Source organism: Phalacrocorax aristotelis, chromosome 11 (assembly GCF_949628215.1).
Source record: "Phalacrocorax aristotelis chromosome 11, bGulAri2.1, whole genome shotgun sequence".
Taxonomy (NCBI): Eukaryota; Metazoa; Chordata; class Aves; order Suliformes; family Phalacrocoracidae; genus Phalacrocorax; species Phalacrocorax aristotelis.
This window is the reverse complement of record NC_134286.1, coordinates 7,760,205-7,830,506: the sequence shown is the minus strand read 5'-3', so window position 1 is coordinate 7,830,506 and position 70,302 is coordinate 7,760,205. Positions and strand designations below refer to the sequence as shown.

The 70,302-nt window shown below is 50.9% G+C and overlaps 1 protein-coding gene across 2 annotated transcripts; it reads left to right on the top strand.

Moving 5' to 3' along the window:
* The first annotated feature begins 12,090 nt into the window (after positions 1–12,090).
* Positions 12,091–68,494, top strand: PCDH19 (protocadherin 19). Of its 2 annotated transcripts, none has more exons than XM_075106695.1 (5): positions 12,091–14,321; positions 17,327–17,654; positions 40,224–40,282; positions 43,300–43,472; positions 66,631–68,494. In XM_075106695.1, exons 1-5 carry the CDS (start codon positions 12,181–12,183, stop codon positions 67,218–67,220), a joined length of 3,291 nt encoding a protein of 1,096 aa, XP_074962796.1. In that variant the 5' UTR covers positions 12,091–12,180; the 3' UTR covers positions 67,221–68,494. The 2 variants fall into 2 exon arrangements, with proteins under 2 accessions (XP_074962796.1, XP_074962797.1); XM_075106696.1 differs by having other exon boundaries at positions 12,092–14,321; positions 43,303–43,472.
* Positions 68,495–70,302: the final 1,808 nt, after the last annotated feature.

Sequence of the window (70,302 nt, the reverse complement as noted above, 5' to 3'; positions counted from 1 at the left end):
TGGTCTTATATGCATGGAGCTTTTCTGTCCATGCAGGTGTTGATGGGAGTGTGGAGAAGCTGTGCTTGGTGCCCACAGTGACTTCCCACCCCATTGCTTACCCCCTCTTTGGTGCTTCTACTGCATGGGGTGTTTTGGTGATGGGGTGTCCTCTCATACCCTCCAGCTGCATTCACCTCCTGCCTTGCCCCCAGCGCTGGCAGTGTGGTCCCATCCTGTCTGCATGCCGGCTCGGTGGGTGTCTGGACGTGTGCCCCACGGCGTGGGCAGGGCTGGCAGGAGGCTGCCTGCAGCCAAGTGGCTCTGACACTGCTGCCGTGGCACCGCGTCCGAACCAGCTGGGGAGACATGATCTTTCCTGGAGCTCGTGCTCTTGGAGCATGGCACAGATTGGTGGATATTTGTTTCAATAAGAACCATGCTGGTGTTTGCAAACCCTTTTAAATTGCTCTCAGCAAGCGCTTCTGCATCTGGAGTAAAGTCTGCTTGCAGAAAAGCCTGCAGAAAGAGGAGGTCTGGGGGGCGGTGGTAGGAGCCTGAATCCTTGCCAGGTTTCCGTCCCGCAGAGCGTGTCGGGGCCGGAGCAGGGACGTGCTGCGGCTGCTGCCTGCTTGCCTTTGAACAGCAGGCAGGCAGTCCCTGCTCCAAAACACCCCCATTAAAGCATCCCTGTGCAATTTCAAATAATGAGCAAATATGAAGAAAATCAAAGTATGTTTAAACTTCATTAATGAAAAGAAAGAAGGCTAAATGTTTCCAGTAAACTGCTGCAAATTTGCAGAATACCTAAACCAGCTCCATCCGTTCCAGCTCAGGTTCTGCAGGTGCCCAAAGCATGAAAGCCTCCGCACATGAATGATGGCATCAGTCAGACCCTGGTGGGCTGGTGGGGGCTGTGATTTCTGGTGATAGGTGACTTATTCAAAATCTAAGCAAGCATGCTACATTTCCATTTGTGGGCAGGAACACCCCCTTGGAGAGAGCAGCAGGGTCAGCCCACCTGGGCTGCTGGCCTCGACAGCAGTCAGGAAAGGGAAGATATGGGCCAGGACTTGGAAGAAAACAGAGTTCAAAGGAGGCTCCTGGGGGGGAAGCGGCTTGCCTTAGAGGACAGCCCCTGTGGCATTTGTGCGCATTGCGAGAGACCTATTTAGTGTTTATTTCCCTGTATTTGCTGTTTACAGGAGGCTGAGCAGCAGTCTTGCTGGCTAAGTGGGGTCCCCCATCCGGGTGCGGCGTGAGCCCCAGTTCCGAGCCGCACGGGCAGGGCTGCGCAGGCAGGGCTGGGGCACCCAGCCCAGAGGCAGTCGCTGGCTTTGTTTGCGAAGGCAGGCAGAATTTCAACGAGCTGCGTTTTCATTCTTCAGGGCTGGAAACTTGATCTCATTCATGGGCTGGTTGCTCAGGCCTTCCCCCCAGAGGGATGGAAGGATGGACGGTTGACCAGGGCTCTGTGGTGCTGAGCCCCCCACTCACACCCCTCCCAGCTTAACACAGGTTTAGGGAGGCCCTGTGTAGGGTGTAGAGGGGACGTGCAGGCAATGGGTCATGCTGGTGGCTTTCTCCATCAGGACCCTCACCAGTCACCCAGAGCCAGCCCTGGCTCCACAGTGCCGTCAGCTGATTAGCTTGCTAATTAAAGTAAATAATGATGATAGGGCTAGGGTATATGTTAAAGCTCTACGAGGAAGGGTGTTTTTTCACGTAGTTTATCACGTAATCCTGCCACATGGTCTAGGTTGTAATTGCTGTTTTTCCCTTTGAATGTGGTACTTGCCCTAATAATAATTATTTATTCCTTGGCTGCAGGAGAGCATGGTGCCCTGAATCACAGCCTTGGGTCAGCTGTGTGAGGGTCTTGGGTGCTGGGTGGAGCACCAGGCAGGGGATGTTTCAGGAGGACATGTACAGAGCTCTGGTCCAGGCAACTGCTTTCTCTGGGATCCCAGTGCATTCCCCATCGGTCCCTAAGCCTGGGTCTCTGGTCCCAACTCTGCGCACTGTCTGGGTGTCCGTCCCCAGGCTACGTGCCACCCGCTACTCTTTGCCGTCACCACAGCTCTGGTTAATGATGCGTCTCGTCATTGCAAAAGCTGGCTGGTTGTCTTGATGCAGCATGCTTTGCTGCTCCTGAGTGTCTTGCTTAAAAGGCAGTTCCTCTGTCAGGTAGGATGCCACCCCTCCCCAAGTGACCTCCTGCCCTGCTTTCAGGGGTTGCTCACAATTGTGGAAATAAGGAATTTCCAAAAATGCCCTCAAATAGCAGACCAGTCCCTCAGGATCACATCACCTGCAAACAAGATGAACATGGAGAAGAGATGCATCTTTTGCTGTTAATACATTAAAATTATAGATGATCACAAAATAGCAGTGTACAGAAAAAATGCTTAGCTGATGTAAATTACTTTTTCCTCTGTTTCCTTCCATTAGCCACCAACCATTTACCCCCGGCAGAGGTCTGTCCCCAGGAAACACCTGAGCTGAATGTGGAGCAGCAGGCTGGGTAAGACAGCAATCCTGATGGACTGAGATGAGATGAAGTGTGAAAATCAGAGGGACTGTGAAATAGGGGATGCTACCTGTCATATTGTCTCCAATTCTTAAAATAAAAAAAAAAAGCAGAAAGCTGTTCCTATCTGATTTGTGTTCTTTTGTTCTGGGCATCGCTTGCTCCAGGAAATGATTTGGCCAGCAAACCAGTGAGGAAAGTTTGCAGCACTGGCCACAACGCTGTGATTCAGGAGCGATCCCTTAAACAAGATTATTAGTCATTTTATTAGGCACAGCTATCCATTACGGTTAATAAAACACTGCATAAGTGATTCTTAGTCTCATCCAAACAATATATCTTGTCCAGCTGGACTCACTTTTATCCTTAGCCTCACATTGGAGGATATGTTGCCATCAGCAGACATTCAGATCTTGGTACCTGATTGCTTGGACATCCAAGCTCTGCTGCTTACTTTCCAAGGAGATGAGTAATGTGAGCTGTTGGATGGGCACAGTTGCCACCTCCCTGCTGTGTTCTTCTCTGAAGGGCAGGGTTCATGTTTGCTGTGGCTGTGGTGGCATGTTGGCCCAGGGCCCTGGGGGGAAGGCAGATCCATCCTGGGCTGGGTGCCCTGCCCGCCCACTCCACAGCAGCTGGGTGGCCTCTCAAGGAACTGGGCTTCATGCTTTTCCACTGCTGGAGCTGCAGCTGTTCTTTTGGCTGCCCAGAAGGCGATATCTCATTGCCCCAGAGCAAATGAAGTCTGTGGGTTGGGGAAGAGGAGGAGGACCAGCCTGGGCTGCGGGAGGGAAGCCTTCATCCTGGCATTCCTGCTAGAAGTAAGGTCTGGGAATTTGTTGTGGAGATTCAAGGTTGGCAACAAGGCTGCCTTCACGTGCCCATGCTGCTCGGCAGCCTCCGCTGGCCCTGTGGGAGGACAGGAGCCAGCAATCCTGCCTGCACGCTGGCCTTTGCAGCCGGCGTTCCCCCTGTTCTGCAAGGCATAGGTGACAGCTTGAGGAATGCCAGGGGCAGTGGCAGGAGCAGTCCCTGCCAGGATGCTGTTACCCCACAAATGAGGAGCATGCACCACACTGCCTGGGGTGACCACCTGGACCGGTACCGGCATTGCCAGCACCTGCTCTGTGGCGTGCCGGTGGCTGGCCAGGGGGCTCTGCTCCATGCTGTCCACCTGGCATCTTTCTGAGACACCACACTCGGTTTTTTGCCACGCCAAAACAAATCCTAGCAGATTATTAATCACTGGTTTGGAACAGCATCCACCCTGCGTTCAGTTATGATAAGCTATGCCAGCACCTTCCCCTGCGCCGTGTCTGACATCGTGTAGCCATTTGAAGAGGCCATAATTACACCAATTGTTAGGCATTTTTCTAGCCTTTTCTCCCTTCTCTCATAGGTAATGTTATGTGACAAATCGCTTTTCCTGACATTCACATCTCCGAGCGCTCTGCTGAAACACCACCGGTAGCCTGGCTGTGTTGCGGTGCGGGAACATCAGGCTCACCACAGACAGCACAGGCGGGGTGCCATAACGTGTGAATCTCAGTTTGGTGGCTGAAAATGATCCATGCGGCAATGCTGGGGGAGAGCTGGGGTTTTGACGGGTGTGTTCCGCAATTTCCCTACATCTGCAGTTGCAGAAGTGGGAGGGGAGGGGGGAAGCATGCCGGGATCGGTGCCTGGACTGCTAATTGCTGGGTGTAGGATACAGGCAGGCAGTGTTTGAAATGCCAAACTGCAGGATGCTGCTAAGTCAATACCAGCGAGGAACCAGAGCCAGATTCCGTGGTGCCTGCGGGCACCTTGGTGGGATGGAGCAGGAGCCTGGTCCTGGTCCCGTGGCTGCTCCTCAGCTGGTCCTAGGCATCTCCATCGGCTGCTCTGGAGCTGGGGCAAATCGCACCAGCTGAGGAGCGCTGCCTAAATCTCCCAGCTGGCATCAGTGCTATGGCAGGAGGCTGTATATCCCAAAAATGTGCTCTCCTGTCTGTTGGCATGCTGGGCAGGAGGCTTGTGGCTCGGGTGTAAAAGCAAGTGAATGTTTGGGAGCTGTCAGCTCTCTGCCAGTGCCAGGTATCTAATTTCTGCTGAAAGAAGGAAGCATTGCAGTCTCTTTCCCATCCCATGGGGTCAGCAGCAGACTAAGTAGCATGCTGGAATAAAAGGGAGAAAAAAACCAGGAAGAATAAATGTAGAATAAGTGATTTAGTTGTATTTATGACTGATTTGAAAGATGGAACAGATGTTGCGGGAGTGGCTGTGCAGAGTTTGCTAAGCTCTGTGCATTAGCTGTGTAGCCGTTCAGACCAGAGATATTGCACTGCCTTGTTTCTCTAAATCACTGTCCTTCCCCAGGTGTCTCTATTCCCCTGACCTTTGTAATCTGTTTGTCCATGCAAGGACCTGCAGACTAAAATAAGATGTGCTATTTGTAAGCAGGGTAGGAAAAGCAGAGATTCTCCCATCACCTAGGATAACCTTCGCCAGCAGGCGGATCTCCTGCAGAGAGAAGTTTGGTTGCCTCTTAATTCAGCCATGGCATTGCTGTCTTGTAAACCCTAAGGCCGTCTGTTCTTCACCTGTGTGGGTAACAGCGTGCATGGTTTGTAAATCCAGGCAGGCATCCAGCATGCTGTCCTGAAGGTCCACCACGCAATCGTGCACTGAACTGCATTGCAGCGCTCCCCCGGCTCTGCTCTTGCACACGCTGATGGCACAGATTGCAATTTCCTTGTGCTTCATTTTCTACCCTCCCTCTTCTCTCCTCCTCGCTTTTAATCTTTCCTTAACTTGTTGTGCAGGCAATTGCATGGCATTTAGTGTATGGTGATGTGTGTTTGGGGCCTGTGCTGGAAATCTAGCTCATTATCTGGAGTGGATAGTATTAAGCACTTTTCTCTGTTGGCCATTTGATCACAAGGTTATCCTGTTTGATGGTTTTGTACGCTGGAATTGATTGCATGGGAAATATTTAGCCAGCATGGCTGAAACGCATGTCTCCTCGAAGGCTGCCAGATGCAGGTGTGCTGCTGCACCCGAGGGGCCGGGGGAGCGTGACCAGCAGGGAGGGTGACCAGCAGCCATTTGCAGACCCCCCGGCCAACTTTCCCTGTAAGATACGGGATTAAATCAATCCAGCTGCATAGTTTTTTTGGTGTGATCCCGCAGCAGGCAGCAGGCTGGCTGTCGGTCACCTCTGAGGATGATGTTTGGTGTTGATGCTGACCTCGGCTGTGGTTGGGCTGCGCGGCTGTGGGACCAGCTTGCTCGGCAGCATGCCAGGCTCTCGCTGCAGGTCTCCTGCCTGAGTAGGAGCACCTCCCCACCCCGCTGGGTCCTGGCCCCTCAGCTGACACAGCTGGCAGAGATGCCGATTACAGCAGTAGCTTTTCATAACGTGCCCCCTGGGAAATGGCCTGAGAATGAGCGTGCTCTTTTGCCACAGACCATCGAGTAGCCACTGGGCAATGAATACTGGCAGCAGCTGGTGGGACGTGGGCCAGCGAGGCAAGGGGAAAGGCTTCATCGCCTCTAATGGCCCCCCGAATCATGCAGCATCTTTTGCCTCATGCCTTATAGAATGTATGGGAAAGAGAGCGGTTGATGATGCCAGCTGCCTCTTGCCTTAATGTTGTCCCGTGCATGCTGCGGAAAGCCAGCCTCTGCCCAGCTCCTTAGCTGCCCATCGCGCGTGGTGATGCTGTGCCCTGTGCTGCCTTCATGTGGGGCTCCTTAGGTACCTTCAGAAAACACCATCCTGTTATTTCTCCCCTGTCCCTACGTTTTGCTATCAGGCAGGCTGTGTAAATCAGGATCGGCTCCAGCGGGCTTCCTCTGGACCGACACCAGTGCGGGAGCGGAGCATTAGCCCTGCACCTGCCACTTTTTTTTTTTAATATAGGCTTTAAATCTGATTATAACTGCCTGTCTGGCTCTGCATTATGTGCTTCATGATTATTCAGCATTATGTAATCTTTGATAAAAGATGCTACATCACTAAAAGTGAATTAAACTATTGAGTGATAGGAGTTTATCGAATTCCTCAGAGTGATGCTGTCCTCTCTTTGGCACTTTAACCTCTCCTGTGGAAGGAGCGTGCCAAACGCTGCCCTTGCTAACAGCCAGGAAACCCTGCTGACTTGGGTGGAATTGCAGGAGTACAAATAAAGTTAGATTTCAGCTTAGAAGGACGATTTTTTATAGTCTAAAGACTCAATATTTTACAGCAGCAGTCGCTTATCTGCATTATGTGCAAACTGCTAACAGAGTTACACGGACAGATGTCTGCAAGTCCCGCAGATGCTCGATAAAGTTTGGCTCTTAGAGGGATGATGGGCAGAGACGGCTGGGCTGTCCTCGCTCCAAAAGAGGGGACATGCACTGAATTCCCACAGGATGGGGAGGGGGGAAGTGTGTTTAATTTTAAGCTGAATACTTTGTTTTCTTTTCCAAACAATTCCCCCAAATATAAAATATTGTATTTTTCTCCTTTTCAGGTCTTCTCTTTCTCGACACACAGCAGATGTCTGATGGCTGAATGGTCTAGGGATTTTGCTCTGAGTTTTCTATTTCTTCATTTCCCTTTTCTATGCTACAGGTTTTTTTTTTTTTCTACTTTGCTGTGATATTAGAAACATTGCTAGGGGAAAAAAAAGCACAACCCTAAACTGTAACTCCCGACAACCAGATGCTTTGAAAAGCTTTCAAGTTTTGCAGCAACGGATAAGCAAAGAAAGGAAAAAATAAACCTACATCATTTATTTTACTTCACCTAGTAGCTAAAAGGAAAAGGCGCCGCAAAGGGGAAAAACAACACTTCAGAATTGTGAAATTAAAAGAAAGGTTCTGAAAAATTAAAAAGATAACGTTCCTCTCTGATGTTTAAAACAAATTTCAAAATTTCAAACTATTTTGTGCGTGTTTTCTCCAGTTCTGCGCTGCACCTGGAGAAGTGGGGTGCCGGGGGAGCTGGGGCCAAGCAGGCTTCGCTGCCTGCTTGCTGTAGCAGAGGACGTGAGCGGCGGCTCAGGTACGAGCACTGGGGCTGGGTGCCCATGGGAAGCCTTTGCTGTAGGGGGAGGCAGGGCTGCACCGAGCTCCCGAAGCCCGCCGGCCTCTGCGGCAGCGTGCCCTGAGAGAGGCAGGGGGGCGAGCTGGAGCTGCACAAAGGAGCTGGCCGGGCAGGAGGTGAGTCCATCCTGCTGCCCCATCTCCGGGCGATGGCAGAGGCCAGTTTGCCCATGACGCAGGACAGCTTCAGCCTGCACGGTCCAGCCAGGTGCCGGGAGGCCGGTGGCTGCCTCACTGCTTTGCTGGCCTCGCCCCATGCTCATCCCTTCCCCTCAACCCCTGCATAAGGAATGTTTAATAAAAAACCCCAGGCTTGACAGCCCGCTGATAATGTAGTTTTAAATATACATGTTTTAGATCCTGAGATTTACTTCTTGACAGGTACAAGAGAGACAGCTATAAATGCTGGGCTGGAAAGGAAAGTCATTCCCATTAGTGCTCAAACAAAGGGCTGCAAGCTGCACTGCTTGCTTTTAATTAAAAGCTTTCCTTATTTTACAGCGTGGGCAGAACCAGAACCAATATCTTTGTTGCATGCTGCCCGTACCCATCAATGAGCCAGCTGAGCGACAGGCCACGGCGCTGCCCTGTCCCGCCAGCTCCTCAGCTGCGAGGGGCCGGGGCTAGGCTGGCCCTGCGGCCCCCCCGAGCCTGCAGCCGCATGCTGAGGGGCAGCGAGCTGGCACCGTGGGGGGCCATGCAGCTCCCTGATGGCAGCGTGACTGAATGAGGGTGCTACAAAATGGGCTGCTGTCTTGCATGGAGAGCTCTTGCAGGGGCTTTGGCCAAGGAGGACATGGGGACCACCGTGCCACCTGCTCCCTCCCTCCCAGGCCACCACGCACTGGTGCTATGGATGTCGGCAGGCGCATCATGACGGGAGTGTTGGGCTTTGGATAAACTAATTGTGTTGCAAGGAGTGGAGTGAAGCTTTTAGATTTCAGAGCCAACATGTGGCATCTTTATTAATGTGCCTACTTGAGTTCCCTGGGACGTGATGTTTTCTCCTCACCCTGGCCATCCATCTCAACTGATAATAGGACTATTAATCCATTTTGTTGACAGCACTCACAGACCTCCAGTGAGGCAGGAGATGGGGAGGGGTGGGGCTGCAATCGATGCCTGTTTTGCTCCAAAGGGATCCCGTCACAGCCTCTGACAAACGGAGCATTAGCTGGGGGTGAAGGGATGGAGCTTTAACCAAGGTTATGGGTGCCGTGAAGCTGGCCAGCTGTGGCCTGGCTTCTCCTTGGTTACGTGGAGAGCATCCTGCAGAAAGCCATTGAGATACAAGACGCTCTATGGAAGACAAACCTGCAGAAGACCCTGTGCTCCAGGGCACATGACACTGTGCAGGGACACCAGCACCAGGGTCTGCTACGGGCCTGCTCAGCAACCTTGTGCCAGTCACCTAATCCCCCTCCATAACTATACAGAAGTGAGGTTTCTTTGATTTCATGGTCTTGTCAGCCCTGCCCGGCTACGAGGTGTCTGACACAGCATTAATCATGTCAGTGACTTCCCTTACAGCAGCAGAAATACATATATGCAATAAATAAAAAATGCAGATCTCTCATATATGTGATAAAGAAATATTTCCATGGAAAATGAGGTGTGTCCCTGCCCAGCTTTCGCTCCTCCGCGCATCCCTTGCCATTGGCTCATCCCAGGCGCCTTTATATTCAGACTGATCCTGTCTGGTTTTAAATATCTCAAGCCATAGAACTTTCTCCCTCCAGGGAACCACATCGCAGCCTCATAATTTTCAGTGTCAGCAGAGGGGATTTTTTTCCCCTGTGACATTCAACCTAAATGCTCCATTTCTTCATTTCCTGTCATCCCTTCTGGTGATGCCCCTTGAACTCTATTAAATAATTCCTTCCCTCCCTCTCTATTTACACCAACCGGATCTGTAAGGCTCTTAGTTTGTCTCCCCATGGACAGCTCTTAGCCAAGCAATATATATATTTAAGCCTTTTAATCTTCCTTCAGAAATCAGTCTCTCCATGCCTTTGATCATTTGTGTGGCTTTCCTCTGAACTGCCGCCAACAGGTCTGTGCCGAGGGAGCACCGTGCTCCCGCTCTGGCCACACCTGAGCCTCCCAGCACCTCCACGTCATCCTTGGACACCAGCGGCCACTCTGTCCCCCTGGGTCCCTCTCGCCGCCCCCCCTTGCCGTCCCCCTCGCCCCCGGCCCTTGGAGCTGGGGTCACTCCAGCTGCGGTGCGGTGCTGCCGGCTTGGCTCGGCCGTCGTTGCCCTTCTGCTGTCGGCTCACACCTGCATTTGCCTCCCAGCTGCACTGACTCGCTCACATTTGTCTAAGGCACAGTTCTTTTTGCTGTTTCCTGCCCATGTTTCTAATCTCACTAGGCCCTTTTGTGTTAATTTTCTATGCTTGCTGGAGCTCACAGCACCTCCCAGTATAGCATCATCTGCCAAATTCATTAATGCGTAGTTTACTCCCTCTTTCCAGGTCATTAATAAGGGTATTAAACGAGAGCAGACCTAACCTAGATCCCTGCAGTACCCCATAAACACCTCCCCCTGTTTCTAATTACCCTTTGTTTATGATCCTTCAGCCAGGTTTTCAATCCACATGGCACAGTTCAAGTCATCTGAATTAATTTTCCCAAGGAAGACTTCCCGAAAGAGGGAGCCGAGGCTTCGCCCATTCGCACCGTCCCCACGGGTCACGGCGACCCCACGCTGCTGCTGCCCGGGGAGGGGAAGAAACTCCCGGGAAAGGCTCTTCTCGTTGCTCCCGCTCCTCCGGGAAGAGGCAGCCAGGAGCAGAGGGACCCTCCCGCGTCCCCCGGCGACGGGGGGGGGTGTCCCCATGGGTGTCCCGGGGGGGGGGGGGTGGGGTGTCCCGGGCGCGTCCGGGCGTGGGGCGGCCCGCGGCCGTGCCCTGTAGCCCCGCAGCCGCCGCGGGTGCGCCCAGGGCCGGGCAGGTTCCCGGCTCCGCCTCCCCGCGGCGGCCGCTAGATGGCGCCCTTGTGCCGGGAAGGCGCGGCGGGGCCCGACGGCGCGGCCGGGCCAGGGCCGGGCCCGAGCCCGAGCCCGGAGAATGGAGGCGGGGGCCGGGGCCGGGACCGCGCGGGCTGCCCGGGCTGGGCCCGCCGTGGCGGCTGCAGCGGCGGCTCCCGCTGCCCACCGCCCCCGAGGGGGGTCCGTACCGCAGCACCCCCGGCCGGGCACTCCGTCCCGCTGCCTTCCCCGCCGCGGCGCCGTCTCGCCGCTATCGATCGGCGGGTTCCCGGGGCGGTTTGCCGCAGGGGCGCGCTGGCACCCGGCCCTTCCCTTAACATCGGGGAGGGTGGCGGTGGGGGGAAACGGCATGTCTGAAAGTTTGCAGCCGAAAGGCTCCGAGCTGAGCAGGCGGAGCGCCCCGCCTGCACCGGCCGGCAGCACCGCCCCCGTGCCCGAGGCACGGTGACACCCTCCCGGTGCCCCCCTTAATTAGACCCCGAGAACTTGCGTGCCACGCGCCGACGCCCGAGGTAAGGCACCGGCACACGGACTACACACGTTTTGTTTCATTTTGAAGACAAGGCGGTAGCACGGTGCTTGCTCCAGTAATTAGCAGGGAGCGCTGCCGGAGCTGGAGCCGCCCGGGGGAGCGTGGCTGTGCCTGGTCCCACGCGGGCTCCCGGGGGACCGTGCCCGGAGGGGCGCGTTGCGGTGCGCCCCGGCGGGGCGGGCTCACTGCCGCTCCTGAGGGAAAGCGACTGAACGGGCCTGGGGGCGCTCAGCACGGACCCGGAAGTCCCGGCTGCCTGGCTCCGCGGCGCCCACCGCGCTACCCGCCTGTGGGTCCGCCGCCGCCCCGCGCGCGTCCGCGGCGCTGAAGAAGGACCGGCCGGTGACCGCGGCCACGCAGCAGCTGCCGCGGCGCCCCAAGCCGCCAGTACGCCCGCAGCTCCCGGGCACCGGGGCGGGCTCGGCGCCGCGGGGCAGCGAGCTCCCGCCGCGGCTCTGCCACCCCCCGCCGCTCCGCTCCCGCTCCTGGCCGCGCCGCTCCGCGGGCCCCGCCCCGGCCCCGCCCCGCCGGCCGGCAGCGCGGCTCGGCGCGGACCCATTGGCTGCAGCGCGGCCCGCAGGCCCCGCCCCCGAGTGCCCATTGGTTGCAGCTCACCGCCGCCCGCCCCCGCGCCGCCCGCCCCCGCGCCGCCCGCCGGCGCTCCGGACTGCGGGCAGTGGCGTGCGGCCGCCGCAGCGGGCGCCGGCGGGAGCGGGCTCGGCGCGGCTCGGCTCGGTTCGGCTTGGCGCGGCTCGGCGCGGCTCGGCGCAGCTCGGCTAGATTCTCTCGGCTCGGCTCGGCTCGGCTCGGCTCGGCTCGGCGCGGCTCGCCACCCCGCTCCATCTCCCGCTTCCGCACGCCATGCCCGGCCCATCCGCGGCGCCTCCGGCTCGCAGCGCCTGAGCGGGCGGCGTTGGCGTGGGCGCGGGGGACCGCGGCTCCGGTGCCCGCACCCGCCCGCCCGCCGCCGGGCAGCCCGGCGGGCGCTGCCCACATGAGGGCGGCGGGCCCCTGAGGCGGGCGGCCGGTGTCCGTCGGGGCGCGGCGCGGCGGCCGTAGGGGGCAGCGGCGGCGATGGGGGCTCTCCCGGCGCTGCTGGGGGCCGCCTTGCTGTGGGCCGGCGCCGGGGCCCTCGTCAACCTCAAGTACTCGGTGGAGGAGGAGCAGCGGGCCGGCACGGTGATCGCCAACGTCGCCAAGGACGCCCGGGACGCCGGTTTTGTGCTGGACCCCCGGCAGCCCACCGCCTTCCGGGTGGTCTCCAACTCGGCTCCCCACCTGGTGGACATCAGCCCTGGGTCGGGGCTGTTGGTGACCAAGCAGAAGATCGACCGGGATCTGCTGTGCCGGCAGAGCCCCAAGTGCGTCATCTCACTGGAGGTGATGTCCAGCTCCATGGAGATCTGTGTGATCAAGCTGGAGATCAAGGACCTCAACGACAACGCGCCCAGCTTCCCCACCGACCAGATCGAGCTGGAAATCTCGGAGACAGCCAGCCCGGGCACCCGGGTGCCATTGGAGAGTGCCTACGACCCAGACTCAGGCAGCTTTGGTGTGCAGAGCTACGAGATCACCCCCAATGACCTCTTTGGGCTGGAGACCAAGACGCGGGGTGATGGGTCCCGCTTTGCTGAGCTGGTAGTGGAGAAAAGCCTGGACCGCGAGACCCAGTCCCACTACAGCTATGTGATCACGGCGCTGGATGGTGGTGACCCGCCCAACTTCGGCACGGTGGAGCTCAGCATTCGTGTCATCGACTCCAATGACAACAACCCGCTCTTCGAGGAGCCGGCCTACACCGTCAGCGTGCCTGAAAATGCCCCGCCGGGTACGCCGGTCATCCGCCTCAATGCCTCTGACCCAGACGAGGGCACCAACGGCCAGGTCCTCTACTCCTTCCACAGCTACGTGTCTGAGCGGGCCCGGGAGCTCTTCCAAATCGACCCCCAGAGTGGCCTCATCACGGTGAGTGGTGCCATCGACTATGAGGAGGGTCACGTCTATGAGCTGGATGTGCAGGCCAAGGACTTGGGGCCTAACTCCATCCCCGCCCACTGCAAAGTGACCATCAGTGTCCAGGACGCCAACGACAACCCACCCCTCATCAACCTCCTCTCTGTCAACAGCGAGCTGGTGGAGGTGAGTGAGAGCGCCCCACCGGGGTATGTCATCGCCCTGGTGCGGGTCTCAGACCGCGACTCTGGGGCCAACGGGCGGGTGCAGTGCAAGCTCCTGGGCAACGTGCCTTTCCGGCTTCAGGAGTACGAGAGCTTCTCCACCATCCTGGTGGATGGGCGGCTGGACCGGGAGCAGAGGGACCAGTACAACCTCACTATTCAGGCCAAGGACAATGGTGTCCCCTCCCTGCAGGCCACCAAGTCCTTCACTGTCAAGATCACCGATGAGAATGACAACCATCCCCACTTCTCCAAGCCCTATTACCAGGTCATTGTGCAGGAGAACAACACCCCAGGGGCCTACCTCCTCTCAGTCTCAGCCAGGGACCCTGACTTGGGCCTCAATGGCAGTGTCTCCTACCAGATTGTGCCCTCCCAAGTCAGGGACATGCCTGTCTTCACCTATGTCTCCATCAACCCCAACTCTGGAGATATCTATGCCTTGAGGTCCTTCAATCATGAACAGACAAAGGCCTTTGAGTTCAAGGTCTTGGCAAAAGATGGGGGTAATCCTTCTCTGCAGAGCAATGCCACTGTCAGGGTGATTGTCCTGGACGTCAATGACAACACCCCCGTGATCACGGCCCCGACGCTGGTCAACGGGACAGCAGAGGTGTACATCCCCAGGAACGCGGGGGTTGGCTACTTGGTGACGGTGGTCAAGGCAGACGACTATGATGAGGGTGAAAATGGCAGACTTTCCTACGAAATGGTGGAAGGAGACAGAGGATTTTTTGAGATAGACCAGGTCAATGGAGAGATAAGGACCACCAGAGCCTTTGGGGAGAATGCAAAGACAGCCTATGAGTTGATCGTGGTGGCTCATGACCACGGGAAAACATCGCTCTCAGCTTCTGCCTTGATTTTGATATACCTGTCTCCAGCCCTGGACGCCCAGGAGTCCATAGGATCTGTTAACCTCTCCCTGATTTTCATTATTGCCCTGGGGTCTATTGCAGCCATTCTTTTTGTCACCATGATCTTTGTGGCAGTCAAGTGCAAAAGGGATAACAAGGAAATCAGGACCTATAACTGCAGGTAAAGGCATCTTTGTTTCTGTGTACCTGCCGGTCTGCTTTGATTTTTGCCATCACAGTTACCTTTCCATTTGCTGCTGTATACTTGGGGGAGGGGTGTGTGTGTGTGTTAAATTTACTTTAGGAACAGAAGTGAGGTTCGCGTCCCTCTAAGGAAATTTCCTGCGAAGCTTTAAAAAATTGTTCTCTGGAAGGAGAGCAGAAATCTGTGTCGAGTAACGAATCGACTTAATTGTGCGGCTTGACAATCTGTTGCAGCATCCCTGATTTTACATGCTCCATCGCAGGTTGTTCCCGTGGGCAGCCCACCTGTCCCCAGCGCAGCTCCCCAGGCTCCCGAGGAGGGAAAGCCCCCCAGACCTCCGCAGCATCCCCGCAGCAGACAGGGCGAGCGGCCGCGGTGGCATCCGTAAGCCCTCGCTCGCCGTTCAAAAGAGCTATTGTGTGCCCGATGCGGCTCCTCGACACGGCTGGCGATGGGGCCAACTGGATAAAATAGGGGCAAAAATCACCCGGTTCCCCCTGATCCAGCGCCCAGCACGGCCGGGTGGGCTGGGAGCGATGGGGCGAGGGAGGATTTTTGCAGCGCTGTGTTATTTTGCCCTGGCTGAATACGTGCTCCTGGGTTCGAAATGCTGGACGGGAGGTCAGCCCTGCGCCTGGAGCCGCTGAAGGGTTGATAGGGGAAATCCAGTCCCCTGAATATGTAACAGCCCAGCGATTATTGTCTCTCTTTTACTATTCTCTGTGTTACACAAGTTAGGAGACAAATGCTAACCACACATGAATATCAATCAGATGCCATAAAAGAGCAGCTGCAATGCCTCATAAATGGTTTAATCCTGTTACTAGTGAAATAGCCATGACTTCTCCATTCCTTCGGCACCGAGTCGTTTCAGAGGGGAGGGATGGAAATTAATTTTGCTCTACCTTGGAAACGCACGCTGGCCCCCGGCAATTCTGTGGCGCAGGGGGATGTGCGGTCTTTGAAGTTTTATTTACGTAGAAATAATGCCGGAGAGTTCGGTTTTTACACCCCGTTTTCACAGCGTAAAGTGCGTTTATAAGCCTTTTTGCTCGATGGGGGGAAAATCATCTGCACATAAAGGTCGGTCTGTGCTGTATTATGGGATGTCTAGCTTCAAGTGAAAGCTCAGATACCGGATTTCTTGCCAGCTTGGCCCATTAAATGAGAACAGGACCTGAATGGATAAAAATCACGTCGTGGCGGTGCCCCTAACAGCTTCACACATATGTATAAGCCCTGGGTTTACTGTGACGGCTTAGGGATTAATGAAGTGCAGTTTAATTAAATAATTGGTCAATAGAGAAAGGACAGCAAAATGAATGCCTGCAGAAAATAATTGGGCTCTTGCATTGCCAAACTTAAACGTTTAGGTAAACAAAACAATTAAAGCTTCATCAAGCATTGTTAGACGAGTCAGCAGCATATAGATTGTTGGCACAACAGAAATCCCTGCCTTCCCCTGATTTATGTGCGCGCTCAGGGGGATGCACGGGCTGTTATCAGTGTGCATCGGGGCAGGAGAAGTCAGCTGCAGAGGTAGAGAAGCACCAGGTAGGCTCAGCAGCGGCTGTGACCATGGGGCACCCTCTTCCCGCGCTGAGTGCGTGCCTTTAGGCTTCGCCAGTGCCTTATTTTAGAGGTTCTTCACAACAGCTGCCGGAGAGTCTTCATAAAATGTGTTAATTGATGAGGCACATAAGGTTATATGAGAGCTGTTCTACTTGGTGGCATTTTCATGCTCAGGCAATTAGCTTTCTGGAACAAGAATATTTGTCCAATATTTGCCTTTCTAGATAAACTGTATTATTTATTCATCCCATTATTTCTGTTGCAGCTATTGGATTTTTTTTTTTCTTTTTTCTTTTTAATGCTGTTATCATAACAAGAAGAAGAGCAAGGTGCCGACTTTCAAATGTGTGTTTCTGTCTGTGGGAAGCATTTGATGTGCTTCCCTGGGAAACACCAAGCTTCCCAGCACTGTGCATGCACAGATTCATCTGTGGGGCATTGGCTGGGGCTGTGTTGCTCCCTATGGAAAGAGGAGCCACAGTCGCTCTGAGACGAGCATACCCAGTTAATGCAAAGTGCAGTCATATTTGTCATTATTTTTTCCGGTGGTGTTCTACGATAACTTTTTTCCTCTGGTGTTTTGCACAAGGCATTCAAGGCACTTAATCGGTTGATTCTTTTGGCAGGTGGGAAGCAAAGGGGGAAAGAAAGGCAGAGAAAAACAAGCTTTCAGTTAAAAAAAAAAAAAAGGGTCAGGAAGGATCATTTCTCTTTGCAAAACACAGTAGTTGTTCTCCGATTTCTAGAAGACGAAAGCATTTCTCAGCAGAAGCGGGTGTGCATGTCCGGGGGGTGAGGGAGGAATAGCATGCGGTTGAAGAAAAGATTTCAAGTTATCAGGTGTTATCAGGAGATAGTCAAAATACCAGCAGTTTGGATAGAGCATTAATAAACAAACAGCCCTTGGAGTGTGAGAGAATAGAGCTTGCCAGCTAGGACTGCTTCTGGGTCTGCCTTATTTACTGCTGTGGAAAACGAACTGGGAAAAAAATCCACTATTCATTTTGAATTTTCATTACAGGGACCAAATTAAATCACTTTTTAAATCCTTATTATGCATGGAAATGAATGCAGGTACTCTTTTCAGTTCATGGATTTTAATGTCTCCATTTTTCTCTTCTGCAGGCTGGACTTTGCTTCTAGTAACTAAATTTCAGCAATTATAAACACTAGAGAAAAACAGAGGCATTCTCCCTTCCCATTATTTTTCATATTTGACCTGAAAGCATTATACATATAAAAATAAGCTAAAGACCATGTCATGCCACCAAACACAAAGCATGACGTAATGTGCATGACTAAGAAGCCTACACAGAGATGGGGGCCAAGCCCTCCGGGTTTCTGCATGTGTATTTAGCGGGGCAGGGTTTGGGATGCTCTCAGCTAGTCATTTTCCTTCTATCCCCCAGAATCGCAGAATACTCCTATGGGCATCAAAAGAAGTCAAGCAAGAAGAAGAAAATCAGCAAGAATGATATCCGCCTGGTACCGCGGGATGTGGAAGAGACAGATAAAATGAACGTTGTGAGCTGCTCCTCTCTCACTTCATCCCTCAACTACTTCGACTACCACCAGCAGACCCTGCCTCTGGGCTGCCGCCGCTCTGAAAGCACCTTCCTCAACGTGGACAGCCAGAACAACAGGAACGCCGGCTCCAACCACATTTACCATCACACCTTCACGGGGCAGAGCCCCCAGCAGCCCGACCTCATCATCAACGGGATGCCGCTGCCAGAGGTGAGTGCGGGCAGGCAGCCCTTGCCCCTGGGGCATCGGTAGCAGGCCTGCACATGGACTGCGGCGTGCGGGTCTGCTCATGTAAGCGCTGCTGAAACGAGTGTCGGGCAGACAGGCAGCGGTGGTTTCCGTGTGTCCGACACCCTGGGGTGAGGGAGTGATGGAGGACGGGCAGCGGGGAGCGGCAAGCACCCAGCTTGTGGGTTCTGGGGCAGCCCTGACACGTGGTTGCGGGTGGATGTTTCACCCCCAGATGCTGCAGAGACGCCCAGAAGTGCCCAGGCAGGGATGCCGGTGTGGCCGGCCAGGCCAGGCTGTCTCCGTGCCGCTGGGAGGCTGGAGGTAGCTGCTTTGCGAGTGGATTCTGAGCATGGTGATGCTCAAGGGAAGAGACGCTCGTTGCCTTCACAGGAGTTTTTAAAAGGTTGTTAAAAGTGGTGTTGGTGGCTGTTGCTCTGCGGGTTGTGCTAGGGATGCAGGCAGCGCAGGATGCCCGGTGTGACCGCCCATACAGCTGGCCCGGCCCTGTTCCGTTGCCGTGCAGGATGGGGATGCGCTGGCTGGCATGGAAGGGGGCATGGGAGGGACATGCGGAACCTGCCGAATTCAGGGAAAGGGGCTGCTCCGATCCATGCCATCCTCATCAGGTTCTTCTAATTCATTGGCTTTCCTGTACATCACAGGCATCATTTAATGTTGCTTGTTTGTCTCTCTTTGAATTATTGTTTGGTATTAAGCAAAACAATCAAAGGTTTGTCATGTTTCCTGCTTTGAACAGAATAACAAAGCTGAAAAAGCAGCTAAAATATTTATGGCTTGCTCTGTTTCGTGTTCAGTGTGCTGGTGTAAATGCAAAATGATGCTGCTGAAGACAGTGGAGCTGCTTCAGATTTACACTTGCGCTACAGAGAGCAGAGCCCGGCCCTCTGCAAGAGTCTGCAGGGCTGCTGGAGAGGGCTGGTGCCGGCAGTCCTGACCCTGCAGCGTCTGGACTGGCAAAACGCTCATTGAACCCTGGTGTTTAACCTCAGCTAAGGCTAAAGAACCAGATCCCGAGAGGTCACGTACCAGTGCTGGCCCAGTTTTGGGGCACTCCCAGCCCAAATGCGGATTGCTCAAAGGAGAGGCACAGCTTTTAATGACCAGACAGTCACGGGGGGGCTTGCTGGGATCTCCATGACAGACTGTGGGCACTTAGCTGCCTTCCGCCCAGCCTGCGTTTCGCGCCTCTCCTGCCCTCGCGCGTGCGGGCTCCTCACCGTGCGGCATTGCCTTCTCAAGGTTACCTGTTGAGATGCTGCAAGGAGACAACTTCTGCGTGCGTGCCCCAGCGCAGCCCAGTGCAGCCACCTGTGGCTGCGGGGTTGGGAGCCCGCCTGCATTTGGGAGGGTGTGGCAGGGGCAACCGGGTGCTGGTCCCGAGAGTTAAAGCTTGATTTAACTTCCGGTGTCAGTTTAAAAACTGTAATAGAGTTTCTTAGCAATAACTGAATGGGAATGACCTGGATATAAGCACTCATATATTCTACTTGCACGTATCCAGCCGCAGAGGTGAGCAGGCTCTGCTGCTCCCAAATGCCCCAATTAGGAGAGGCAGGGGCTTTGCATCCGAGTCTGGACGGGAGCAGTTTAGGATAAGCCTGTCTCTGGTCAAACAAGGCAGGAGAGCTGCTACCAAAGCTGCCTTGTGCACCCTCCTTGTGCTGTGCCTGGGCAGGCCAGGGGTGGGAAATGCCACCCTTCATGTATTGAGGGATCTCCATCGGTGCTCAGATTTGCCTGTGCTCTTTGCGGAGTACCAGCTGGGGCCCAGGGTGCCCAGCTGCCTGGGGGACGCATCCCAGGGTGATCAAAGCTGTTGGGATGCTGGGGACAGTGATCCCTGAGGAATTCCTGCCTTCCTGGAGCTGTGTTATTTGGAGAGGGGTCTTGGGCATGTTTCTGGCTCGTGCCATGCTGAAGGCACTGAGCAGTGGAGCACCCTGTCAGCCCATGATTCACTGCCACAGACAAAATTCAGTCATAAAATCCATCACACGTCAGCATTAGCCAGACGTGAACGCCAACAGCAGGAGGTCTGCGGTGCCAGGGAGGAGGGAAAGACCATCAGGAACATTGTAGCTCAGCTGAAAAAGTTAACAGGCAGCTGCAGGCAGAAAGCAGTGCTGCCCGTGTTCCCCAGCACAGCAGTTAGCCTGGGATCTGGTGGGATGGGGTCTCCAAAGACCCCCACTGCTTTGTGCACCCTGTTGTGAGGGAGCCGGGACGCTTGTTGTGCCTTCCCGTGCCTCCAGTTCACCCCATTTCCCCAACACTTGTGCAGATGGGATGCACTGCGAAGAGCTGGTACCTCATCTAGGGAAATAAATATGTCTCTTGTAATGAGTGCCATGGAGTGTCAGCTTAACACATGGTCTCCAGCAGCCCCGCCAGCACGCAGGAGAGCGGCTGTCGGCTGTCCAGTCCTGCTAAGGGACCGGCAGCTCTTGGGTGCACGCTCTTGGGGAGAGCAGCATGTCCTGGCCGGGGTCTGCTCACTCCCTGGGGATGCTTTTGCGCAAAAGGGCAGGGTTAGGGCACAGGAAGGAGAAATTCCAACTGAAAGCTGCTTGGAAGTTTGATTTAGGGTGGAAACTTCTCTTTTTTTTGGCAGAGAGCCTCTGTAATGCTTCCAGCTGTTGCAAGGGAAGTTATCCCGCAGGCGGTGTGGGTTCAACTGGTTCCTAAAAACCCTGAGGGTGAGGAGGCTCAGCAGTGACCAGAGTGACAGCCCTGTCCTGGCACACAGGGTTGACACAGAGACTCCATAAAAGATACTTTCACGGAGAAGCATTGCACCCACTGTAGCCCATCGCTGCCTTAGCAGGTGCTATTGGCGTGGTGATATGCTTATAAAGCGTACTATTGGTACACCTCCAGGTGATGATGATTTAATAAATTAAATTCCTGCCCAAGTCTGGAGTTTCCAGAGCCAAACCGTTCCCTGCAGTGCGTCCAGTGGGACGTTGTCTGGGCTGGTTTGAAGTGCCTCCAGTGACGAGGCTGCCAGCGTTTCCCCTGGGAGCCTTTACGAGGTGTCAGCATTGGGGAGATATCGCTGCTGCTCCACCTGGGAGTGACTTTTCCTGATGGGAAGGCAAAGCATCGTTTGATAAAAGATAAAATACAGAGGTAAATGTGTCGCCGGTGGTGTCGCTTAGCATATGATGGTTGTGTCTGGGAGCAAGCAATTGCCTCGGCAGACGCGTGCTGTCCTAGCAGCGGTGGGTTTGCAGTGTAGCTGGTCTTTAATGTGAGGCTCATTTACTTTAACAGTCAGGAACCTTGAAATAAAAGTCCCCAAGGATGGGTTGTTTGTGGAGCTTCAGGAGCCATTTCCTCTGCACCGCAGTACGTGCAGCGGCACGTTTTGGGGCTGGCGGCGCCGTGCTGTGCCGGTGGTAACTGGGTTCGTCGGTGCTCCTCCCCACCTTTCCCCGCTGATCCAGAGAGGATTAAACAGTGGTGTCTGTGGGGGCTGCAAGGCCGCTCTGAGGATGTAAAAAAAGTTTGAGATGACCCTTGAAAAGCTTTTTACTTTGGGTGGGGGCCGGGCTCGGCTGCCAGCTCTGCTTGTGCCAGGACGGCTGCCAAGAGAGCATTGAGAGGCGGCGGGGGATGTCCCGGTGGGGTTCGGGCCCCACTGGGGTTTAGTGGTCCCATGGGTGCCTGGGTACCACTCGGGGACCCCTGCCTGCAGCCTTTTAGCATCCTTGTGGCTGTAGGCAGTGATGGCAAAAAGCGTTTGCAAGCAGCTCTGGTGATCGTGGCTGACAGCGGGAGGCTTGGCCACAGTTAGTATTTTGGCTTGTTTTGCAGGAGGGAGAGCGGGACATGTTGGAGCTGCAAGGGCATTGCTGGTCAGAGGCTTTGCTGCTGCCGAGGGCTTTTTTTTTCCTTCCTGCTGAGCCGGAGGAGAAGTCAGCTTTGAAACCAAAAGGGTTTGTTGTCAGCTTTTGCATGGATATTACTGGAAGTTGTACCAGGAGATTAAAAATCAAAAATAATAGGAGCTATATTAGGCAGCTTCCTTGATAAAAATGCATGTTGCATTGGGGTGGTGTGGAAACTGGTCTGAATGCTGAGCCTTTTAGGATCCCCAGGAGATGACTTACATGTAGAGCAGCCACCCTTGGGTAACACTTACATGCCTAGTTTTGACTTCATGGTTTTAGAAGTAAACAGTGTGCCTGTAACGGCTGCATCTGTGTTTCAGAGACAGTTTTACATCCAAAATCTGTGCTGCTTTGGGAAATGGTGCCAAAGCATCGTATGCTGCACCGGGATGGGGAGCATCCACTGGGGCACGGCAGCTTGCTCTGCCCCTTGGTCTCGCCCAGGGCTGCAGTGGTAGTCAGGACCCAGCATGGGAGAGGTGAGGAGGTGTGAAATGGGTGCAGGTGAGCCTTGTTTCAGAGGTTGGACATCCAAAGGTGGAATTAGCATGGAGGTTCAGGTGCTCTCTCTGGGAGTCTGGGATGGCTCCATTGTGGCAGCGGCAGGGAAGGGAAGCAGCAGTGCTGGCGTTACACTGCAAGCAGGCTGTGGATCAGGCATGGCCTTGCTCTGGTTCTGCTTTGGTAGGTCCCACAGGAGAAGGTCGAGGTGGAGCAGCCACTGACCCAGCAGGACTTGAGCCCTCCAAGGACCCACATGCCTGACAGCTCCCAGACCCGGCTCCAGCCCCGGCGCTGGAGGGTCATGGCTGTGGTGATCCGCCACCTCCTGAGCTGGTGGCCACCATCAGTAAGATGGGGAATTACTGGTTTTAGTGATAATCCTGGTCTAATCCCCCATCCTTGATACACTCCCGGTAATCCTCACTCACACTGATTTTGTCTGGGCTCCTCGTGGCAGCGGGGATTATTTGAGCGAGCAACAGTTGCAGGATAAGGCCCTGTTGGTTTCAGATATGCTTTTTACTACCTGGAAAGAGTTGTCCTCACTGTAGGAAATGGTTTTCTAAGCACAATACAGCAATTTTCGTTTCAGGAGGCACCGGCAGTTTTTGCTCCGGCTATCTGGCGGTGTTAACTAAAGCACATTTCTACAACACACAAAGATTTTTGTTTTGTAAGAAATGAAATCAGTGTGGCTGTTCCTCTTTCACTGTCATTTCTCTACTTGTCAATTCTTTCTTCCCCTCCAGCTTATCCTCCTCTTCTCCGCTAGCCTTAAAAAGCCCCCAAAGTGTCTGTTATAATCACATTTTGTGTGTTACAACCAGAATGAATGTACTCACTTTAATATGCTGGGTTTGAGGAAATCAGTTTCTGTCTGGTGTAACAGACAATTTGTTATAAACCATGCCATTTAGAAGTGAAGGGCCTTGCTTTAGTGTAACACTGGGGAAACGTCATGATACATAATTGGAAGGGATTTGGCTTGCTTCTGAGTAATACCGTCTATAGAGCAGGGGGAGGAAAAAAAAAGGAGACAATTTCCAACCCAGAGAAAGTTTGCGGTGCTGTTGAAATAAGGCTTATTTTCAGCAGATACGATAATTAAAGCATTATCAGCGATGATGTTAGACTAGTCGGAAGGCTGAATTCTCAGCAAGCGTTGCCAGTCTTGTTTTCTCCTTGGGAGGTCACTGTAACTCAGCACTTTTTTGTGCCTGCAATGTGCACCGGGATGGGTAAGCACAGGTCATGGCTCTCATTAGTGCCTCTGCTTTTCTGTGCCTGGGCATGCCTGTCTGGGAGCTAGCGGCAGCCTTTATTCTCTGAGAGCCTGCCGAAGAGGAGCGATGCTTTCAGCTTTAGATAGAGACTGGTTATCCCCTCCCTGGGGAAAGCTCACCGGTCCCTGCCAGGGCAGCCAGCGGGCACGCTGCACCTCCAGGGGGACCAGAGCCTGCGGTGTGAGAGCCCCAAACCTCCCCAGATGCTCTCCCTACTACCCCAAAGCTGCCCCGAAATCACAAGTCCCAGCAAATCCCTTGGCTTAACTACTTCCGAAGTGTTTTGTGTATCGCTGCACATTCCCTGACCTCTCTGAGCATCGGAGGCCGACATTATGGAAATCAGCAGCTTTTTATTCCATTCCGAGGTCAGCATAACCAAATTATACATCTCCTAATGTAATCGCTCCAAGCTCTCTGTTTGGAAAAATTCATTTGAATACCTTGCAACAGAGACAAATACACCAGCTCCCATTCACATTTAATCACGTCTCTCACTGATGGCCATGCTTGCTGCGCTGTGTCTTGGGCAAGCCTGTAGTTCAACACGCTTGGGCTTTTGTATCAGTGATATGGGGCTGAGACCCCATCCCGGCACTTCTTTGGGTTTTCCAAGGGTTTTCCAGCATGCAGCGGGGTCCCAGCTGGGTGGTCCAACGTGTTTTTGCTGCAAGGGTCTGTGGAGGAATTAGGGATGGTGTGGGATGTGGTGTCAGGAGCTAAGCTGTGTTTAACAGTAAAACCCCTCTCCTCTGACAGCAAGACCTATAGATAATGATATAATTATTATATCGTTATATATTCATCTGCCTTATGAGGAAAGGCTGAGAGACCTGGGTTTGTGCAGCCTGGAGAAGAGAAGGCTGAGGGGGAATCTCATCAATTCTTATAAATATCTGAAGGGCGGGTGTCAGGACGGTGGGGCCGGGCTCTTTTCAGTGGTGCCCAACGCCAGGCCAAGGGGCAACGGGCACAAGCTGGAACACGGGAAGTTCCACCTGAACATGAGGGAAAACCCCTTCCCTGTGCGGGTGCCAGAGCAGGGGCACAGGCTGCCCAGGGAGGCTGTGGGGTCCCTTCCCTGGAGACATTCACCCCCCGCCTGGACGCGTTCCTGTGCCCCTGCTCTGGGTGTGCCAGCTCAAGCAGGGGGTGGGACGGGGTGAGCTCCAGAGGTCCCGTCCAACCCCTACTATTGTGTGATAGTACATACTGTATATTATGTATCATATATTAGCTATTATATACGATATGATACACATATGTTTATAAGGATATAAAAGTGTGTATAGAATTATTATATATTGTACCTAATTATGTAAATAAGTTTACAATATGTCATATAACCATACAAATATCTCATTCGTTTTTATGCTACTGGTTTGGGTTTTATGGTTCGCTTATACTGAAAGTAGAGTCTCATCTGGTTTTTCCTTTTAGTAAATTTGAATTTCTGATGCGTATTTCTGATGCATAACTCTCACTTGTTGAGACTACAAAAAAAAAGCTCCTGCAACTATGTTTACATGGCAGATAAGAATTTTTCCTTAAATTAGGAAAGATTTATAGTAAGATTTATTTTTTTTTTAATTACATCAAAAGGGCTGTCTTGTGTGCTGCTTATGGTCTTTCTTATAGTACTTTCCAAACGAACTCCTGTTGTATTGAGTGATTTGAACTCTGTGGTTTCTCCCTGTCATTTACTTTGCATAAAGCACACGCTGCATGCAAAGGCATCGTTAAGGCCAAGCCCACGTAGCCTTTGCATAACCTTATGCGCATCTGCTCAGCTCCGTGGAAGAGCCCTATATTCCAGCTGCCAGCTCCTGAAGTCTCTCCCAAGGGCTTTGAGCCAGAGAAGCTCCCCAGCCCGGTGCCCTCCCAGGTCCCTGGGCTCCTGCCCTCACCGAGGGTGCCCTGCTCAGGTCTTTCCTAAATTCCCATTAGCCAGCGAGGGCAGAGCCCTGCCCGCCTCCATCACAGGCTCTGCCTGCAGGCTCTCCAGCAACGAGCCCTCCATCTCTCCTGGGAAACCTCTCCTCTCGCCCCCTCCCGCTCCATTGTGAGGGCTCACAATGGGGGGACCCCCAGCCCTGCCTGCTCCCCCTTCCCTGCCAGGCTGCCGATGGGGCTGGGCACTGCCTCGCTTCAATAAGTGATTAGATATTGTTCCCAGTAGAGGCTATAGTTGAGTTCCAATCATTTTCTGTTAATTAAAATACAGGATGGTCTTATTTGTAGCATAAATAGTTGTAATCTGTGTACTTATAAGTGTAATTATAATTTAAATTAGAGCGTGCTCTGAATTGGCGATGGATGGGGTGCTTTACAGGCAGTGCTACCCTTGCAGGGCTGCGGTACGGGTTGTCTCCTGGGGTCCCCTGCGGTCCTGGTCCCCACCATCCCCAGGAGAGCGTTGCCCAGGGCTCAGCAATGGGACACTGAGGTTGTTGACAGCTCCCAGTTCCGCTGTTCCTGCTGGGGCAGAGCTTGCCCGTGGCACCCGTGGAGGGTTTGCCGGAGAAGAGACCGAAGCATCATTGCTTCAGTCTAGTCTAAATTTGGAAGGAAGTAATGGCTTATGTCATCTGGACAAGTGATTAGTACTTAGCCTTGACATGACTCCCTGTTCAACGCAGAGTTATGGTGAGTTCTCATTAGGCTGGTGAAGGCTTGAGTGCGGCAACTGCTAGCGCTGCAGTGGACAGAAGCACGTTGCAGGTGTGGCACTTCATACACCCTCTGATGGAAACGCTCAGCACGCTGCAGGTAACCCCGGCCACTCCTCCTCCTCACGCCCAATATGTCATGTAGGTCCGTGATAAACAGTGTAGGTCTGTGTGCGTCAGAGCCGTGTAGATGAGGTCCTTGTCCCGATGCCCCGTTGGCCACTGGAGATCTGGATGTGAATCCTTTGTGGTTCTCATGGGGATCTGGAGCTTGTTGGATTATACCATCTTTTGTAATGGCAGGTGTATGCCACAGGGCAGGTTTTCAAAATCCCGTGTTGGTGGATTGCATTAACCCATCCTAAGTCAGGTATGTAAAATTCCATTAAGCAAAAACCCTCTGGCATTTTCTCACCCGTGCTTGAGCTCTGCAGGCTATGCTAATGCAGTGCATTTGCTCATCTATTAGGAGGATGATGGCTTTAAAATAATAACATTTATCTTTGGCAGCAGACCTACAGTAGTGCACGCCGAGTACAATTTTGTGAAAGGCTCTGCAGATGTTGCCTCATTCAATCTGGGTCAAAAAGAGTGCTTAGAATCATAAAGGTTAGAAAGAGATCAAATAATTCGGCGGTTTTATTGCTGAATAATGTACTTGGAAAATATCATTCACCGTTATTAGACTAAGTGACTACAGAAAACACAGGACTCAATAGTAATTTCTCAGTATTGGCTGATTTTACTGTTTTTATAATGTAGCTAAATTCCTTGTTATTGATTCTAGCATTGATTATCGATCTGGAAATCTAAATGTATGTGCTCGTGGGAGCACACGGGAGTCAGACAATTAGGGAATTAGGCTTCTGCACCTCCCTGCAGTGCCTGGCGGTGGGCAGCACACCCACGGGGCAGACTGATGCTAGTTTTGGGGAGCTGTCAGGGTTTTGGGAGCTGTCTTCAGAAGCAAAGATGAAAAAGGAGGAGAACACCCATTTCTATGTGTGTTCTTTTCTGTGCCTGCGAGCTTACGTAAACTTGGTCACGCAAAACCAGATGGGCTGGGACGCTGGCACCGGGATGGGGGCTCAGTGCTCGCGCCTGCGACTCCCGTCACCTGCTCCCTCCTGGACTTTTCATATTCAGATTCACATCTGGATGCTCTGGCAGGGACCCAGCTTCAGTCACATTTAGTAATCAAATCCACACGGCTGTTGATTAGAAATAGCATCCAAACCTGCCTGCCCGGTGAAACGCTTTTCTAGATGTTTGCAAGCGATTCTTCTGCTTTCTTGTTCAGCCCCCAGCGTGGCTGTGTCCCCTGTGTGCAGGGAAACACTGCGCTTGGACTGAGATCCTTCCCTGTGCGTCAATTAATTGCAGGGGTTGGGTTAGTGAGAGACCAAAGCCATGGTCCCATGCCGACTCTGCATCCCGTGGTGAGCCCATGGACCAGAGCTGGCAACATCACTGTGGGAGCCACAGGCTCCCGCCGGGCTGGGGCTCGCTCAGCCGCATGATGGATTCCTTTGTTCCAAAAAAAAAAAAAAAGACAAATTTTGGAGTATGTTCATCTCTTGTTCTCCGCACTTAGTTGTTGTCAGCATTAATATGCCATTAACACATGCTCATTACTAGGAGAATGATTATACCCTGCAGAATATGGGGGAAACCTTCATTAGGCACTAACATATTGAACTGAGCTGCAAGCTTCACTTGGGAAAACTGGGGAAGGTTCTGCCTGGCATCAGGTTTCCCTAATTTCTCCTTGTTGGTCTGATAAAAGCACCTCATCTTCCAGCGCGTGCTTTTGGCCAGGGCTGCGGGTGATGCGCTGGCGCGCCTGGGCTCGGGCTCCAGCACTGAAATCCTTCTCAGGACCTCAAATCCATCTTCCCCCCAGATCAAAGATGTCCTCATCAGAGTTTATTTTGGCACGCAGAGGACGCAAGCCCACTTCCCCCCTCCGTGGGCTATGCCGGCTCTTCAGGCTTAACGAGATGAAAACTCCGCAGAGCTGGAAGATGCTCCGGGAACAGATTTGTTGAGAAAGGAGGTGTCATTTCTACATCCTCGCTTTTCACACTGTAACGACGTTTTAAGCGTTCATCTGGCCTTGCTGCCTCCAGTCTGAAGCCATAACCTGCCATGTGTGACAGGGCAATTGCTCGCCCCGGTAATGATTACAGCGGAGCCCGGCGTTGCTCCCTTGTTTGCTCGGCGCGTGGCAGCTCGAGGCATGTGCATGGTGCTCTCCTAAAGTCAATCAATAAAAATAATTGCAAGTTCAGGTGGGGGTGAGGGAGGAGAGTGCTGTAGCAGACAAATATTTGCAGATTAAGACCCTGCTTACATGCAGATGCCTCTTGTGATAGGTAACAGGGGATGGACAATAAGGACCATATGTGGTATTTAATCAGAATTTATTCTAAATGGGGTGATTTCGTAGATTTCCATGGAGCTGACAGCTGTCCTCTATTAAATGTGAGCGCGCTGCCTCCGTCCCTGTCCCACTGCCCTCTCTGGCCCTGGGGTTTTGCAGGATTTTGCAGTGTTGGTGGTGGGGCACTGTGGTCCTGTCCCCCCTCACCTCCGTATGGGAGCAGCCAGAGGGAATCCCATGGGTCAGTTTTCACCTACAAACCTCAGCAAAGAAAAATTGCCATTTGACAGGCCTGGATTTCCCATTGTGGAGGTGAATGAAAGCATAGCTGTGTCAGGAGCGCAGGAAGGTGCTGGGAGAAGTAGCCCTTTCTCCTCGTGCCCGCACAGCCTCAGAGCAGCGATGCTGGGCTGAGCGATGCCTGCCGCTGGAGCTGCATCTGGGCATGGGGAGGCCCAAACCACAGGCTGGAATGTTTCTTCCTGCAGAGATGGAGACGGGGGAGGCTGCACCTGCCCACCCCCAGCTGGCGTTGCCTTCAGCCCCTTTGACACTCATCCTGAAACCAAATAATAGGGAAGTATGGTGAAACCAGAGAGGTGGACTGTGGTTACTGTCACTGAAGGGGAGGGAAATAAGGTGTCGAGGTGAGATACCGACATATGACGGCCAGGCTTGGAAGCTTTTCGGTGTCTACCAGTGCCTTCGTTAGAAGTAGAGTACCATCTCCTGGCTTGTGGTGGTTGGATGGACAGACGGATGGACACGCCGGCTGGGTTGTCCTGCGAGGAGGCAGGTCAGTGGCCATCCCAGCTTCACCCAACTTCTCCCTGGTTATTTCTCCTCTGACCCTAATGACGTCTGCCCCTCAGCCCGCCGTGCTGTCCGCAGGCAGAGCAGCCACTGGCTCCCATCTAATCACATCTCGCCATGTTGGAAACGTGGCTGCGTCCGTTTGCTGGATGCTGCGTGACTCATGTAATCACCATGCGAAATGCATCATTCATAAACTGTTTAGCGTGACCTTTTGTACAGTAGCACTAATTATTATTATCACAGAAGCCCAGTAAACTAGACTAGTAATTATCAGGGATTTATTTGAATGGACAGCTAAGCTATTCTTGGCAAGTTAGTCAAAGCAGTTGTCATGACAGCCACACAAATGTGTCTTATGAATTGGGTTAATTAGGGTAATTAATAACTGTTGTTTTGCCCTCTTTAACAAGGTATTGCCTAGACACTATCAAAAAATAGCAATTGTACCTAACAGAAATAGTCTTCTAGCAGCAACCTTCAAATGACAAAATCAAAGTAGTAAATACCCGTTGGGTTGTCATTTCGCAAAACAACATGTCATCCTTCTCCTTGTGCAAAAGCAGGGAGTAAAAGGCTCTGTTGTAATTTTTCTGCTGAGCTTCCCCTGCTGTGCAGTGTTATCGAGAGATTGGCCATCATCATTATTGATATTATTATTGTTTATTTTAATGCCGTGCTGCTCCAGGCTGTAGTTGCTGTGCCTGGCTCTGTGCAGGTGGTGAGGGCAGCCCCAAGGTGCTCCCAGGCTCTGCAAATGGCAGGGCTTGAAGCCAGTTTTAAAGTCGTGACCGTAAACTGTTGTTGTTTTGCTGCTGCATCGTCACCATCCTCGTCAGGATGGCTGGGGCCAAGCCGCCCAGTCCTCCCTCAGCAGAGCATCTGCTTCTTTTGAAAGAAGGGTTGTGCTGAATAAGTGGTTCTGGTTATGTCATGGTTGTTGCCAATATTAAGCAATGGTGGTAACTAAAGCTCTTAATAACCAAGCAGCACCGAAAAGCCTCAAAAGGAAAAAACCTCATAGTCCCCATCCCAGGGAGCACCCAGGGCCCCCCTGGCTGCCTCACAGGGGGTTTGCAGCCCACGCTGGTGGTGGTCCCTGTCCCACGCCGGTGGGCTGGGTGCTTGCCGGCACAGAGCACTGTCTCCCTGAGGACTGTAAGATTCGGTGCTGATTATTAAGAACGGCCCAAGATTACAGATGCAATTGAGAACTATTATGTAAGTTTGGGAGAAAAATGACCTGAATAGATGAGTGAAGGCTCTGGCTGGTTCTCCAGCTGCACCGAGCCCTGCCTATTTATATCATCTCTGGGTTTTCGAAGACCTCTTTTAACTAAGGCTTGTTTGATAACACACATCTTTTACAAAGAAAAGAATAAAAAATAAATGAAGAAGGAAACGGGGCAAAAAAAAAACCTAAAGAAAAACACCTCTATGGAGATGGTAGGGTGTTAATGAAGAAATATTTTACACCATTCTCCTACAACCTTAGGGCTAATAGCCTGGAACTGGTACTTTGGCTCCTTAAAAAGCCCAACAAGACAAGCCAATTACAGCCTCTGAAACATTTTTATTTTTAGTTCCTTGTAATAGCAATTCATCCTCGGCTATGGTACATTAACTGGAAGGAACAAGAAGTAGTAAGGTTTTGGCATCTTTGTAATAACCAACGGGCTGTGTTTACCAGGCTGTTAATAATGTGGGGTGGCTGTCGGGCAGGGGAGCAGGCAGCGTGGGGACGGACAGGGGCATCCAGTTAGTGCTGGAGCAGAGATCCTCTAACCTGGCGAGTGTTTTATTACCATTTATTTCCCTACAGCTTATTCTGGGAGAAAACAGGCTCCTGTTGGGTGAAATTCCTCAGTTTCCCTTCCCGGTGCCCCCAAGCTGGCAGTATGGCCCAGAGGGGAGGAAGGGCTCTTTGGAGGGTGCTGGTGTGTCCCCAAGGATGCTGGAGCCAGTGCAGCGCCTTTGGGGGGCAGCGCTGTTTGAGGGGGGCTGAGCTGAGCCAGGCTTTGCATCCCGCTCCCCAGCCAGGGCTCTGCACATGGTGCCGTGGCCGCCGAGGACAGCGACGGCAGCAGGGAGGAAGGCCAGTCCTGCTCAGGTTTGCAGTCAGTCTCAGGGCTGCAGGGTAATTCTGTGGGCTGGAAAGCTGTGTTTTCCTGCCTAAATAGGGAAGTAAAATAGGGGAAAACTGGTTTTGATAAATAATTTTGCTGGCCGAGGCTATCCTGATTGCAAGCCTGCCCATGCAATTACAGATAAACAATGTAAATGATAACATGATGAGCACACGGGGCAGCATTCGCCTCACTTTTATTATGTGCCATTGCTGGCAAATTTTAGCTGAAGCCAGCGGGGAGCTGCTGGTGTGGATGTGCACGGCCACGTGCCGGGGGCACACGCGGGACTGGATCGGGACCCCGGTGAAGCCATAGGTTTAAAACATCTGCGGGGTGTGTAGGTGATCCGGGAAGCGCTCGCTGCTGGTCTGAAAATCAGAAGAAATGGGGCTGCGCTGGGACATGGGGCAGGGCTGAGGTCCCCGTGTGCCTGTCCTGCCCTCCCCAGCTGCTCCCGGCACTGCCGCCTGACAGAGTCTTTGTATCCCCAGCCGAATTTCTCCCCGCTAAGCCACAAAGGGGGAAATCCTCCGGTTGCTGCCGCAAGCCCCGTTGCCCACCACCCTGTGGTGCCTTGGGGGCATCCCCATCTCCTCCGGGATGCAGGAGTGGAGCGAGGTGCCTCATGGTGGCCGGGCACCAGCCGAGCCCAGCTTCCCACTTCTTCGGTGCCCGGCCCTGTTTCGGCGTGCCGCTGTGCCCCCTGCCTGCCCTGGGGCTGGTGCACGCTTGGAGATGCCGCTGGCAGGCGGCCGCCCGGGCAGCCCGTCACTCCCATGCACCGAGCTGGCGGCGGCGTTTCACGCCTTCGCTATTTTTAACGCATCTGCAATGATTTTTGGTTTTTCTTTTTTTTTCTTCTTCTTTTTTTTCAGTGACAAATCTGTGATTTCTCCTGTTCCCTACAAAACTCATCGGTCTGACCTGCTGCTCCAGAAGGTGAATGACAAGGAGTTTTATTTAGCCCTAGTGATGGGAACATTTAAAAAAAGGCTCCTCTGTTATATTTGTTTTCATCCCTAATGGCAGGAGGCAGGGAAAGGACAGTTCTGAAAGCTTTTTTAACAAACCTGTAAGTCACGCCCCATTACCCTGGGGCTGCTGATTAGATCCAGATTGTTTCTCGCACTGCTTAGGGAGGGGTGTAGTCCACGCTGGAAGATGCATGCATGGATTCATTACACATCTGAAAGTCCCAGGCATAGGTGATGGGAAAAAAACCTTTTATTAGGTTTATTGGCTGTTATATCCCCACAGGGAGTTTTCCTTGGCATATTGAGGCAGCACCCCCATGCAGAAGGCTGTGCTCTGGCAGGCCAACAAGCTTGGCCCCGGGCCCATTGGTGGGCATGCAGGAGGGAGGCATTGACCCCCCTACCCCAAAATCCTCCCTGACCAAGTCCCAGGTGGGGGCAGTGGGCAGCTGCTGGGGCATTGCCAGCCTCCTGGCTGCTCACGGTCCAAGGAAGGCATCTGTATGCTTTCCCCTAGAAAGCATACCCTGCTTTTGGGTCAGTATTTTGCTTTTTGATTGATTGATTTTGAGGGGGTGGTGCCAAGTGGGTGCCTGCCCTGGTGGTGCTGCAAGAGGGACGCCTGTGCCACGGCCACCACAGAGCTTTTGGGTTATAGATGCCATCTGAATATAAGGCAGGTTTTTTATTATTGCAATTTTGCTCTTCAGAACCATACTGTAGATTTCTGATATGTTGACAAATTCAGCCGGGTGACACTATTTGTGGCTTTCAGGAGTGTAATTACGGCTTCATTGTGTGTTGCCGCTCTCGAAATTCAGTCTGGGTTTCTAATCCTATACCCTTTTTTGAAATCACATCACAGCAGCTCCTTTGCTCCTGCCTCCAATCCATTTTCAGACAAAAAAATGACAAAGCCTGTATTTATTTGGGGAGGGGACAGGAGTTCAGCATGGATTACTGGGCATGCCTGCTCCGTAATACAATCTGGTTTGAAACTTCTGCTCATTCTGATGAGCGGGGTGATACTAAAGGATGAACTCTCCCAGTGATTTTTCTGCAGTGCTTTTTATTTCATCAAAAGAAAATGGAGGCTGGACTAAGTTCCTTTGGTGTTTAACAACGTCCATCAGAACCAAATGCCCTTTATTTAAGCTGCAGTAATAATTAGAGGGTCGGTAGTGTTAAGCAGCCATGGAGTCTGGCTCTGAGGAATGTTCATTGTGCCTCATTAAATTTAGAATTAGTGCTTAAAAGGTCAGAAATAAATACTCTGTTTATATTTCGGGGATAGTAAATCTAAATGGATGCTGTGTTTGCACATCCTCGTCTCTGCTCGTTCCTGCTGAACTGAGCATGGCACTGCTCCATTTGGTTTAGGCAGCAATCAGAGTGTCTGCAAAAAAGCCCAACCCCAAAACCAGCCCTGGTTTCATTGATCAAGGGCAGGAAAATGATCTGCTATATTACATCTAATTATAAAACATCAATATCAGATGCTAAATGCACTTACTTTTTCAGAGACGCTATGTTGCTAGTTTACAGTTCGCAATCTCCTGTATTATAGGCTTTAACAGTGAGCTGGGGTGTAGGGAGATGGCTGCAAGGGAGATGCCAGAGGTCAGATCCTTTTAACCTTTATCGAACTACTCCAGGTGACTGGCTCTTAAATGCTCCTTAATAAGAGCTGAATTGCTTCACGTTTTCTCTCTGTGTTGCCTGGGGCTGTTGACACAGCAGAGGCGCATCCCTCTGCCCCTATGCCCCAGCTTGTGCTCTAGCGCCCATGGAGCGGGTTGGAGCTGCTGATGGGGACCGGTGGCCAGCCGGGCGTGTACCTGGCTTGTACCCGTGCCCATTACCCAAAGGCCCTGACCTGGCCGCGGTCTCCAAGCCACAGCATGGCTTGGCTCTCAGAAGAGAGGGTGGTGAGCTCCTTGGGGTGACGCAGGGATCACTCACCCCACCGTGTCCATCAGCTTTTGCTGACTCCCCCAGGGTGGAAGCACCAGTAGCTATTTGGGTAGAGTTTGCATGGGGGTTTAACCCAAAGCCTTGGGCTGACGCTGCTGTCACATCTCTGATAGCCACCGTGCTGGGAGGTGCTGATGCTGGAGGTGCTGAGGCTGGGCCCGCGGTGCTCAGAACCCTCACCAGTGTTTGCAGACATTGCAGATGCCGTCAGTGCCTGAGCAGAGCCGGTGGCAAGCATGGGGAAGGAGGAGCAGAGCTCCTCAGGCGGGTTGAGCACCACGGTGCTTGTCCAGGCTGGTCTCCAGCCACTGGTCCTGGCCTCTGACCGATGCTCCGAGGCAGCAGTGTTCTCGTCAGCAGCTGGGCTAATTACGTGGCGTCACACACAATGGGGGAAATCTCTCCTGACGTCCCTGTGATCTGCTCCCAGCCTGGAGCTGGATCTGATGAGTCTCCTGCCGGTGTGCGGAGAGAGACCGGCCGTCTTGCTGGGCGTGAGAGCATCAGAATGAGCCTGGCTATTCCTCTTGGGGCCATGGGGCTAGATTTCAGCAATCAGTGGGGTTTTGTATGGCGCCTGCTCCCGGTGGGAAGGAGTCTCAGAGTGCTTATTTATTTCCCATGGGGCAAATAAGCAGCTTGCTAAATGATAATGACTTTCCCTCATTGCTGATCTGTACTTCATTTGACCTGGTCCCTACTTCGAAATTTTCCCTGTTTCCCAAGTGCAGCTGGAGTGGTTTTATTTAATTTGCATGAATTCTATATCACCCACAATATAGTTCAAACCATAAGAATGAAGTGCTGGTGAGATCTCCTAACAGGCAGCAACAGTTTTATTGCAGATGCTGGAGCCTGTGATTGAGTGGCCAATGGAGAACAGGACCAAGAATACAGGAGGACCAGGAGAAGCGGTCTTACAAGCCTTGCCCTTCCCACCGGGGAGGCCCAGTGGATTTTTGGGAATGATTTGCCATTTCTGTGGTCCCCGACGATGCCAGCAGCACAGAGGGAAGGTCAGGAGACCAGTGCTCCTGGTGAAGACGTGCAGCTTGATGCAGAGAACGAGGAGCCATTGTGTGTTTCGGGAGGATTTTCTGAAACCCAAAAGGAGAGATGCACATTGCAGCCTTGGAGAAAGGTCCGCTTTGTTTTTTAATAATAAAGGGTGACATGCAAGCTTTATTAACGAGGCACGTAGGGGGAAAAAAAAGGCTCAAGGGATAACCCTGAAAAAGTGGCGCTAAATGTGTCATTTTTATGAAGCTGATTTTGTGAAGGGTCCCTACGTGCTTTGGCAGGAGGTTGCAGCAGGTTTACAATAATTTGTAGAAAGATAGAAATGTTTTCACCCTGAAGTGAGAAGAAGGGCAAAAAACCCCACGTTGAGATGCTTTAGAGTCATCTTCCGAGGCGGAGGCTGGTGGAGGGACGGATACCTGTCACTTTGGGTTGGGAGAGATGGGTCCAGCTTTCAACAACAAGGACTTTGCTTTGGGGCTGATATGCGGACCGAGGAGCCAAACCCTCCATCAAGTGCCCAGATCCAGACACAGCAGGGAAAGCTGGATTTTCACCTCCATGGAGTTTGATTTGAAAGAAAAATAAACATTTGAAATAGCTGAAAAGAGGAAAGAGTGAGAAAGAGCGAGATCCTGGGCATCTGCCTGAGGCGGACAGGCTGGCAGAGACACAGCTGCGCTGATCCGAGCCTCCTGGCACGGCCCAGGACACGTTCCCCCAACCTTGGGGACCAACCCCAGCCAGCACCCCCTATTTCTCCGTCAGTCCACAGCAGTGGTCGTGCCCGGAGTTACCGCAGCCCACTGACCTTTCTGCTGGCACTTGCATTAATCCCCCTTAAACCACCGTCGGATCCTCCAGGGTTTATTTCTGTTTCTAAGGCAGAGAGTGAGCAGTCGTTAGAGCAGCGCCCTGTTGCTAACGGACCTTTTGCTAACGGGGAAGTCGCCCCCCCGGGATGTCCAGGTCAAGAAGAGTTGTACTGACGTTTGTACATCTTTTTTTTTTTTTTAATTTAATGGAATTGGCAGTCCTCAACTGAAAGCAACCGCTGGGGGGAAAAAAAAAGTTTAACATTTCCCTGCTGATTGCTCAATTCTGAGTGTGTCTGTTGTTGTATTTCTATTTGTGTTGCTAAGGCAGCAGTTAAAAGCATTTTTCAAATTAGGCACTGGTAAGCTGTGTGCCGAGCCAGGGCTCTCTCTTTGATGGCATTGACACCAACATGCCTGCATCTGGAAAGCAAATCCTGAGCCCGGAGGACAGCAGGGTTTCTTTCCTCTAAGAGGAATGCAGGCTGAGACCACAGACTTTATGCTAGGTGTTATTCAGCACTTCCTGATGTCTCGAATTTATTGTTTATTCATAGCACGGGGGCTGAGGGTCTGATCCTGACAAACGTGAGCATCCTTTATTCATGTTACAATGAGTAGGAGACAAGAATTGGCAGTGCCATTTGGGAGGTCCTTGCCATACCTGGCTCTGGACGTGGAAGGGAAAGGCTGGGCTTGAGGCTGGGCTTCCCTTTGATTCCTACAGGAGTGATGCTGATCAGTGAGAAAGTAACAGTTTGTTTGCTTTTGCCCAAATAATGAAGATAAGGGCTGGCCTCTCAATGATGCACTTTATGAAGAGCACACTTTCATCAGCACCAACCAGCCTTACCTCTTCCCTCTTTTTTGTGCTTTGACTTTGTTCTTTGGGCCTCATTAAGAGAGGGAGCAGATCCTTTCCCAATTAAAATGTTGACATGTTGGAGACGCTCTCCTTCCCCGTCGTTTTGCCTCCATTTGTGATTGCACTTCGCAGGATGAACTAGAATTAAATCAAGTGAACTTCGATTGAATAATGCAAGCTATAAAGCAGCCCTTCTCCATGAAAAATCTAATTCCTTTTTTATTTTTCTATTTTGATCCCTTAGCCTGCATGGAGATAACCTTGATGGATAATCTCACGGCTGAGGAGAGGCCTCATAAACTGCTGGGCTGCCTGGTGCACCGGCAGGAGCGTGCTGGTGCGGGCAGGGCAGGCAGCCCACCCTTGTGCCGGTGCGGGCAGGACAGGCAGCGCTCACTGAGGGTGCGAACCCCCAGCCCCAGGAAGCACGTTTCCTGTCCTTGTGGCAATGTGAGTCCTCGTCTTGCCCAAAATCTGGAAGTAATTAGCATTAGTCATGCTGCTTTCAGTGGGGTGGGGGATTTAAAGCCTGGGAACGGATGCTGTGACCAACCCCGCGGGAACCTGCTCACTTGCGTGTGGACTTCAGGGTTGCATCTTCATTAGCAAAGTGGTGCAGAGCATCCCAGGCCGGAGGGACATGTGGACCAGGGAGTCCGCACATTACTCGAGTCCATCAATCTTAAATCATGGTGAATTTGCTCATCAGTGAATTATTTCAGTTGGGTGAGGATTTGGTCTTTTTTTGGGTCAGAAATCAATAGCAAAGCTCCAAGTGATGTTGGTCAGAGGAGGATTTAGTGCGGGGTCTGTATCTAGGCTGTGGCAGGAGACATGATGGCAGCACGTGCAGCATTTCCTCAGCCTGTGGTGGGGTTTCGGTGACACCGGTTGAGTGTTCCCTACAGACGGCCCCGAGTATCCCTTGGCCCCTGAAGCCTGGTCCATGCGGTGTTGGTGCTCTGAGCATTTTAAAGCTCTGTGATGTACGTGTATATATTGAAATTTGCTCTCTGGGTCCTCTCACCCACCCGTTCCTCGCCTGGTTTTCCCAGGGCAGAGATGCGCACACATAGGGATGAAGCTGATGGAGGTAGTGGTGGGTGCAGGGGGTCTCATGCTGCTGCTGGGCATGGTGGCAGGGCTGGGGATGCGGGGATGGAGCCAGCTGAGGCTCCAGCCTTGTTGGAGCCATTCCCACATCTGCCAGTGCAGGGTGATGGAGGGGGCTCCCCACTGAGCAGGGGTTGCTCCAAAACTGGCTCCGATCCCTCCTGCCCTCAGAGCCTGTTTGCAGGGCTGGGATCTCCCGCCTGCCCTGTGGGGCTGCTGGGGCGATACACTGTGGGGTGGCCTCCATCTGCCTGGGATGGCAGCGCCAGGATTCATGGATAAACACAGGATCAGGCATTTTCTGTGGCATTTAAAGTCTTGGGCATCGTGTATTTTAAAAACACACGTCTGTTTGCTCCCAAGCTCTAACCATCAAAGTCGTCTTGCAGGACTGAGGATGCAGGAACTGCAGGGACCAGTAGTTTGTGCAGTAAATCTCCTGCGTGACTCTCCAGCAGTAATTACTATGTGAAAGTAATAACTGAGCTGTGCTGAGTGCTAGGCCAACTCCCCCGGCTCGCAGCTCCTTGCATGTTTCTCTCTGGGAGGCTCCTGTTTGGTAAATTAGATATTGTGCTGTATTTCAGAAAAGGTCACACTTAACCAATGCTGCCTTTGCTTTATTATCTTGGCAGAGCAGTGTAACCTCTGCCAGGGTACGATTGGATTTCACATTCGGCTCTGCTGCAGCAGCCCCGCTCCCTGCATCCTGCTGTTGTGATTACGTTAGCAGCAGACGCTGCTTTCCTTTATTTATTGAGACATTAAAGATGCATGCATTTATTTTTACCATGTTCATAATTGCCATAAAAACAGGCCAGAGTATCCCAGAGCGGCTCTTTGGGAAGGAAAGCGGCCGTGAGGCCAGGGCGAGGAGGAGCTGCGGCAGAGAGGAGGCAGGACAGGGCAGGTGGCCATCCCCGCTCCTGTCCGGGGGAGGCACTGCTGTCAGCCCAGAGGAAGAGGGGCAGAGTAGAGTCTGCCCCTTCTGCTGCCAAGGCTGCCTGGCAGGGGCAAGGAACATCCCCTGGGCCAGGGGAGATGCTGGTGGGAGCCCACGTGGGCTCCCTGCAGCTCTAGGGGGGCTTTGGGTGGACAGGTGGACTGAGGTGCCTGGCTTATGCAGAGATCTGCATCCTCCAGGGTACCTGAAGCCCAGGGAGGATCCTGGCCAGGCCATGCAGATCCCACCATGTCTCACCGCATGGCTTCCACTGTGACTCACCATGCATCTCCCACCACATCCCACCATGCAGCTGCCACCGCATCCTACCGTGCAACAGTCACTGCATCCCACCGCACAGCTCCCACCCTGTACCACCATGCGTGTCCCACCCCACAGCTCCCACCACAGCTCCTGGGTGGTGACACCCTGCTCTCATCCCCACCTTCTGGTTGCTTTGTTTGGTTCCTTACCTGCTGCGAGCACCAGAAATCCGGGGCTTTGTAATCTGAGGTTAAAAGACGGTGTTTCATGTGCAGAGCAAGTTAGTGGGTTTTGCTTGCAGATGACAAATCCATTGACTTTCCCCCCTGCTTTCAGTCCCCTCCAACTTTTAAGCATGTCACCTGTTGTTTGCTTTTTTATTAATAACAGAGCCCACTGTCTCTGCAAATGAAATGATGTAAAACAAAGAAAAGTGCCTGCATTAAATTCTCTGGCAGGGGATTACCTTGCTGGCATTTACATATCTATGCAATAAATATTTTAACATGTTAATTATACACTAATAAGAAAAATACCTTTTGAACTTTCAGTCAAATTGACACACAGAGAACGGAGTCCATCAGGGAAATAAAAGCAATTAGTTTTGTAACAGAGCGTAGTCGCATTGTTTCTTCTCTGCAAATTGTTATGTGGTCACCAGCCAGCCTTTTTATTTTTTGGTGAAAGCTGGTGGAAAGACCGGCAGGGACCGGAGTTTTCCATGCCTGGCTCCATCCCGCTCACTGGCGTCTGTCCCATGCCGAGTGGCTCCTTCCCTCCTGTGGGGTTTGCTGGTGGCTTTGTCCTGGACCTGCAAGCCTGGCTGTTGCCGGTCGTGGAGCAATCAGACTTGTAACCATCTCCCTTTTCTTTTCCTCCTTCCAGACTGAAAACTACTCCTTCGATTCCAACTACGTGAACAGCAGAGCTCATTTAATAAAAAGGTACGTAGGCTCACTTGAAAGCGCTTGGGTTTGCCCAGCCAAACCCTGATTTTTTAATGTTCTCCCGTACTGCGTTATATACTACTTGCTTTTTTTAATATGCAAAATGTTTCTAGAGTAATCATTTGATTTTAAAAACAGTATTTACTTCCTATGAAGTCCCATTGCTTTTGGTTTGCAATAAAGGCAGGTCTTTTTTTCTTCTCTTTGGCTCCTTCGCACCGGGAAGTTGCAGTGAGTTAGGTGGAGTGCTGTTACCCTGACAACTTTCAAATTCCTAGAGTTTATTCTATTTCAATGCACAGGAATAAAACGATAGATTTGGATGGTGAGATCTCCCTGCCATGTGAGGTGGGGGAAAAGAAAAAAAAAAAAAAAACCAACTGGTTTGGGGGCAGGTAATTGGGTTGGACACATGCCTACTGTTTTAGTTTGAATACCGAGGCAAAACAGCACTTTGCTAGGCTTTTTTCTTTCCATGGGTAAAAAGGAAATCATCAGTTCAATTGCAACCTGGCAATTACTCTTGGGGGAATTTAACCCTTTGGATAAAATGCTGCCTTAGAGCTTAGCAGTGGCAAAGAAATGTCTCTGGGAGGTTAACACCAGGGTTAGTCGGTTGAACCCCACTGGATTGCATTAAACTAGAGGTGAGCATCCCCCGGTGCGGCAGGTGGCCAGGCTTGCCTTTGCTCCCCAGCTATTTCCGAGGCAAGGAAAGGCACTGACACAGCACAATCAATACTCATCAGGAGGCTGCCGTGCAGGGCTGGAGGGCCGCCTCCCCGCGCAGGATGTGGGTGCAGGAGGTGGCCGGCAGCTCTTCGCTCACCTCCCCTCTCCTCCCCAGGGACCGACCAGCCGAGGTGCGTGGCAGGCAGGCTGGGGCTACGCCTGTGCCCGTGCCCGTGCCCGTGCCCAGCAGGGTTGTACCCGGGGTGCTCTGCAGAAGCCATCGTGGTAGCAGCGGTGTAAGGGAGAGCAGGAGCTGGCCCTTGACTGTTGAAATCTGATCTGAGCAATAAAAAAATCCAATTATCTGGGTGGCTGAGATCCCATTTGTTTACATCTTAAAAATATAAGGAGTAAGGTAGCTGCAAGCACATTGTTTAAGCAGCTCTGGTTCAGCTAGCGAAGGGCAGGTATATTTGCCTGCGTGGCTCATGATGTTTAATGATGCTAATGTGATTGTGGGAGAGATGGCTTGCCTGCGCCACGCCGCTCCTCGCCAGAGAGTCTGCAGGCATCCTGAAAAAAAACCAAATCTATTAATCTTTCCTCGTTCACACCTAAGATAAAGGCAAGCAGCGCTCCCACCTGCCGCAGCAGGGCTTACTCCGAGGCTGTATTGTTTGGGAAATGCTGCTGCCGCTGATTCCCTGAGACCTGCCCATCCTTTAGAGAAGTGTCAGCCGCGGAAACATGTTGTGTGGCTGCTGCATTACGGTCTGCTTCACTGCGGGGAAGATAAATGCGTTGTAACATGGGTTGCCTGCGCATTTTGAACAGCAGCTTCGTGTAGGACAGCGTTTCCCCTCGCTTTCTACCTTTGTCTTGTATCTTAAGTACAATCAGTGCTGGGAATGCTGTGCAGACAACTAAGAACAAAAAATATTTCCTGTAACATACTGTGGCATCATTTTCATCCTTTGCCTTTATGGAGATGTTGTAGCTCTTCTATCTCTGATAGTGAATCTTCTCAAATCCAGCACTTTAATTAATCTATTTGTACTTTTCCTGTGTTGTCTGCCTGCCTCTCTTGCTCATCTATGCGCACACAAATGAACTGTAGATTTGTAGTGCTTTCTTACCTTATAATTCTTTGATGTCACCCGAAATCAAAGTCAGTGGCTTCAACAGGGACATCTTTATGTAAAAGGTAATGTTTGAAGGTTTACCAATATATATGTACTTCAGAGCTCCCCCCTCACATGCTTTTGCAAAGCATCAGTTGGTAGGTGGTCTGCTTGGTTTCCCTGGAGACACAAAAGGGCTTTTTCAAAGTAATGAAAATCTCCAGCTCTTTGGGGCTTTGAAGCACAGGCCGCATGTTCCACCGATGTTCCACACCAAATCAGCCAGTGAGAAAGTCTGGGGCCGTGGGTGCAGGTGGATCCCCCACGATGGGTGCAGATATCCCATGCCAAGGCTGGGTGTGGATCCATCCCTGTGACTCACTGCAGCCGGGTGTCCTGGGGCATCACGCCTTGAAGGGCAGCGGGGAGCAGCAGCAGGATCCCGAATGCAGCCAGAAATGAAACTCTTCCATCCCTCCAGCCTAGGAGCTGGGTACTGTGGGGTGATAGAGCTGCTCAGCCCTTGGGGGAAAGTTGGGAGCAGCTGAGCCCTCAGGTCCCCCCAGCAGTGGCTGCCCTTGCAGGGGATGTCAAGGAGTTCGACTGTGTATCAGATCTTAAAGCTGTATGAACTTGGACCCAAATCACTGGTTATTTTTAAAAATAAGAATGCCATCATCATGATGAAAAGAAATTCCTGTTCTAGGAAGACTTTTGTTTTCAAACTTCAAGTAATTAGGATTTGACCTATAGCCTAAAAAATTAGGGCTTAGATCCTGTGTAACTTCAGTATGAGCTAATACTCATACTTGAGGGAGCCTAGGTATGGAAACAGCTCATTTAATGTATACTTTTTAAATTTTCTTTTCAAATCCTGCTTCTCTCTCAGCTTCCGTGATACCCAGAGCGCCTGACCCGCAGGCTCACACCATACCCATGGGCAGAAGCAGCCTGCGAGGCAGTGGAGGCTGGGTGCTGTGTTTCGGGGTGCAGAGGTGCCAAGTGGGGGGTGTCCCCCCAGCACACACTGCCCCAGCTCTCTGTGCTGGGGGAGCAGTCACAGCCCTGCTGCAGGGGGCTGGGGGTGGCAGGGGACCTCCCTGTCCCTGCGGGGTGTAAGACTGAGCGGCAGCAGCCGTGCCACCACCACAGGTCCCACTGCAGCGGCGTGGCGGGGGCCACCTTGTCCCACCCAGTAAGTCATGGCTGTGTCTCCCCCAGCAGCTCTACGTTCAAGGACTTGGAGGGGAACAGTCTGAAGGACAGCGGCCACGAGGAGAGCGACCAGACGGACAGCGAGCACGATGTGCAGCGGGGCCTCTACTGTGACACAGCTGTCAACGACGTGTTGAACACCAGCGTCCCCTCCATGGGGTCCCAGGGCCCCGAGCAAGGTGAGCCACCACTGTGCGTGCTGGGGGGCTGCCCACCACGTGCCCCGTCTGGTGGCTCTGGTGCTGCCTAGGTGGGTGCACAATAGGTGCTTAATGCTTGCTGGGAATAATGCTGTACAGTGCTGGGTAGATAGAAATTACTCTTCACGCCATGCCTGTCAGGTAAGCAAGCAGTTAGGATTATCCTCTATTTCACAGGCAGAAAACCCAAGGAGAACCTTGGTTCTCAAGAGAGAACCTAAGCATCCACCTGACAGCAAGCGAGTGGTGGAGTTGGGATTAGGGCAGGAATTACCAGCGCCATGCCTAGGACTGGTCCCTGCCAGCGCTCCTCTCCGGAGCACAGGCGGTGCGCCCTTCCCCGTGCGCTCCGCTGGCCGTCTCTGGAGCCCATGTGCAGGTGCCGTCCGGGCAACCTTTCCAAAAGGTCAGCGGAGCATGTAGGCATCCCACGAGGGATTAGCTCAGGCCAGTGGGTGAGGGTTTCGTATCTTTTCCCCTGAATAGGCAGTGGGGTTTCAGCTCTCACGCGTCCCCATGTGCAGGGATGAAGTCCTGCTCTGAAACCAGACCGGTATTACCTAGAGGAAAGAAGTCAGAGGAGTTCAGCTGAGACCAAGCTGTCATTTGTACTGGGGCATGAACGTCACTTTTAACGTCTGACGGATGCAAACATCCTATGCAAACATCCTGTCTTTTTCAATTAAGAAGCCTGAATGCGGTTTGGTGCTCGGGCGCAGGGGAGCCTCGGGGCGCTTGGCTATATCTTGAGATAAGCTGTAGCTGAGGCTCAACTGGAAGCCCCACTGCTAAAAGACTTAAGGATATGAAAACAAAATGCTGTGATTATGAACTGGTCTTCAGCTGTTTAATTCAATTCATGGTAAACATCATTAAAAGCCTTTGTTTTGCTGTCATAAAAGAGTCAAACGGGGGAGAGAGAGTTCTTGCCATCTGCGCTGCCGAATGTTTTGTTTTTTTTTTCTGGAGAGAAGCTGATCGCTGTATTAATTCTCAATAGAGTCTGTTAAATGGCCGCAGTTAACCCTGTAAGACTCCGCAAGGAGGGGAACGCGGAGGTCACCTACCCATTCCACACTGCCAGCCACGCTAATTGGAGAGGGATAGCATCCGCAGCGATAATGTATTTCCAGACAACCATACTGTGGCCAAAGATGAAAAAAATTAAACATTTATATAACTGTACAGTGGCAGTTTAATTCTCTGCGGACCAGTGCCGTGTCAGAGAATGCGGGCTGATAGCTATCATTTATTATTCTTCTATTACAAAGAAATGCTTTTTCATTTCGATCAGAAGAGGGTTTCCTAAGATGCATTTGCAGTAAGGGATGACTGTAGGAGTAAAAATGTTCATAATTGATTCCTGTCCTGTTGAATGGTCAGAGCAACATCTGTTAATTTTTTGTCACATTTCTTCAGCAAAAAAAACAATCTCAATGGACTGCAGATAGGGTTTTACAGAGATTACATTTCAGATAAGTCTGCGTGCTGGTTCTGTTGAGCGCTAGATAACAATGCAAATAAGTGAAGGAGGATGAGTTGGAGGCAGAGCTTGTTGGAGGAGCGAGATGGAAATAAAAATGGCCCGATCCATTGTAACAAGAGCTACTTCTTGCATGTAAAACAACCCCCAGAAACCAAGAGTATTTCCAGAAGGCGACTCCCAAAGGCAACCTGTGTGTCTGGCTCCCAGTCTCACGATGGCCAGGGGGTTGGTGCTCTTGGTTCTGGTTTATTTCTGGGAGGAAGCTGGCATGCCGGCGCTGCATTGCCATCCAGCTGGGCCTGCAGGCAGGTGTGCCAGGAGGGCCCGCTCTCGTGTCCTCAGCAACACACGCTGCCTCATGCGGAGGAATAGGGGGTGCTCGCCCACGAGGTTATTGGGGTGTTCGTGGAGCAATGAGATGAGCAGCGCAGGCGGGAAGGTTAGCAGTTACTGTCACAGAAGCTGAAAAAAAGGTTAAAGAGAGTATCTTCTGAGCTGATTTGTTGAGCAGACACTGCAGAAAATAATGAGGAAAATCAGGACGCTGAGATGATGGTGGTAACAGCGGTTCCTGCATGATTAAAGTGATGGTTTTGGCATGGTAATTTTTACTCGATTTTGGGTCAGAGTGCCAGGGCGGGGAGGAAACACAACGTGTTCAATGCCAAGGATGTGCAGGACCATTGGGCTGACCACTGCCCTGAGTTCACAGTCTGTGGCCAAAGGGCAACCTTGGCAGCTCACGTCCCCGTGCTTTTCCTTCGCTCGCCGTCTCTGCCCAAATTGCATCTCATGTAATCCCAGAGAAATGGGGTGGGAGAATTGCTGGGGTTTGCTTGTTGATCTTAATGATCCTGCCTGGGAGCCTGGCGAGGTGCCCCCATGGCCAGGCTCTGCTGGGCTTGGACCTCGGCTTGTAACACCACGAGTCTTTCGTGAGTGGCCAGCTCTCAGACTTCATCAGATAATTTGGGAGTCTTTATCTGCTTGGTGGGAAATCCTGGATCTGCTAAGGCGAGGTGCTGGCTGGCAGAAATCCTTGCAGTTCAGTGGCAGAGGACGATCCCTCTGTGGTCCAAGGACCTGTCTGGCCAGACTTCACCTACTGATATGCTGGATTTCCTGCAGAAAGAGGTAGGCATGGATGGGTCCGAGCTTCTTTAGGGTTCTTAAACCACTACGTGAACCTAGCACCGGTGGTGAGTACATGACTGTGGGAGCCTCAGGGACCTGCTGCAGATGCTCAGGTGGCCTCGAGGCCCTTTACCCCTTCACTGCTCCTCTGGGATGGGATTGACACCAGCTGTCAGCCCTGTTGGCCAGAGCCCTTGCTCTTCCTTTGGAAATGACCTACATTTCCAGAAAAATGGCAAACTAGTGTGGAGGGTGTGGAGCTTTATTAGGCAGGTCATCAAAAATACCACCTGGAGCTCAGCCACATCGTTTATTTTGGGAGTAGGACTTCTGCCCTGTCCCTCTTTACATCAGGATCTTAATTATTGATTATAAATTAATCAGTTGAAAAAATTGCTTTAATTGCTTTAATATGTACCTAATTTAGAGTTCATTATCACCCAGAATTGTTTTCCTTCCCCTGCTAATTGATACCAAATGGGTTGCTGAGGAAGGCAGGCACCAGCACTGCTCCACCTTTCGCGATTGCCTCGCTGCTCTTTAATTGTTTGTTTATTTGTGGAGGTGTTAAGCTCTGCTAGAAGTTTATATGCACTCCTTTCCTAACAGTGTCCTCAGCTGAACATCCAAATGGATTTGTTTGAGAAAGGGAGGTTTTCAAGTGGCTGTTGGACCTCAGTGACGTTTTGGGTTGGCTGGAGAAGTCTGTTGGAGGATGAGAGTAAATCCTGGGGTCTCCCTTCATATCTTGGCCTATTTCAACACAATATGGGGCAGATTTTCTCTACATCCTGGTGTGACCTTGACTGGAAGTCCAGCACTGGAGGAAATGGTGATTTCCAGCAAGGAGGTGAAGTGCATGGTGGTACCGGGCAGAGGACCCACTGCCGGCATCACCTCCATGGACAACAGTGGGTGATGCTGGTGGCCGTGGAAGCTTTGCTGCTGGGTTTGAAGTTCCTGACACCTGTTCCTCCCAGCAACGTGGGGAAATCTCAGTGTGAAATGTTTTCCAACACTGCAGAGCGTGGTGGTGCTTTTCCTGGGAAATGGCAGCGCAGACCAGATGTTTCGCAGGGTAATTGAAAATTCCATTTTATCAGAAAGCATTTGCTGTCAAAAAGTTTTATCTTTACTTCAACAAAGAGGTTGATTAGATCCCTTAGGACATGAATTAGCATCTTTGAGGCTAGATATTCTGTTCTGTGATTCAGGTAGATATTCCTCCCTTGGTTTTGCTTATACTGGGACTTTTTCTTTTTAATCTCTTTGCCCTCTTCCAAACAGCTTTTGTGCAGGTTTGGCTTGTTTTCTTTGTGTGGATGTATACAGGCAGGTAGATCTGCTTAAATGTTTTCTATTACCTTTTTCACCTTGCCTCAAGCCAGAGCCATACTTGTACTCTGTAAGTCGTAGGAGCTCTTGCCAGCATAGAAATCAGAAAGGAACTATTTCAAATATGTGTTTTTAATGTTAGAAGCAACAGATTTAAAACTTAGCGTAATTCCCAGTGCCGACCAGTGTTTTTACCATCAGTTGTAGAAGAAAAATCATTGGCCCAATGAAGCAGTGATTTGCAGTTTAAGGTAAAAATAGAATCAAAAAGAAAAAATGAAAATAATAAACATACACTAATGATAAAAAAGCCAGTGTTAGAAACAGTCGCCACAGCTATAAAAGAGTCAAAATGCTTTAAAATCAAAGTGAGAGGGTTTTTAAGCAGTGTCAGTAATGTGTCTCTACAGAGAATTGCTTCTAAAAGCATCCCTTCCATTTTTCTGGTGCCAGATCAGCAGTAAAGGTTGGCATGAAATGTCATCTGGAAAGACCTGATCCTGCATACATTTCCACATTTGAGTAACTTTGCTCACATAGGTGATTTAATTGTGTCTGAGTCTCATAACCTCCAGCAAGACGAAGGGTTCTTTGAATAGAAATGGATTATATTTAAATGCTTACGTGAAGTCTTCTTTATACTATCGCATAGTATAGATATAGGCTTGGATGTAAAGGCAGCCAGGCACATGATATTCACTGAAACTTTTCTTACTGGTCGCATCCCAACTTATTGAGGTTCATTGTCATTTAGGGGGTCAGGTTTTATCTAGAATATTCCAATTGGTTCTTATGCTCATCGCCTTAGTATCTGGGTGCATTTCAGTTGTGAACTGAGAACATGACTAATGGTATTAACTGGAGGCAAACACAGGTATTAGAAACTGTTGATTTTTTAAGCTGATTTCTGGCAGTCATTCTACCTGCAACTCCCTTTTACTCTGCAGAAAAGCCTTTCTGTAGAGCTGTATGTACATGAAGATGTAAATGACATATTTTAGGGCTTTGGAGGCTGGAAATGCAGCTGCATTTCTCTGGAAGTTTCTACAAATTAATAAAAATATATCCTTTCCTGTATTCATATATGCAGCACAAGACATAAAGTATAACATTGATATGTGAGTGACAGCACATCCCTTAAGATGGATAAACGCTGTAAGCTTTCTTTACAGGGCAATGTCAATTATTACAGCTCTTCTGATTTCTGTATTATTGGATGGATCTCTCAGTAAAGCAGCCTCCGTGAGCTCAGTGGTGCTCCTGCAGTGGCCAGCCTGGAGGGAGCAGTCAGCCTCTCACAGTACTTTGAAACACCAGAAAAGGATTTTTATGACGAGTGGATAAGCTGGGCTTTGGGAAGAGGAGTTGATTGTCTTATGATTCCTACACTTTTAAATGATTACTTATTGAGCATCTAAGTCAGCTTATGGATGGCTGGCATGGTGGTTACTGATGCTTTTGTGTGCGCTCTCCCCAGCCTCCCCAAGCGCCTGCTCCTTCTAACATTGCCCAGCTGGGCTCACCGGGGGATGTAAAATCTTCTGTTAGACCAGTGAATGTAACTGGAAACAAAGCTGTCAAGCACTCAGGCTGACAAACCTCTCTTCAGGTTGACCCTTATCATTGCCGGGCACGCGGTGCTTAGCTCCAGCGATGGGCACTGGGTCAGGCTGCCCGGCCCATGGGCTCAGCTTCCTTCACCGCCACGTTGCATTGCGGCAGAGCCGGGCAGCGGTCGCTCGAGGAGGTTTAATCTACACACGGACGCTGGCTGGCACGGACAGGTCCCTCGCTTTGTTTCTTCCTTAGGTTCGTAGCCCTGTAGCATTGAGTACAGCTTGTACAGTTCCGGTCCTCGCTAGAAACTGATGGTGGAGCAGGGCCGACGCGGAAGCCATACCCGTAGCAATAAGTGAACACCAATCCCGTTCTGCAACAGCAGAGCCAAATAACAAACAGATGTGTAACCTCCTTTGTGTGCATAAGAAGCATTATCATATATCCCACATTCCTGGCACTGTTTCTTCAGTTTTCAGGTTTCTTTTATCAAAGATAATTCTTGCAGTGTCTCCATCACTGAAGTTACTCAGTCCAGGGTCATGGGAGTTATAACCTTTAGATCCTCAAGTCCTTTCTGTCTAAGCACAGAAAACACTCACCAGATGTGAACATTTTGGCAACTTTGAGAGGAAAATTAAAACTTGGATCCGTGCCCCGTTGTGTAGGTTTGTAATGGATGAATGATCAACCCAGAAAGTTGGAGGGTTTCTAGTGTTTTATTGTACTTTTTAATGAGATTTTGTCAAATTTAGTTATTGCTTACCCATATTTTTGCTGGGTGACTGGAGAGCAATTTATAGGAGGTATGAAGAAGTGATATTTCTGATTAGATAGTTTCAGCTTCTATTTGTGCTTGGTTTTGTTAGCTGCTTCTAAACTCCAGCCCAAGCAGAAGGTTTGCAGAGAAGATCTTTGTCAGGGTTCAGCCGAAGGACGGGGCGGTGCTAACCCTGGCTCTCCCAAAGCATTCTTTTCCAAAACACCACACAATACTTGGTTTTTCAAATATTTCTAAGATAAATAAACAGTTCAGTCGAGCTTGCAGCTTCCTTTTCCCTTATAAACAAGCCAAAAAGGGGCTTATGTGGGCTTTTTTTTTTTCTTTTGCCAGTAACCTCTAAGGAAACCGTTAACACTTTCTGTCTCACAGCAGTTACGACTAGCAAAATGGTCAAGGTAATGGCCATCATATTTAACAGTAGGGAAGGTATATGAATAAAACCTAACCTTCTGCTAACGCAGCAAGCCAGCACTTCCCGATCTCCTCCTGTAATCAATCTACATCGTTAATGACTCTGAAAACAGACTGAACTGCTGGGGCTGGCACTGGGAAACTTGCATTACAAACTAACCGTCTCTTATTAACCTTTCGGTGTTTCCTTCACAACACTAATTAGAGCCAAATAAAACTACTGTTTGTGAAACTCTTAAGTTAAAATACAATTTTCAGAGGAAATATGGTAAACTCCAAAGCTCCTGTTTGCTTGGCCTTTCTTTTTAATTATGATGGAGAATGGCTGTTACTTGTTTAACAGAGGCTTACATGATTAATGCTGCAATGTTACTGTAATTAAAACAGGAAAAAAAAAAGATGTGATTGGAGCCCGTATAATTTACAGACATCTTGGCATTCTGGTGGCAGAGCAGCTCTAAGTGTTGCAAAGAGGAATCATAAAAATTTATTCTAATTAAAATTGCCAGATTGACTAAACAACAGGTGACTTATGTAACTTGAGCGACTTGCTCTTGGGGTGAGAAATCATCTGAAATCAGTGAATTATACAAAGCTGTCTATTATTCTACTAAATGGGAAAGTGTGTGCTTGCCATGGCAACCTGCATCAATTTTGCAGCCACTGGAAAATACAGGGCCCTTTATTAAAGGAATAATCACCGCAAACAGCGTGCTGACCCTTGGCTCCATGGGCATGGGGTGCAAGGCATGGCAAGCTTCAGAGCAGCCTTCTGGGCATGGGCTGTTGCCATCAGGTTAAATCCCTCCTGCTATATCAAAACATGCACCCGGCAGCTCGGGGGGTGATTCGGGTATGGCGCTGAACCGACATCTCCAGAGGGGGTGGTACAAGTTGGGTGCCTGTTTTTTTTTCTCCCCAAAAGTGGTGCATATAACTTTGTAAGTGCAATAAAGATAAACCATTTGAACCTCTCTTAATTATGCTTGCATGCTGCAGAGAGCTGTAGGGCAGGGGACTGCATCACCCGTGGGTGCAGGGGAAGGAGCCCGCCAGCCTCTGAAATGTGGTGTATAAGGGTGAGTGTCTAAACTGCTCCTGCTCCAGCAGATAAGTGCTGAAGGGAGACATACCACTGGGTTTGTATGTAGGTTGTTTTACTAAATGATCTACATAATAATATATAAGTCAAAACTCTGTAATAATTGGCACCAAAAGCAAAGAGAACTTGCAGCTTTTATCCATCTTAAGGGAAGTGCTGCCACTCAAAACTTGCGAGCACTATATTTTATTTCTCATACGGCATACATGAATGTAAGAGAGTAGATATTTTTAAGTGGGTCACAGAATTAATAAGAAGTTTGGCAGCCTTTCCTTGTGGTAGACACGCAGGTATGCAGTGGAGCAGGCAGGGCTGGGAAGCAGGAGCGCGGGGCTGTGCTGGGCTCTGGCTTGTGTTGCCTTTGCTCAGTGATTTCCCTTTCCATCCTGCTTTTAACCCCTGTGTCTGTTTGGAAAATAAGTTCTTTGTAGCAAGTATATTGTAAATATATTTTAGCCACAATGTGTATAATCACAGTGAGCATAATATGGCCCTGGTTTTGCTGAGTATCTGTAATAGTAATGATCAGCTTCCCCACTCTCAGCATTAGCTCTCTTAGTGTTTTTATTTTTCAGCACAAACCCTTTTTTGTTGCATTTTCCTTATTGTATTTTCACCCTTTCAAGTGTGGAGAATGACTTGCTTTGTAACCAGCTTCATTAGCCACTCGCACGTTGTGTTTCATTACCGATACCCACAGCCGGCTGCGGGTGACAGCGGGTGACCGGCGGTCACCACTGTGTTGTTTCACCTTCGGGCAGTGACAGTCGCACTTGGGGCAGGAAAGTGGAGTCAGGTTGAGGTGGGTTGGTGCGAGGTCTGGGTATAGTAAAATAAATAGGAGGACATCTGGGTACATGGAATGACTAGCTGTAGTGAAAGCGGAGCTTTATCCTGAAGAAATCCTGGGCTAACATTAGTCCCTGTAGGAAAAGGAGAAAATTGAACCACACACACACAAAAAAGGTGAAAAAAACCCCCTCTGAATTGAAGCAATAGGAAATGAAAATTGCTGAGATATACTGTCATGTGGGTAGTGGTGCTACCAACCTTGTGCTGCAGTAATTACCTCTATGCATGCAATTTGTGCTCAGCTACGACTGATTTCCCACATCATCCGGTGCCCAGGCTATATTCAGTCAGTCCCAGCTGGAGAAAACTATCCTGGATCATTCGGTGAGATTTCACTACTGATGCTACCTTGCGTCTCACAGAAGCACTTGAGAGCTGGACACCACAAAGCCTCCCTGGCACTGGGCGGAGGTGAGGGGATGGTCACGGCAAGGCGCGGGGGCTGGCTGCAAGGCAGGGGGGTGCCGCGTCCTGCCGGGTGCTGAGCACCCGCAGCTGGCGGGGGTTAAAGGTGCGGAGCTTCTGTCCCTCTCTAGGGAGAAGACTTTGCTCTGCTGGGTGCATGCTGGAAAGAGTAGGTTTTGTCATGTTCCTGCACTGTTTTATCAGAAAGATGAAAGAGCGAAGAGCATTGGCTGGAATTTTTTGTGAGAAGCCCGAGGAAGGTGGGTGTCCATATCTCTTGCAAACCAAAATAAGTCGGGCACTTGATTTCCTCTGACTGCTTTGGAAGTGTCAGCTTCATTAAAGAGATGAGGCAGGAGAGTAGCTGGTGTGGGTACAGCAGACGCTGCTGCCTCGTCTACTCAGGCACATTCTCCAGGCAGCTGGTTTAATAGGCAAACCGCTCCTGATCCAGGCGAGGAGCCTCGGGATTTGCCCTCCGAAAGGAACGGCTTTCTCAATTCAACTAATGGTGCCTCTGGATTTGATACAGCTCAGTGAGAAGTTATAAAGGGGCAGCTGCCATTCAGGAAGAGGAATTTGGCTAGAAACCTGAAGTCAAAACGGTGTGTAGTAGTAATTCAGGAAAGGTCAGAGAGCCAGAACTGTTTTTGGGAGTGGTAGGTGTGTTAGTGGAGGGTATAAATACCTGTTGGGGGGGTCTGGCACACTCAGGTGGGTCCCTGGGTGGGCACTATGTATATACTGCACTTTCACTTGGTTTTCATTCTACGTTTACCAGCTGAGTTATTTGTGCCGCTGACATTGCTGCTCACCAGCATGTTTCAATGGCAGCCGTGTCTTCTCGATGCTCCGCTCTGCCCGCCCTCGCTGCGTGTCCTACAGCAGGCTCCTGGGGAGCCAGGGAGCGCAGGGCTGCCGTCTGCCTCGCGGCGCTCGCCGGTTGACTTCCATGTCCTGCATCTCTTCTGACAGGTGGTGCTTTTGCACCCGCTCCCTGATTAGTTTTGGTCCCTCAGATGCATTGATTTACAGACCTTTCCTCTGCAATACAGCTTTTCTCGATGACAGTCCATGAAGCACATGATAACTCAGCAGCCTAAATTATTCAGGCAAATTAAATGTGTTTGGCTTGTTCCAAACTTTTGTTTCCTTTCAGTGCTGTCAGGAGAACGGGTAGCTGTGATGCTTGTATCCAACTCATTCCAGTGCCAGGGAGACACGAACAGCTCAAGTACAACCCGTGTTACCTTGTTCGTCACTTATTTCCGCCTTCAGCCATGCTTTTTCTGGGCACTTTTGGGCCTCATAAAAATGTTTAACTTGCATCTAGGGTTGCTCCTCTCTGGTACACTGCTGGGCTCTGGGAAGGCACTTCATCTTGTGGTGGAAACACCCTTGTAAAATCCAAAGAAAATTAGGTATCTGTTCCACCCTTTAGTCACCTGTCCTTTTGTAGAAGTATACTCACTCATGCAAGTATTTCAACCCATTAGTCATCACTGTAGGATCCAGGAACCTCATATTAATGAAGACAAGTAATTAAAATTTACAATTCCACCTGCAATTCCCTCATCACCTGACCTCTGCCTTGTCAGTCTTCTGCCATTGTTATGGGGTAGAGATGTCCTATTAATTCACTATAAAATCCGTGCAAGCCCTTCACTGGGCAGACGTGCCTTGCAGTGACCAAAGAGCTCTGGCATGTCAGGTGGAGAGGAGATGTTTTGTCAGCACAAAAATACCCCCTTGCTTTCTGGAGACTGTTCTGCATCAGGAGCTTCTGGGTATAGCTGAAGGCATTGGCTTTCGTTCTCCAAACATCTGTCTGGAGATTTAGGACCTGACTCAAAGCCTGTTGAATCCAGCAGGATTCTTTCAGCTGAGACCATTGGGCTTGAAATAGGACCCAAGAGAGATGGCATCCTCAGGGGACGTGCTCTGGACTTTGCTTTAGACATCGGTGATCTCAGCCCGTGCTCAGAAGTGAACTCGGTGAGAAGGTATCTACTGCTAAGCATCTCTCATTCAGCGAGCAAGGCACAGCTGCTGCTGGAGGATGAAGGTTTGCCTTGGAAAATTCTAGCTGCAAATGAGACGCATGATTTTAGGAATTAGAATAATTACCCCCTGGAACAGGTTCCCAAGGGATGTGATATATTCTGTACCACTTAGAGTCTTTAAATCACATTTGCATGTTTTTCCTAAAAGCGTGCCTAGTCACTCAAAGTGAAGGGCTGAACTTGAGAAACACAGCGTGACAAAGCTGAGCTTCCCGTGGTTTGCAAGTGAGCAGAGCAGGGAGTCACCATGGTCCCACATGGATTAAGCTCTGCATATCCCTGGAGGGATGGGTTTTGGCATGTCCTCGAGGAGAAGAGCTCACAACCATCCCCTTGGCCAGTGCCGGCTGCTGTGCAGGAATGTGCAGAATTGAGCAAGTAACCCCACTGGGGATGATTCAGGAGTGAACACCCCCAGCCAAAATCTGCCTTCCCTTCCCGAACATACACAGTCCCTTCTTCACTGAATCAGATGTCCCCAAGGGCTGAGCAATCCTGGCTGCATCAGTGTTTCCAGGACCTTCCCTCCCACAGTTCCCTAAATGATGAGAGTGTTTCTGAAGACCTCATTTCCTGGACTTCCCCTTTTATCTCTCCAAATATCAAGTAAGCAAGCAGCCGTTTAGTTTTTAGTTACTGCTTCTGCACCTGGTGAGCTATCAGAGGATGTTGACGCTGACTTTTCTCTTTTCCATGCTCCTGCCTGCAGGATTTGGGAGATAATTCATTTGGTCCTGGTGCTTTGTCAACTTTCAGCAGTTGTAATTGCCTAATGATCAGTGCTGATGCTGTTGTTAAGCCCGTTAAAACTTTGTCCTGCTGAACAGACTGTGGCTGTCTCATCATGTTGTGCCTGCTGTGTCGACTGGGGCTGCCTTTGATGCTCCCTCCACAGCCCCGGCTTTGGTTGCTGCTCCCCACCCCACCTCAGTTGCTGCTGGCGCCCGCTGAGGGGGATGGATGCAGCTTGGTGCTACCCACACTAGGGAACTGTGCCTGGTGGTACAAATTACTGAAGAATAACCCTATGGAGGGCCAGGTGCTTTCCAGGATGAGTCTCCTTTTGCCTGCCCTGATGCCCGCAGGCCCTGAGAGCCTGGTGCTGGGTGGTGAAGGTGGTCCATTGCCCCGAGCCCTTGCACAGTGTCAGGAGATGCTCCCTGGAGGAGGCTGTCACTGGTAGGGTATTGCTGTTTAGCAACCTTCATGCCATTTTTGTTCTTCCATCTCTAGGATGCCTTTTCCATCTTTGTTATAATTCTTTTAGAGCTCTAATTGGCCGCATTTCATGCTATCACCTTCTTTGCTATGCATCCGAGGTGCCCAACTGGCTGGTGCCGTCTCTCAAAGCTCCCGTCGCTCATCCTCGCCTCTTCCAAGGCTGTTTCTTTCTTAATGGCACACACTGAACATTAGTGCATTACCATCCCTTTTCCAAGAACAGTCTCCATCCACTCTTCTCTCATCCCCCAGTGCCTCATCCAATTTAATTAATTATACTTAGTATATTACGCATCCTGTCAAAGTTTTTCCTTTCCGAGGTTTAATGGTTTTTTAATTCTAATACATGCTGCATGTGTAAGTGTTTTAGAAATGAGGCGAGCGTGCAGTGGCAAAGAGGTGGCATTACATCTGTGTGCTGCAGACAGCAAGGGTGGGTCCCTGTAGAGAGGCTCCAGCAGAATTACTGCAGGACCACACTGCCTGCCTTCCCGTTGCATCCCCCTTCTTGTGCTCAGGGGGGAAATCAGGCTGATTCCCACCGCAGAGGGATACATTTAAGTTAAACCTACCTGCTTATGGTGCATCTTGTGCTCCTGCTGCAGAAGTGGGTGCCTGGCCAGCAGCTTAGCGCCAGCGCCGGCCACGTCTTCTTGGCTGCGGCAGCCTTGTGGTGAACTCCAGAGTAATGAACTTGACTCTTCTCCTCATGCTAACTCTGTCTGAAAGCACCAAATTACATCAATCATTGCTTTATCCCTTTGAAGAAAGGCTGTGTTAAGGATGCGGTGGGGACTAGACTAATCAGGTAACACCGGCTGGGGCTGGTACCTATTGCTTTTTATTTCCAGGTGACAGTTAAAAGGTTTGGTCAGAAAAGTGGTTCAGGATGAATGACTTTGTAGGGTCTTATACTTACTGGCTTTGGGTATTTCCAGATAAAACCTGCTCAGACTAAGAGGGTTGTGGGTTGGTGTTTTTTTTTCGTGCCTGTCAGTGTTGCAAAGTGCTTAGGTTTTGAAAATCCAGCTGGGCTCTGTCTGTCTGTCACACCATCACCGGGAGTAACGATGCTGTGGTGCAGTTTAACTGACAGCCCTGTGAACTGGGGCCAGGAGCCAACACAATTCGGCCTGACCTTGGGGCAGTGCTGCAGAAACACGCCTCGGAGAAGTCAGAAATCATTGGAGGCTGTGCAGGCAGGGGCTGGGCCAGAAGTCCACTGTGCTTGAGCGGCGCTGGAGCAGCCCACATCGGGGAGCAGGAGCCTCCTGCCCCCTGCATTGGAGCCACAGTGAGGGAACGTGTGGCAGGACCCCAGTGCAGCGTGCAGACCCCCCCCATCAGACTCAGCATCAGTGCCTGGGCGCCCACGGGTTGTCATCAGCCTGGCTGGAGGCGTGGAGCCAACGGCTTTCCTTGCAGTACTTCCACAGGTCGTGAAAATACAGTTATTTTCCATTCCCATTCCTCAGCCATCTCCCTGTGGCTCTTCAGTTTACAGCCCCAGACAAATTTGAGGGCTCACTTTCCATCTTGTCCCCACGACTGCAGGGCTGATGGGATGGGACTGGATGGGATGGGATAAGATGGGATAGGTCCCCACCTGCATTGCTTGTCCATGACTTACAGGTAATGTAGTTTCCCTAGGATTATAATGAGTTTTTAGATTTGACTCTTGACCTTATAATAACTTTATCTGTATATTTATACACCGTGATCGCTCTTTTAGTTAATGAAGGTAAACTTAATTGCCAGAACAAAGTTTTGGTTGAATTAAATGGGCCAGATTCCCAAGCTTCGGCAATGCCGTTATCTCTTCTGGTGGCCATGGGGCCAGTCTAACCCACAGCTGGTGTTTGCCTGGCATCGCCGTTATCCCTCATCGGCACGGAGCTGGAGCCTCATTTGAACCCTTGGTGCAGACCTGTGGCTGGGAAGAGAGGAACAGGAGTGTCCTTGTGTCGCAGTGAGTCATGGTGCCGGATCAGACCGTGGGCGCTGTTGGGTGCTGGACAATGTAGAGCGGCTTTTGCAGCCCTGTCCCTGTCGCAGTTCCCTGTGGGATTTTCTGATGCACCTGCCACCCTAGGCCAGCATCGCATCGTGGGACATCCCTGTGTTTCATACAAGGGGATCCACCAGCATTGAAGGGCCCTGTGTTCATCAAAAAAACCCCAAAGAGTTCAAGTAGAACACCAAGGAGGGGATAATGCTGGGTTGCAGGGTGGAGGAGCGAGAGGTCAATGTCATGATGAAGGATGGCCAGCAACCACTGCTTTTGGTTAAAAAAAAAAAAAAGGAAGAAAAAAATTCCCTAGCTATTTCTCGATGGTGGGGAACGCCCCATCGTGCTGGGAAGCCTTCCAGCTCCCTCCACTCTTCAGAGCTGCACACTTTTCAGAAGTACAAAGAGCTTCTCATAATGTTTTGCCTTGTGGGTACATCTATGATTAATTCCGTGCAAGCATTACTGGTGCAATAACAATACTGGAGGTCCTAAAACTGAAAAAGGAAACACATTTGGCTCATACTTCATACACAATCACTTACACTTAAGCTATTGATAGTTGATTGGGATCTGTAGACTGCTGGGCTGGTGCCACTGGGTTTCTGAGCGCGTTCAATGGCTGGAACAGACAGTGAGGCTGTAGGTTTTGGCAAGCTGTAGGTCTCATTAGTCAGGCTGACTGTATCTGACACGAGAGATTCCCATCCACCAAGACGAAGCTTACTTCCCTAGGCTTTGGCTGACGTCCCAACAATATTTACATGAAGGACAACGGAGGATCAGTGTTAGATTAAGGCTGTGAGTTTCTAGTAGGCAGACAGTTAAATATTCTATTGAAATACTCTTTTGATTATTTAGATAATAATGAAGTTTATGCATGTCCTTGAGAAATCTGGGGAAAGGCAGTTGTTTTATGCTAAGCATGCAAAGATGTGTTTAATCTTGATAATGGGAGTAAATTATGTATCAGCATTTATAACCTCGGCTCCTTTATTTCTCACTTGTTGTGTGGAAGCACCAGAAAACTCACAGGGGTGGGAGAGCTGCATTGGGCGGGTGCGCAGGAGGAGGGGGCAGGTGGGGTTCTCACCTGCATCCCCGCTCCTGCCACCACCCTGGCGCTCCACGTCCCGGTGGGCAGAGGATGAGGATGGGTTGTTCTGCTTTGTCCTGGCCAAGGGAGGTGCTGGTTGTGGTAAAATGTTCTCCTTGAGCCCCCCAAGGGGTGTACATCGGTATGGCTGCAGCAAGGGCAGGGATGCTGCTCCAACAGGCGCTGGGCCAGGAGCTGGCTCAGTACGAGCAGCTGGGAATTGCTTCTTATCTCCCCCAACTGTAATTTCTGTTTTGTTGGATTTTTATCAGAAGCGTCAAGTACCGGTTTTCTGAGCAACGCCTAATTTTGAATGGGACAGGGCAATAATTTGATTTACTGCTGCCGTTGGAATGTGGTTGCCTGGCTGGTCCCGTGTTACCCGACAGGATATGTGAATTTGTCTGGTTTGAATTTGACAATAGCAGAGAAAAGTAACCTTTGGATTAATTTGTTTTAGCGACTACAGTCCCATTAAATGGAAGGCAGCTGGTGTCAAAGGCATAAACGGAGACAAAGTTTTGCTCCCAATTGTGGGAAATGTGTTTAAACAGACTAGAAATGTTTCCATCTCTGCAGGGTATAATATACTCAAATGGTTACATTAACATGAAAAAAATATAAGAAAGAGTGTATTTAGGACAATCCCTCTGTATCCAGTGTTAATGAAATTGAATTCCAGTAATGAAGTCAAAGGGTTGTATTCTGCACTCGTGCAGGCAGCACAGTAGCTTCCATTAGCATTAATGGGAGCTATGCCTATGAATTACAGAGCCGTAATGCTTCGAGATGGAAAAGGTCTATCGGATCCCGGAGTGCTCTCCTCTCCGAGGACCAGATCCTGCATCCTCACATCAGTTAGGATGCTAATAAGCACTGTATCGAGGCATGAGTAGTGGTGATTTCAGAGGTGAAATCCGCGCCGCTCAGGGGCCAGCACGAGCTCTACAGACCACTTAAGAAAAGGATTAATTGGAGTTTAAATGGTGTGTTCCGCTGGCCCTCTGAAAGGGAATTAATTTTGCCTTGTGAATGAGGTGGGGATTGGCCCGCGGTCCCGGATAAAGGGGGGTAGCCAGCATTAAATTGCATTCCAGCCCATAATACCTTCTGGGTCTGGCTCCGCTATAATGCATGGCGTGCCTGAACAACAGCTCCTCTTGCTTCGGGTGATCGCCCTCCTTCCCACAGCTGCCTTCTCATCTCAAAGGCTTCGGCCTGCCTGGGAAGGTGTTTTCCTGGAGAAAATCTTTTGCATCAAGTCTACCCTCAGCCCTCCGGTGTGTAGTGAGCCAGGCACCCTGCATGTGGCGGTGTGCCAGTCGTCGTTCATGATACAGGGACTGTTCTGCTGGAGAAAGGCTGGTATTAATGGTAATATAGAGCAGGGAAAGGAGTGAATGGGCCAACCCCTGGCTGGTGTAAATCAACGCGGCGCCTTGGTGTTCCCTGGGAGCTGTGTGTATCTGCAGCAGCCAGGAGCAAGCCCCACCGCATCTCGCTGTTGACCATTACAGAAGCACTGCCCACGAGCCATGTTCAGCCATGGGTCCTTATCAGCAGTTGCCTGATAAATTAATTCACATCCCTTGTTTCGTTAAAATAATTCCTCGCAGGCATTTGCTTCGTCCAAGCACTGTTGACCTCCTGTGTCAGGACAGACAATCCAGGATTAAAAATAGAGCATTTTTTAGCTTGCATAAATCCCAAACAATGGCAAAATAGAGGAAAAGAAAGTCTCCTCGTCGTGGTAAAGAGCATTTGTCACTGTCCCTGGTTATTAGTATCCTCTGAGCGTTGTGCAAGGGAAGCCACACCAGGATTACACTTCTGCATAGACTGGAGATTTCTTATTAGGAAAGGCAAAGAAGGCTCTGTAAAAGCCCATAGGTCAAAAATATAATACACTATTCCCCACCTCATGTTTCCTCATATTATGCTATTACAGGAGATAAGGGAGAGGTGCAGAGTCTTAATTTATAAGCAGATGATGAACCATGGCTGGGGACTGTTTGTATTTTCCTCGAGCTTATTATTTTATCTGGAGTGTAATGCGGTGGATCGCTGCTCCCGAGCCGGGAACAGCCGCTTCTGGTGGGGTGGAGGGGAGGTGGGCTCCGCCAGCATGCAGGCGGTGGCGGGTGCCGCACAGCGGCTCGGGGACGTGCCACCCACCTTGTGGTGTACATTCCTAAGAAAATTAAGGTGCGGGAGTTGAAAAGAAACCCCAAAGTAGCTGGAAGAGGAGTGTTAAATAATGCAGTTGTGCATTGTCCATAAAAGATGGCTAACCATGAGTAAACAGCAACAGCAGTGTTTGATCCCTTCATGTTTACTATTTATTCATATTTATTATTCATAAATTCCATCACAAATGTTAGGCCCGCACCCCAGTGAGACATTTGCATTTTATTTTAAGTTTGATTTCCACACACACACACACCCCCCTTAGTTTCATGAACCAAGATTTAATGATTTGCTTTCCCACATCTTTCCCGTGCTGGCTCTCCCTGGCTCTCCTCTTCTTGTTTCAGGAAGAGATTTCTAACATGGAAAAGTGATATTTGAATAGATTCCCCTAAGGCAATCAATTTACTTTTAATTTGTCTGGAACTAAGCTTTTCTTTGTTGCAATGAGAAAGGATTGAAACTGCTGTAAAATTTATTAGCTTCCAGGAAGATTTTGAAATGAATTTTTTAATGATCGTGCTGTTTGCTGTACCCAGGAGCAGCGTCATCATGATTACAGTATAATCATAGGGTTGCTGAAGAAACACCGAAATGTGGAGATAAAACCAGGCTCGTGCACGAGGGTACCTGTGGTACCGGCCCAGGTGCGGGCACGCGTGCCCGCACCGGCACGGGGCCAGGGGCTGTGGGCTGGGGCCGCTGAGTGCGGTGCTCTACCCATGCACCCCCTGCCCCGTGCACATCCCAACCTGCGATTCTTCCAGTCACCCTTTTTTGTCTTATTTTTTTATTTTCAAGTGACGACTCCGCTCCTTTTCCGTGCTCCCCATGTAATAGCACAAATGAGCTCTACTTACTCACCTCAGCAAAGCTGCTCTGACATGGATTGGATTGAACTGAGCGGCTGTTTGAAAATGGAAACTCCAGGGACATTGTCATCGCCCAAATTGCACCTTAGATTGTATAACAGCACATGCCATCTGGCCATTTATCAGGAATATTACATTCCCAGGCACTTGCACCTTGCTACAATTTAACTTCGTCTCTTTGGCCAGCGCTGCGATTCCACTGGAGATAATTCAATTGCTCTGAGAGCTGAATGGGCGCCTTGCACACTGGCTTCGTGTTGCCCTGCTGCAGGTACACGGGCTTTGAATAGGAGACTGAAAGCACTTGTGCACCCTGGCTGTTCGTTAGGCCTTGCTTTTAATGAGAGAAAGCCCCATGCGGGGGGGAGCTGGAGGCTTTGTTGCTACAGAGCCCACCCCACGTCCTCTGCCAGCTCCTCCTGGGCTCCTCTTGGCTCCTGGCTCCTGGTCATCCATCCCATCTCCCTGCTCTTCTTGCTAAGAGCTTTCATGGTGGGATTGGGAAGTGCTGAGGGTACAGGCAGCAGGGTGCTCGGACCCCTTGGATAGGTGCTGTGCTGGGCTCAGCTGCGGGAATTAGGGCAGTCCTGGTGTTTCGTGTCACCTCCCTGCCTGTTGTGTCGCTGTGCCGCTGTCCCCAGCTCCCGTTCCCCGCCAGCGATGATGGCTGTGCGTCTGCCCACCGATGAGCTGTGCGTGTCTTTCTGCAGCCGCTGGTTCTCGGCAGCCCGCTGTCTGGCTCAGAACCCGAGGTGCAAGTAGACAAGGTTTGAAATCTGGAGCTCAGCATGGGTTTTGCTGTACTTGTTGAGGAGCATTTTTATTCCAGGTGTGGCTGTTGGGTTTATTTTATTTTATGTTTGCTAAGAGTGAGAGCTTACATTTAGCAATGACAGATTTTTTGTGCCAAGCCTGACTTCAAGATAACTGCTCACCACTTCATGGTGAGGCTTCTGCCGGGATGTTTTGCACGGGGGTGTGGGAATAATTTTAAAGGCAACCCTGCCCTAAGGTACTCTGAAACGAGATTCTGGATTTGTGCTGGGTGAAGGCAGACTGACTGAAAAAATGGACGTTGCTGCTGTGGGACTTGTGCACATTGCGTGCCAGAGTAGACAGCCATCACCTGTGCATGGCACCTGCCCCTGCGAGCTGTTCAGCACCTCTCTGGATAGCCTGCGTATGACAGATATCCCTACAGCCCCATTTGCAATAGGACTCTCCCTGCAGCGTGTGCGCGATGTGCTTGGCTTGTTAGAAAGCCCAGCCCAGCTCAGAGCGGCTTGCACATTGCACAGCCCCAGGCCGTGGTGTTCCCCTTCCCCGGGCCGTGTCAGCCGGTGCTGCCCCGCCGTTGTTTCCTCGTCCCTTTGCTCCCGGCAGGCTGGTTTGAAGGCAGCTTGCTCACCCCGCTGCCGTCGGCACCGAGGCGGGAAGCTGCCTGTTTCGGCTGCCTGCCGCTCGTCGTGTGGCACGTGGTGCGGTGGTTATTCCCTGGGCATTGCTCCCTGCATTAGGAACATCTTTTAGTGCCGACAGTAACAGTCATATTGACTAGGGCAGGTCTAGGGCTGTAAAAGAACTTCCTGTTGTCCTATTTCTGATTGTTAAAGACAGAACAGTACAATAAAGAGCCTGTGAATGTGAATGACTGTCCTGGGTGCCGTTAGGCCTGGGTGAGTCAGACCTACTGCAAAGGGCAGTGCCGGGAGTGGTGTCCGGCCGCTCCGCACCCGCCTCTGCTTTGGGGCAGCAGCTGCTCCTGCACAGGAGGGGGATGCGAGTTGTCAGCCCTGGGATCAGCCTGCTGGAGTACCCCAAAGCCCTCCGAGCTTGCCCTTGAACCTGGGATAGCAGAGGAGAGCTGGGGTGTTCGTGTGTATCAACGGGGCACGCTTGTGGCGTAAAAATAGTATTTTATGTCAGTTCCAGGGTTAAGACAGTGAAGATCCTCATTCTGCCATGGAGAAGCGGCTGCTGCTCAGGGCTCTGCGCTGGTTCCTGGGTCTGCTGCCAGGTCAGGGCTGCCTGAACATGTGTTGTCCCCAAGAGCGGGGTGGTTTCTGGCTGCAGGATGTGGTCTCTGCAAGACTGAAGCTGAGATCTGTGCGAGGACAGGAGCAGGGAGGCAGAATGCGCTGTGGAGCTACCTGTTGACTTCAGGTCTGTGGATGGCTGGTGACATCCTGCCTGTCAGCCTGGCATCTTTTGTACTTGTTACAAAATAAGTTCATAAAATAAAAGATTGAAATGGTTTAATTTAACGTAATGCTTTTCATCCCTTCTTCTGCCTCCATTTTGGCTGCCGCTGGTGTGACTTGCAGACAGGCATCTTGGTGTCCAAAGTGGATCATCTCCCCAGTAGATAGGCACCGTGCCAGCGGTCTTTAGTAAAACCACTCTTAAAACATGGGTCCCTCTCTAGGGTTTGAGGAATATCCACTTGCAGTACAGTAATTGGTGAAGTCCTCGATCTGCTTTTAACTGTAAAATGTGCCAGCTTGGAATAAATGGGTCAAGGCAAGACAAACGTGCCTGTGCTCCATCCAGAGTCAGGTTTGCCTTGGCCGTGTGGTCCAGTGGAGGTGGGGCTGAGCCATAATGCTGGGCTGTGAAGGTGAGAAGCAGCAGTGCCTTCCCACGCTGGACCAGCCAGCCCAGCGTGTGCCCAGATCCGGCCCTTCGTGTCTGCGGAGAGACTGAAGTGATGTGCGCTCCAGCAACGCGCCCAAGGTCACACAGCACAATAAATCAGTGTCTCATCGGCGATGAGAACCCAAGATATTTCTGTAGCCCCTCCAGCCATCACCAAGTCCTCTGCTATCGCAGCCAGACTACACAACTTTGTATGCCTGTAGCACCCTTTTGAAGTTAAGCTGTGGATAAATAGGCAGGCAGCAACATTTTCTGGGCAATTTTTTTTTTTTTTTTTTGTTATTTTGCTCAAGTATCTGAAAGTGACAGAATCAAAGTATAAGAGCATGGGGTTTTAGATCTCGGTGCAGGTTGTTCTGCATGTAAGGCTCAGAGCATCCTTCTCTCAAACTGCTGTAAAGGCAGCTGCCGAAACCCAGACCTCCTACGCAGCCACCCGGTGCCACGCTCTGCACCACTGGGTAGCGGCTCTGATGTAGAGAAAAAGCTTATGTTTTACCCATAGATTTTTCAATTAATTGGCTTCTTCTCCTTTTAAAAAAATCCTTCTTTTTTTTTTTTTTGAGGTCTGCCTTTTACTCATTTATTCTCTGTAAGTGTTAAGCTGCTCATATTTTGGTGCATTGTGTTATGTGCTGAGAATTTTTATCAGCCGCCCTAGTGCTCGAATGTGGTGGAAATACCAATGTGCCTGAGGAGCGGAGGTTATGCACACAGATGTACAAAGCATCAAAATGAACGGTTTGCAGACGGACGGGAAGCAAACCCAGGCTGAGTCTGCACCTTTGCAGGCTTCAATCCATCAAACCGGCACTGACTGAGCGCGGTCTTTTATGGGTAATGGCATTAGTGCTTTAATGCTGCTTTGTGTATACATAGGTTACGATAGGAAGGAGCTCCATCTTTGCGTAGGGAAAGGCTGTGCTTTATGAGGGCTAGCTGCAATTGCAAGTTCTTATCAAATGAAGGAAAAGTCATCAGCCGAGACTGAAAAACAGCCGGGAGCCTGTGGTGTTCAGCGGGAGCCATGGACAGATGCTCAGCAAAAGCTGGGGAAGCTGAGACTCCTGCATTTGCTTTCCAGCTTTGCACTTGGCTGAGCCCGGCCGCTTTCCTGGGCCTCAGTTTGCCAGTCTGTGATGGGGGCGTGAGGCTGCGCGGTCCCTTGGGGTCAGCCAGCAGCGCAGGGATGCATGCAGGCACTGGGCACGAGGGTTTGCACCCGCCTGGGAGCGCTCAGACCTGGGCATGGAAGGTCCTTGGAAATGATTAAACCACCACGCCATATTTCAGCCCGATAAAGTGGTGTTGGAACAGCCCTAAGTCGAGAGAAGGGATCTTTATTGCTCTTGTATGAATAAAGCTCCAGTGCTGGCAATGGCACATTTAATCTTCAGTGGAGTGGGCAGTCTTGGAGATTTATAAAGCCTCTGTTGTGTGGGAGGTCAGTGGGGATTAAGCAAAAAGTTAAAACACAAATATACACCAAAACAACAAAGGAAACCCCTTCCTCCCTCCACTCCCTTTCCCCCTCTGCAAAAGTCAAGCTTAAAAGTCACGTCAAACCAAGCTTAAAACGTGATGACTTTTAGCGCTTGTTACCAAACCCAGAAAGCGCTGACTCGGGGCAGCTCGCCCTGTGGGACAGACCCGCTGTGATGGATCTGCAGCCGTAACTCCTTTCCCCAGGTTGCAGGTCTGGTTGTGGCAGATGACACACAACCTGTTGGAAATTGAACTCCGGTCTTTAGAGAGGCAGAAAAAATAACAGTAAAAAAAAAAAAATCCCTCTTCCGAGTCTTGCCTTAAAAAATATTGCCGTTTGGGGTAGGATAACTGCTGCTTGGGCAGGAGCGATGGGCAGCTCCTGGCTTGGCGGGGGCTGCCCCATCCCAGGCAGGCTGGGTGGTGGCGGGCCACCCCAGCGGGTCTCCCCCCCTTCACCAGCCCTTGTGTTTTCTCCACGCAGATCAGAGCGAAGGATTTCATTGCAGGGAGGAGTGCCGCATCCTGGGCCACTCGGACAGGTGCTGGATGCCCCGCGGCGCCGTCCCCAGCCGCACCAAGTCCCCCGAGCATGGGAGGAACGTCATCGCCCTCTCCATCGAGGCGACGGCGGTGGACGCGGAGCCTTACGCAGACTGCAGCACAAAAAGGACCTTCGCCACCTTCGGCAAGGAGGGTGGCGAGCCCCTCGCCGACGAGCGGCTCGCCAACCCCAAAGGCAAAAGAACGGTGGACCCGGCCGCCTGCAGCCCCAAGGTGAGCGGCGCCGTCCGTGAGGCGGGCAACGGCTGCGAGGCCGTCAGCCCCGTCACCTCGCCCCTCCACCTGAAGAGCCCTTTGTCTGGCAAGCCGGCGGCACCGTACGGTGTCGGGCACTGCGCCGGCAACCGGGAACGGGAGCCCTTTGGGAACAGTGGCCCTTCCCGGCCGACGGAGGCAGAGCCCCGGGGGGCGGACAGCGAGAGCGGCGGGCAGGAGGGCAACCCGCTCCTGCAGGAACGCCGGGAAAAGGACTCGCCCAGTGCCCGGAGACTAAAAGACATCGTCCTCTGAGCGGCACCTGGCGAGAGCAGGAGGAGGAGGAGGAGGAGGAGGGACCGCACGATTCCCAGCGCAGATTGTTTTTATCGCTTACCAATGGTTCACAGATTGCTGTATTTAAAAGCTTTCCCTAAATGTATTGTTTATAAATGAAGCTATCGTTAATGTGACAATCCCACTTGTCTCAACAGGCAGCAGGGGTGTGCAGCCAGAGCAAAGTAGCTGGTGTTTTGCTTTTGCCGGGAGGCGGTGGGTGGCGGGGGGCAGAGGCGAGATCCCCCGGTCCTCAGGAGCGCTCGGTATCCCCTCCTCGGAGTTTATATATTTTTATATCTCAAAATGAAGATAAATTTCCATTCCTGGGAATAATTGAATGGCAAATTCCTTATTCGGACATCTTTAGTCATCACCCCGGAGGTTTTGTAGTCTAGACAAAATAGCGGCCATTTCTTGTGTGCGACTGTTCAAAATGACAGTCCGGTGAGTTTTAATATTCACCAAACACAAGGCTGTTTGTATTTTAAGGTGTTGCTATTTTGCTGTGGACACCCCTGCATTTATGAATCCTTTTGCTGTCACATGCTTATCTGTACTATTATTGTATTTGATATTGCAAATTACTGTATGTCTGGTGATGGCAAAAGGCTTTCAAGCTTAAAAAACAAAACAAAAGAATCACAATCATCTTACTTAAACCTTGGGGATCCTGCAGGGGTTTTCAGACCCAGTGGAGCAAGCGCTTCTTCCAGCCCCCACCATCGCCTGCAGCCTCCCCCGGCTCTTGCAGGGCAGTGACAGGACATTATGGGAAGACATTTTGGGGAAAATTCTGCCTGGATTGCAATTGTCAGACGCACTGTGCTGAAGTTTTCCCCTGATCCATTTCTTTTGTGTAATTTCAAGGCAATGCATGGGAAGTTTTTCCAGAAGTTGGTTGGGATGTTTTTTTTTTCCAGTTCCCAGGTTTAGATATCCCCCATCTCCAATCATTTCCAAGTCAAAGTGATGGAATTATTTAAGAGATCTAAATTACCTTCTCAATTAGACACACACTTCCACATCAGCATTTCCCAATCGTGATTATGCCAAGTGTGTGTGTGTTTGTATGTCACCATGGCATGGATGTTAGACTGTTCTGATTTCTTTCTATCCCTGCATCATAAATAAGTACGGAATGAGCAATAGTGATGTTAATTTAGGGGCAGACAGGTGATATGTAACAACGCTACTAATTCAATTAATGTGCCTTCGTAATGGAGAAAAAATTAAAGCAATTCATTATTTTTCCTCATAATTAAGGACTTTTTTGTGTGGGTACAAATTTACTCATATAAAATTGATTTTAAAATTGAGCTACTTTAATAGCCATTTTGTAGAAGGGAGAGAGGGAAGGGGTTTCACAGCTCTCTGCTCTCTTGCAGTGATAATTCCTCAGTGAGGTATGAATAAGGTAGGAGGGTTTCAGGTAGTGTATTATTATTATTATTATTATTATTATTATTATTATTATTATTAACCCTTCACCGGACAGATTTTCCTACCCTAAATAACGTGTCCTAGCATTTAAAATTGATAATGGAAGAGAAAATATATAGCTCTTGCCAATGTTTGCTGTACCAGCAAGTTGAAATTAGTGGTTTCTAGAGAAATAGTCTTTCTAGGTCTACATATCATGGTAAAATATTTGTTACTTTGATATATTTAAATTAAAAACGTCAACAAGAAAACAAGCGCCAGTCATTATTATCCTCAAAATAAAATTAAGCTCCAGCCATTTGTTTCTTCAGGGCAAATTGATCCTGCCTGAAGTCTTAGCTGGTCCGAGACAGGTCCTCAGTCAGTCTGTTCCCCCTGCCACTTGCTAGGGCCAGGAATTGGGAAAGAACCGACAAAAACTGGTCGTCTAATGAAATTTGTGATGCTCCCCTCGCTGGTGTTGAAGACTACCTCATTCAGCTCCCATCCCACGCGTTAACGTGATGTCCTTCATCCCTCCAGAAAGCCGACTGGGGCTTTCCCCTCTGTTCTGGAGTTTGAGCCCATTTTTCAGGGATATGCTATTTCTGTTTCTTCAGTGTTTCCTGCCTGCGCACTGTTACTGCTGTCATTTATTTCTGGGATTTTTCCCCAAATGTGTGTATATTATAACACATGCAAAGGGGCTGGCTTGGGGCTATTGGAGTAACTGGATTTTGTGTAAGTGTTAGGCTGGGTTTATTCTGATGTTACCTGTTTTTGTTAGCTCTGGGTGGTTTTCTGGGGGGAAGCTTCTCATACGTGTTTGCTGAGCGACAGAGCCTGCGATGCCCCACCTGTCCAATCCTCTTGGCTTTGCAGGGCAACGGCCCCATGTTGCCCCATTGTCTGCCCGCCACCTCTGGCAGGGTGGGACGGGCTCCCCCCATTGCCCATCGCAGGGATGGGGAGCGCGGGCCCCCCTCGTCCCCACGCGCCCCATCATCATCCCCAGCTGCCCAAAAAGCACCATCCGTTAATTTCTGCTGAGCGTTGCCCTCTGCCTGCGGAGCTGCCACCACCAGCGCAGTGTTTTGGATGAAAAATAGATGCTAACTGAAAAGGAAGAAAGAAAAAAAAAATTCTCTAATTTACCCAGAGGAAACGTTCCTTGCCACTCTGAATAAAAGCGCAGCTGAGAAGGAACGTGAAATAATTCTGTATTAAAAGGGGGCATTAAAGAGGTCAGTAAACCCTTATGCCTCCAAGAAAATCGTTTAAACACCAGTTTTCTGGGCTGACCCGGGCTGCAGCCAGGGATGCTGAGCGAGGGGCCCTTCCCTGGCACATCCTCGCTGCGTGGGGCCGAGGGGAGAGCCGGAGAGCGGCCTTGGCTCCGCTGCCTCGTCCCCCTCCTGAATATTTTGCTACTCCTGTCACTGTCCCTCTGTGTCACTTGAGATGAGTTCAGGGCTCCTGGGCAAATCACAGTCTGTCTTGTTTTTTTTTCCTAGTTGCATCAAAACTGGCCATGCAAAAACGTTCAGAGCTGCAGGGCTGGGAGGGGAGGGGGTTTGGGGCGGGGTTCCAGGTGTAATTATTGTGCTTTTTAATAACTTAGATCTGTCCTCAGATTTGG

What these genes read in the sequence shown, in the direction of transcription:
- PCDH19 (XM_075106695.1), top strand. Translation starts at nt 12,181, where the DNA reads ATGGGGGCTCTCCCGGCGCTGCTGGGGGCCGCCTTGCTGTGGGCCGGC. An exon ending in AGAGCTCATTTAATAAAAAG is followed by an intron (nt 40,283 to 43,299) that starts GTACGTAGGCTC and finishes TGTCTCCCCCAG; the next exon opens with CAGCTCTACGTTCAAGGACT. An exon ending in GTCCCAGGGCCCCGAGCAAG is followed by an intron (nt 43,473 to 66,630) that starts GTGAGCCACCAC and finishes TTCTCCACGCAG; the next exon opens with ATCAGAGCGAAGGATTTCAT.